The sequence below is a fragment of the Cupressus sempervirens genome, chromosome 10 (assembly GCF_028749045.1).
Source record: "Cupressus sempervirens isolate cs-2001-9-10 chromosome 10, ASM2874904v1, whole genome shotgun sequence".
In the NCBI taxonomy this organism is placed as follows: Eukaryota; Viridiplantae; Streptophyta; class Pinopsida; order Cupressales; family Cupressaceae; genus Cupressus; species Cupressus sempervirens.
The window spans coordinates 623,768,819-623,840,907 of NC_143127.1; the positions used below are offsets into that span (position 1 = coordinate 623,768,819).

At 34.8% G+C, this 72,089-nt stretch overlaps 2 protein-coding genes across 6 annotated transcripts; both read right to left on the reverse strand.

Annotated features, from left to right (window-relative positions):
* Positions 1–25,872: 25,872 nt before the first annotated feature.
* Positions 25,873–30,265, reverse strand: LOC149535382 (uncharacterized). Of its 2 annotated transcripts, none has more exons than XM_089806379.1 (2): positions 29,636–30,265; positions 25,873–28,763 (listed from the first exon to the last, which is right to left on the reverse strand). In XM_089806379.1, exon 2 carries the CDS (start codon positions 27,887–27,889, stop codon positions 26,162–26,164), a length of 1,728 nt encoding a protein of 575 aa, XP_089662505.1. In that variant the 5' UTR covers positions 27,890–28,763; positions 29,636–30,265; the 3' UTR covers positions 25,873–26,161. The 2 variants fall into 2 exon arrangements, with proteins under 2 accessions (XP_089662505.1, XP_089662506.1); XM_089806380.1 differs by lacking the exon at positions 29,636–30,265 and having other exon boundaries at positions 25,873–28,094; positions 28,274–29,249.
* Positions 30,266–30,672: 407 nt separating this feature from the next.
* Positions 30,673–34,003, reverse strand: LOC149535383 (putative E3 ubiquitin-protein ligase BAH1-like 1). Of its 4 annotated transcripts, none has more exons than XM_089806382.1 (8): positions 33,734–33,884; positions 33,444–33,518; positions 32,810–33,091; positions 32,426–32,670; positions 31,932–32,180; positions 31,663–31,800; positions 31,423–31,481; positions 30,673–31,230 (listed from the first exon to the last, which is right to left on the reverse strand). In XM_089806382.1, exons 3-8 carry the CDS (start codon positions 33,072–33,074, stop codon positions 31,125–31,127), a joined length of 1,062 nt encoding a protein of 353 aa, XP_089662508.1. In that variant the 5' UTR covers positions 33,075–33,091; positions 33,444–33,518; positions 33,734–33,884; the 3' UTR covers positions 30,673–31,124. The 4 variants fall into 4 exon arrangements, with proteins under 4 accessions (XP_089662508.1, XP_089662509.1, XP_089662510.1 ...); XM_089806383.1 differs by having other exon boundaries at positions 32,810–33,335; XM_089806384.1 differs by lacking the exon at positions 33,444–33,518 and having other exon boundaries at positions 33,877–34,003.
* Between the last annotated feature and the right edge of the window lie 38,086 nt (positions 34,004–72,089).

Below are 72,089 nucleotides of genomic sequence, written 5' to 3' on the forward strand. Positions count from 1 at the left end.
CACAAATGTCTTAAAAGCCAAATATGAAAGTCTTAGAGGTAAGTTTGATGATATGAGGATTGAAGAAGGTGAGAATGTTTCTCAATATTTCTCTAGAATAGAAGATATTGTTAATGCCATAGGAGGAGCTAATGGTATTATTGATGATGATATTATATTGAGTAAAGTAATAAGAACTTTTTTGCCCATCTATGCTATCAGAGTTTTTGGCATACAATAACTGAGATGTATACTGGGTTCTAATCTAACTCTAGAAGGTTTCATAGGTAGTCTCACTGTCTTTGAGCTCTCTAATTTTGATAATTTCAAACCTAACAATGTTGAATATTCTTTCAAAGTTAAGTTGCCATTGAAGGAACCTAAGGAAAAGAAGAAAAAGGTAAACTATGTTTCTAGTGATAGTGATACAAATGAGGAGGATGTAGAACAACTTGAAGCACTGCTTACAAGGAGATTTCATAGAGGCAACGGAAAATTCAAACATAAGTTACCTATCATGTGTTTTAATTGCAATGAGGTTGGTCATATTGTTGCTAGATGTCCATAAAAGAAGAACAATAGAAGTGGAGACAAATGCAAAAGTAAAAGAGATGAGGACAATAAAGATTACAAAGACAAAGGCAAGAAGTCTTACTACATTGCAGAAGAGGAAACCAAAGATGGATCTAATGATCATGATGATGAAGTGGTGTATGTTGCAATGAAGGATGAATTTGATAAGGATGAGGCAACTCCACTGGTGTCTAATGTGAAAACAAGTGATAGATGGGTCATTGATAGTGGGTGTTCACATCACATGATTGGAGATAAAAGTAAGTTCATTACCCTGAATTATTATGATGGAAATAGTGTAAGATTTGGTAATTATGAACCTTTTCTAATAAAAGAAAAAGGTTCTATCAAACTCACATAAAATATTTTGTGTGACAATGCTTATTATGTTGAAAGACTCAACTTTAATTTGTTGAGTGCGTCACAACTAAATAGTTCAAGTTGCAAGGTTGAGTTTGAGAACAAGATAGCTAAGATCTATGATACTAATGGGAAACTTATTAGAAAAGGTGATCAAACTAGAGGTAATTTGTTTTATCTTGACATAAATGATGCTACTTGTCTTGTTGTAGAATTTGATGATGTGTGGCTATGGAACAAGAGGTTATATGATATTAATTTTGATAACTTGGTTAGTATTAATAACATGAGAAGAGTCAAAGGTCTACCTAAATTGAAGAAACCTGATAGTATGATTTGCAAACAATTTTAGTTAGGCAAGATGAAAAAATCCAGTTTTAAGAGTAAGACTCGCACCTTTCAAGGAATTTTGGAGATTGTTCATACTGATTTGTGTGGACCAATTGAAACACAAAGCTACAAGGGTGAAAAGTACATCATGTTATTTGTTGATTATTATTCTAGGATAACGATAGTTATGTTTCTGAAACAAAAATATGATGCTTTTCAAATGTTTAAGTGGTACTTAGCAAGAGTTGAGAAGGATATAGGTAAAAGCTTGATATGTTTGAGATCTGAAAAATGTGGAGAATTTACATCAAATGAGTTTGAGATGTTCTATAATGACAAATGAATCAAAAGACAAAAATTTGCACCTAGGACCCCTCCACAAAATGGAATTGTTGAAAGGAGGAATAGATTTGTAATGGATTGTGCTAGGACACTCATGATGGAGAAGAATATTTCTTTGAAATATTGAAGAGAGGCTATAAGTACAATTGTCTATACCTTGAACCATGTGCAACTCAAGAAAGATGCTCATTCAACACCTTTTGAATTATGTTATGGATACTCACCCAATGTAAAATATTTTAAGGTATTTGGAAGCAAGTGATACATTCTTAAAGATTTCAGAAATGGTAAATTAGATGCTAAAATTGAAGAAGCTATATTCCTTGGCTATTCCACAGAAAGTAAGGATTACAAGTGTTTAAATACTAACACTAACAAAGTTGTGGAAAGTGCAAATGTGAAGTTTGATGAATATACAAAGGTACATGAGGCTAAACCTATGAAGGAATGAGAGGAATACAAATCTTTTGTATACTTTTATGAAGGTATTCCTACTGATGAAGATGTTGTAAAACAAATTACAAATCAATAGCAAGTTTCAATGACTGTCGAGCCACATACAATTAATGTTGAGTTGCATTTTGGAACTGATTTGTAGTCAAGTGCCAAGTTGCAGATTGAAGATGAGACACATTCTGATTTTGAGATTAGTGTACATGAAAGAAATGTTGAATTACCTAATAGAGAAGTACTTAGTGATTCAGAAGTGGATAGACCTAATGAGGTAGGTAGATAAAAACCAATATTATCAATGTATGTCAAAACGCATCATCCCTCTGAAAAAATTATTGGAGATAAAGATACGAGACTAATGACAAGGAACAAGCTAAGAAGTGATACATATTTGGTAAACATGCATGAACCCAAGTTAGTGAAAGATGCCTTAGAAAATGTGGACTATAGCAAAGCCATGAAAGAAGAGATTGAATAGATTGAGAAGAACAAGACATGGACTCTAGTTCCTAAAGCAGAGGACAAAAATGTGTTTGGAACCAAGTGGGTGTATAGAGAAAAGTTAGATAAAAATGGTGAGGTCACAAGAAATAAGGCAAGATTAGTTTGCAAGGTGTATGCACAACAAGAAGGAATTGACTATGGAGAAAAATTTGCCCCTATTTCAAGATTGGAAGGAATAAGAACTCTACTTGCTTACTCTGTATACAAAGGTTACAAAGTTTATGAAATAGATGTGGAATCTGCATTTCTAAATGACATATTAGAAGAATAGGTCTATATAGAACAACCAAAAAGATTTTTTGATGCTAACAAGAAGAACATGGTATGTAGACCATACAAAGCTTTATATGATTTAAAGAAAGCACCAAGAACATGGTATGAACACAATTATCTTGCAAAGATTGGATTTGAGAAGACTGATGATATCAACAATGTGTACTTGAAGACAGAAGTAGGTAAAGGTATTTTACTAGCTGAAATTTTTGTTGATGATATCATAGTTGGAGGTCAAGATGGATTATGTAAGGCATTTGCAAATGAAATGAAGAAAGAATTTGAGATGTTTATGTTTGGAGAGATCAAGTTCTTTGTTGGTTTGTAAGTATGTTAGATGAAATATGGTATATACATCACTTAGTCTAAGTATGTGAAGGAAATATTGAAAAATTTTGAACATGAGGATTCAAAACTAGTTAGCACACCTATGGTGCCAGGACACAAGTTGTCAAAGAATGATGATTCAACTGATGTGAATCGAAAATTGCATAGGTTTATGATTGGAAAATTGCAATTTGTGGTACATAATAGACCCAACATTACATTATCAATTGGGATTTTTGCAAGAATCTATGCTAATCCTAAGGAGAATCATTTGATGGCTCTTAAGAGAATAATGGGATATCTGAAAGGAACAAAACTCTATGGTATACTACAAGAAAAATGAGAAGTTTGAGTTCAGAGCCTATACTAATGTTGATTGGGCAAGAAACATTGATGAAAGAAAGAGCACTAGTGGAGAAGCATTTTTCTTAGGAAAGAGGTTGGTCACCTGGATCAGCAAGAAACACAATTGCATATCTCAATCTACTACTGATGCATAATATGTGGCTACTGTAGTAAATTGTAAAAAACATTGTATGGATCAAACAACTACTCAAAGGTATGAAGGAAGAAATCATTGAACTTATGATACTTTATTGTGATAATACAAGTTTTATAAATATATCAAAGAAGCTATAAATGCACACAAACACTAAGCACATTGCAATCAAGTATCATTACTTGAGAGAGTTAGTTCAAGACAAATAAGTGAAGATGGAATATGTGAATACAAAAGAGCATAAAATTGATATCTTCACAAAAGCATTACCTAAGGATTCTCATGAGTATCTAAGAGGTAAAATAGGGGTGATACCCATATCCAAAGCTACTTAAGAAGCATGAGTAGTGCCCTACATCAACCAAGCTAAATGTTGTATCTTACAACTCGATGCAGTGGATCTTACTTTAGGAGTTGTATAAAGTAATCAAAGAGCTGGAGTAGTAGATCAGTCACAAGTAAGGTGATAGATTTTGAAACTGATATTGTTAATATATGCATGTTGAGATGACAAGACTTTGGTATTTTTGTCAAAGAGGGAGAATTACAAAATAGAATACCAATCAAAGGGAGAAATATTTTAGGAGAAAGAAATATTTGCAATATCTAATCAAAGGGAGATAGTGTACTTGATAGTTACTATAGAGGGAGAAATGACTAAAAGCAATACATCTACCTAGTAAGAGGGAGAAAGTACTGAGCGAGATAGTCAGAAAGAAAAACATTGCAAGATGACAGTTGAAGGGAGTCATAAGGAAGAGTTAATTTTTTGTTGATTAGAACATAATGTTGTAGCCTATATAGAAGATGAAAGATGTTGATAGAGGGAGAGATTTCAATACAAGGAATTATTTTCTTTTTGGTATTGTTGCTGGTATTGGTTTTCCATCAATGCCAAAGAGGGATATTATTGAGAAAAGATTGATACAAGTATGAGAATGTGTTTCAATCAACATTTTGTCACTGATGTCAAACCGACTACTTACTATTAAGATAATTGCCTAGTTGATTTGAGTACTATCATTTTTTTGATTAATGGAGAGGATTTGATCAAATCAGATAATAAGAGTACCTAGAGGAAATGTTGAGTTATGATATGGAAAAGGAGTACAAAGATCAGTTAAGATAGTGAAAATATAGTGTATTGTTTATCTAATTAAGGCTGCAAAGGATGGATGCACTAATTAAGTCTACAAGAACAAGTAAGAAGAACTGAGTCTGCCAAGCTTGACTAACTAGATAGTAGGTTCTAAGCAAAGTTAGTGCAAGCTGAGCAGAAAATTAGTTGGAGGTGAGCTAAGTGAAGATTCAGTGTATGCCAAGTGAACTTAATGTAAGTTGAGTAAAGTTGAGTTGATGCCAAGCGCTAGTAAACTTTAGTGTTTATTGAGTAATCTAGTCGAAGATGAGTGGAAAAACAAGATGGAAGCCAAGTGACAACATATTGATGCTAAGTGCTAGTATTCATGTTAAATCATAGATTTGATGAATCTGCGCTAACTATTTCATTTTCTTGAATTTTGTGAAGTGTGTGGAAGATAACTATGATGAGTTGGTGGCACAAAATTTAAGGTAAATCATTCTGTGGTGAATTCAAAGAGGATTGAGGAAGAAGTCTCTAGAGGAACACAATGAAAAAGTGGGTAGATTCATTGTATCCTACCTAATCCGACCTAACCCTAAAATGGATGATTGAGGTGAAACAACAAAAGATCTTAAATCTTTATTTATATAGAGAGTTGGTCAGAAGAAAAGGTTGACATGTGCAAGAATCTAAGGAAGACAAGGAGTCTAATGTATTTGCTTCATTTAGTGACTGAATAGAAGAGACTACAATTGGCGTGCAAAGCAAGAAGGCTTAAGAGTATGAATGCTTGAAGGGTGAAGAATCTATTAGAGCTGAAGTGTGTGAAAGCCAAACAAAATGGAGGACTAAAACAGAGATCTATAATTTGCAAGTGAGTTGTAATTTGCTATCAGATCAAGCCTCACTATTACATTCTAATCATTGTATTAGTCTAGTGTAAATCCTTTGGATTAAGGTTGACCTAATAGTCATTTTTAAATCCTTTAATCAAGTGACATTCCAAGTGAATGATCTAAATTCCTCTAACAACACTCACTCCTAATAGTGTGATTAAAATCCTCTAACTAGGTCATATTTAATAGTATGTATTGTAACCTTTAATAGGGTTGGCCTTTTACATGGCATCACTTCAGAAGAGTGAGAATTAGTAGCATGTTACTGGAGGTTTTTCTCAAATTGGGTTTCCACATAAAATCCATTTAACAAATGTGTTATTGAATCTGTTATGTTTCATGTTTACATTTTTGCAAAGTTGTATTGACCTAGGATAGTAACCTAGAAAGTTTAAGCATTGTATGATCTAATGGATGCATGCATAATAAGGTTTTATGGATATGGGTTCACTAAGCTATGAATTTTTTTATTTGTACATCTGGACCTTGGATAACTAATTCAACCAACCCCCCCAATTATTCTAAAGAATTCTAATAGTCTTTCTAATCGTTTGAAGTTGCTTCCCTAAGATTGTGAGAATCCAATACTAGGCTTCCCAAATTTTCAACCAGTGGGAAACCTTAAGCCTTCATCTGATCTATTCATTCTTGGCCTACCTACTTGAATTGTCTTTCTTTTTGTAGCATTAGGAGTAAATTCATGTTCTCCACATTCGGGTCAAATTGACTCAGAGATGTTGTTCCAAGCATAGACCTTATGTATTTCACTAACTCCTTTTTTGAGGCTTTCAATATTTCCTTCTCTACTCTAGGATCTTCCAACTTATCCTTGATTTTCTCATTAGTTGACTTCCACATGTTAACCATAGAGTCATGAGCTGGGATGCCAAGATCAATTATCCTAATATGGAAATCATCCTTTGAGAGCTCATGAAATCTGACCTCCTTCTATGGTTCAACAATCTCAACTAGCATGTGGCCAAGTGTTGAATCCATTGCAAGTGTAAAAATTGTCTTATGCTTATTTGTCTTCTTGGATGGTTGAGAGGAGGTGACTTGTGTGATAAATTACTTTGATGGGGTTGCATCCTCATATCTCCTCTTCTTCCTATCAATGGTCTCTTCGACCCAAGACTCCATAGAAAGCACATTGATAGCAAATTGTAATGTAGTGGGGGTCAAATAGATTTGTAAAGATTAATGGAAGTGGATTGCTCTAGGAAGAAACAAGGAAGGTAGGCTACCTTGGTTATGAAAAGGGCTGAAGTATCCCCTTGCTGAGATGCTTCGTTCCTAGCCATCCTTGGGGTTAGTATCGCTATCCAAATTGATGACTTGAACAAGGGAAGATGGCTTGGCCACTAATTTTTCTTATTCTTCCCCTTATGCTTGTCATCCTCACTCTCTCCAGTCTTCCTGATGTTCAAAAGAGGGCTAGGTCCATAGTTAGGGATGAGTAGCATATTCTTTTCTAGAGGCTAGTCTCCACCTTGGACAATGAACTATAATGGCCTTGCAGATGTTGATGTAGTGGTTGTAGTGGTTTTTGGTGTGGTTGACTGTGTTGCTCCGACTGATACTCCACCTATAGAACTAGTTCTTTTGGTCCTCTTCTTCCTTACTCAAGTCCACTCCACCCATTTTTTTCTTCTCTTGATTATCCCCTACATGAGAACCTCCATAGTGTCAATGTCTGGATTAGTAGGTGGGGTAGACAAAAATTTTGTGCCATTGATCTTTTCATACGATATGGGGTACATGTAGGCTCCATCATCTACAAGGTTAGAAACATTAACAAAATCATTATATAATTTTATCTCTTCAATGGTTAGCTGTGACCAAAATCTCTCTCGAGTTAGGTACTCATTGAGACACTCAAAATAGAAGTCTTCAATATTTGGAACATGCTTGTAGACATATCCCAACTTTAAATGATCCCTAACAAAGTTTACCAAATTATATTGAGGTCTAAGTACCTCATAGTCTAACAACTTAATCTTTCTCTCAAAGATCTTTACCAAATTTTGAGCATCTAATCTAGAGGCACGTGAATATGCGCCAACCATTATAGGGAAGTGTAACGTCCCGACTATTAGGGTTGATTTGAAATACTAATACCTTCAAAATAAATGTTAGGTTTAAATACTAACAAGTATAGATATATTATTCTTGTCATAGTTTTGGCCATTATCTCATTCTCATCTACCCATTTATACAAGGGTACTCATCTCTCTCACTAATATGATAGCCATTTATACGAGGATCCCACTTCATGCATTGGCACTATAAGATTCCATCAATCCCATCTTAGCCATTTATATAAAGATGACTCCAGACTCTATACTGGCACGAAGACATTTATATAGGCGAGCAATGTCTTTATACTAGCACTATGGGTTCTTAATCATTTTATAAGAAATATATGTACTAAATAATTAATTAACTTATACTCATAAATATAAATAAATTCATAAACATAATTAAATAAATATAATATATAAACATACCTTTCTTACCTTCTTCTTTTCTTGGTCTATGTGGCTCTATCCTTAGTCGGCCCTTCAATGAATTATTCCTTCTAGATTATCTCAACTCTATATTTACTTTCCAAAACACTTCATTTTCTAATTATAAGGAAAGGAAAAAATATAACTTTTCATTTCTTCTTTTCCAAGAGTCACAATCTTTCATAATACAAATCCTTTGAAAAGCCATGACACTTCATAGTTATAACCCTTTTGAAAAGTCACAACACTTCATAACTAAAATCCTTTAAAAAAATCCCAATACTTTATAATCAAAATATTTTTGAAGAGTCACAACTGTTCATAATTATGACCCTTTCAAAAGGTTTTCATCCTTTCAATATCATTGATACCTTTTCAAAAAGTCACTTATTTCCTTCATATTACTTTCCTCTTCCAATTTCCATTTTTGAACTCCTCTCCTCTTCTCTTCCTTTTTTTTTCCTCTCTAAAATAAACTCTCCTCCCTTTTATATCTTAATTTTAAGGATTCATGTCTATTTGTTAAGCATCTCTTGACTTTTCATTAGATTTAGTTAATTTATATTATTCTATGTTATATTATTGTTGGTACCCATTATGGACACAGTTTTAAAACTTATAATTTATACTTTTGAACCGTTTTGAACTAAGGTTCAAAGTAGTTCAAAGTAGTTCAAAGTGGTTTGAAGTGGTTCAATTTGTTCAAACTGGGGTTCAATGTGGCTTCTTCCATGTTTAGAAAAGTTCATGTGGAGTTTTGAACCTCTTTGAACTAAGATTTAGAGTAGTTCAAAGCAGTTCAAGGTGGTTTAGAATAGTTCAAAGCAGTTCAAGTTAGTTCAAAATAGTTCAAAGTGGTTTGACTTGATGGGAACAGGTTCAGTGTTTCTTTTTTTTGAAAGGGTCTATTTTGTAGGTTCATCTGGTTATCAATGTTGAAGTTCAACTTCTAGTTTCCAATCCGAGTTCAAGTTCAATGGTCTAAAGACTCGGCTTCTACAGATTTAATTTGCAAATCCAGAAGATTAGCATCTTGAAGTTCAAAACCAATTTAGTTCAAAGCCACATTCATTGTTTTAGAAGTGCAAGTCTTGACTATGCCATACAAAATAATGATAAAGAGACTAGTAATTTGAAGATGGTTGGAATTCATTATAAATCCAACAAATTGATACGAGCAAACATGAAAAGTATAAGACTCTTGTTGTCAACTTTATAATTCTGATTTTCTGACAATCATATAGACCCTCAAACAGTGACCTGTAACTTTTGACTCAAAAGTTATTTTCAAAATAGCTTTAGTGAGAATGTGGAAAACTAGGATTGTGACAACATATCCAAAATTCAGAAAGATCCAATGGTGCAATAATTAGTTATGCCCCTCTCAATCAAACCTATTTTTACTGTTAGAATTATTTCTAATCCACCCAACATCTTGAATATTTTGTTTAAAACTAGATCATTCAAATGCCAGGTGGCATATGAAAACTCCCTCACATAATGCTGATCTATGAAAGGTGTCATGGTCTAAAGATTTAGATTCTACAAGTATTCCTAATGTTATCTTTATAAAGACAATTTTAAAACAAACATCGGGTCTAAGGAAGTGATAATAAAGAATAGCTTCCAAAATCTAAAGAAGAATTAGTTTTAATAACTAAAAAATTACGAGGAAGGGAAGGAGAGACAGATTTTGAAAAGAATCAGCTATGTTAGGAACCAAAGAAGAGAAGGAGGCTTATGTATTGAGGATTTTCTCATTACATGGGGTTCCACTTTTCTTTCCCAAGGGCAGACTTTGTGCTATAGGGAAATTTTGGCTAGGAATAACAGAGATAACAAAGAGGCATGGGAATGATTTTCTAAATTTCATTATAAGGAAAGGGAGTGCTAGTAAAATGTTTTTTTTTTTAGGAGTTTATGTCTAATCAGTTTGGTTCTCTGTAATTGTAACTAAGCATTAAAGGAATAGAGAGAAATGCTATCAAAAACATTGTGTTCTAGCATTGTTCTTCAGATTAAACAATATTTTGCTTTTTCTTATCGTATTCGATATTTCTTTGTTAATGGCCTTTGTTACCATGAAAAATTTTGATTTTTCATGTGACTATACTCTTGGAAGTCATCTATAATTTAATCACCATTTTCTTGTAATGGAAGGAATTAGAGAGATTGACTTTACACGATCTTTCTGCTTCTGTCTGTTTTCTCTCTCTTTGTCCCATTTTGTTAGTTTAACATCAACATCTATGTCATAGCTATGCGTAGGTGTCAAAATACCTTTCATTCTTTCTGGTTAAAAGCATCCATATTCAAATTCATTGCAAATCATTTACATGAAGTTGTACCTGATAAAATTTAGAGGGCGCTTACACTCTTTCAATGGTGAAGTGACCCAATTGTTAGTGCTGATTAGTCTTCTTACTTGGGTATTTAGAGTTATATTTGCATGTATTTTCTTAGAGGATAATCTGTTCACTAACAATTATTTATTTACTTACTTATTTGTGTTTATTTTATTTATTATTAAATTCTATTTAGAGAGTTAACATACTTTATAAGGACAAACACAACCAAGTTGATGCTCCCACAAAGGTGTGGAAGGAAAAAGCTATAGAAGGAAAGGCCCAGGGGGGAGAAGCTAATGGAGAAAGTTTCAAGGGAGATCCCCCAATGGGACATAACACTTTGGAAGGAAATAAAGGTTCTAAGGAGGCATGAAAAAAGACCAACAGTGTCTTGATTGATATAGTGCCAAGTCCTATAATCACTTCACAGAAGAATGGAGGGATGGATGTGGCTGATATTACTGCAAGTGTAGGAAAGAATTCCATTGAGGAAACCACAAAGATGGATACCACTTATGCCTCTTATGTTCTAGAAGCTCGGGAAGGGCCTTTTGTTGAGGAGCTAAGACATTCACAAGAATCCAACTTTAGTGCAAACAAAGGGGTCTCCCCTACAACGATCAACTGATTCCTTGAAAGGGTCTTGGCCACCACTCCTAGCCACCTTTCCCAGTTGGAGGACCTCCTTGATAGCTGCAAGGAAGCCAATGAAGCTCCATGGACATCAGTCAAGAATAAGAAAAAGAAAAATAGTAGGGATCCTTCGCTAGTCTTGCTTGCAACCACTAGAAATAGGGTGAAAGCTTATATTGGATGCATATCTGGTACCCCAAGGAGGAAAAACAAGAATCAAATTAGATTGTAAGAAACAAGGAGAAATATTCTGTATGGGACCCAAAGAACCATCCAAGAATCTTGCAGCCAAAATAAAGCATGAAGATAATTTCCTAGAATATTTGTGGACACAATGGAATCCACAAACATCAAATTGTTAGGAATATGATTAGGGATCATAGGCCAGATTTATTTTAATACAAGAAACTAAAATGAAGAAGGAGAAAATTGATAAGATTTCCTTTGGTAAAGGAATGAGGAAAATGGCTACTAACTCGAATGGTGCTTCAGGTGGTCTGCTAATAATATAGAAGGAATCCTTTGCAGCCAACATCATCTATGACAAGGGTAATATTTTGCGTATGAAATTTTTGGAATTTTTTTTTTGATTTGGTTGCCTAGATGGGTGATTTTAAGGGCATTGTTATGGGGAATTTCAATACCCCTCTCTTGGCTTCTAAAAAGTTAGGAGGGTCACCACCTGATGTGGATAGCAAGCAACATTTAGATGACTTGATAAGGGATTTGGCCCTTCTAGATGTTGATCTCGAGGGATGCAAATATACCGAGTCCAACAAGAGAATTGGTTAGGAGTGCATCTAGGTGAGATTGGATAGAGCCCTTATTACTTTGGATTGGATGAGTCAATTTTAGTGCCAGTTTCATCTTTGGTGAGGCTTGGTTCGGACCATTCTCTTATCTCTCTTATTCTTGACAGAGTCAATAGAAATAAGGTTTTTCCATTTAGATTTGAGAAGATGTGGTCAGCGCATCCTAGCCTATATGAAAAAATCAAGGAGTGGTGGGATATTGAGGTTGATGGCACAGCCATGTGCAAGGTTGCTAAGAAACTCAGATTCATTAAGTTAGAAATTCAAAAATGGAACAAATTGGACTTTGGCAATATATTCCATGATAAAGAGAGGATTTTGGAGAAACTTGTTTAGGTGCAGGAAGAGATCTAGACCTGGGGTTATGATGATATTAAGATGAATACTAAGAAGGAAATCCTTGCTAATCTTCACAACATAGTGGGTAAAGAGGAAATGTTTTCGAGGCAGAGCTCTAGGTAGGTCTGGCTCAAGGAAGAGCACAAAAACTCTAGATTCTTCCACTTGTCTACTATGAAACACAGGGCTACCAATAGAATTTGTGAGATTAAAAAAGGAAATGACACTGTCAAGGAAGATAATGAGATAGTGGAGGAGGCTATCAGGTACTTCTCTTCTATCCTCACTAAAGATCTTAACTTGGATGTTGAGGACCAAAATGTTATTCTGAACACCATTCCTAATGTTATTAGTGATGCTTAGAATTGGGCCTTAGTGGCTATACCAAACCTTGAAGAAGTTAAAGAGGAAGTTTTTTCTCTATTGGCTGAGAAGGCCCCTGGCCCTAATGGTTTCCCTACCTTTTTATTCTAGATGTTTTGGGAAATTATTCAATTTGATCTTGTCAAAGTTGTTCAGGAGTTTTTTGGTGCGAAGAACCTGCTAAAAGAAATCAATGCCACTTTTTTTTGTTTTGATACCTAAAGTTATTGGTGTTGATTCTTTTGGCTATTTCAAACCAATTAGCCTTTGCAATTCTTTCTACAACATCTTTGCAAAAGTCTTAACTAATAGAATTATCAAATTACTCCCAGAGATTATTGCACCTCAACAATCGGGTTTTATCCCTTGCAAACAAATTTTGGACTCCATCATTGAGGTTCACAAAGTTATTCATTCCCTTGAAGTTGGAAAACATGAGGTTTTTCTACTCAAACTTGATCTATCTAAGGCCTATGACATGGTGGATTGGGGGTTTTTGGACAGAATCCTTGAAGCTATTGGTTTCAATGCTAGAGTGTGAATGATTATTTCCCAATTGGTTTCCACCCCTTCCTTTGCAGTCATGGTTAATGGGACCCCCTCTGACCTCTTCAAATCCTCTAGGAGTCTTTGTCATGGGGATCCTCTATCACCTATCCTCTTCATCATCCTAGCTGAAGGTTTGGGTAGGCTCATTCATTCTAAAAGGAGTAGAGGGAATTTGGTGGGCCTGAAACCTTCTTCTAGCCCCTTGATTTTCACTCACTAGCAATTCATGGATGATACCATTTTGGGAGGTGAGGCCTCAGTGAGAGACACTAGGTCTATGAAATGCATCCTCAATACTTACTCCAAGGCCTCTGGGCAGCTCATCAACTGGGACAAGAGTTTGGTATTTTTCTTCAGTACCCCTTTAGACAGATAGAAGAAAATTGTTGGCATTTTGGGCTATTATATTGGGGCCCTCCCTTCCATCTATTTAGGCCTCCCTTTGGGGATTAAACCTCCTGATAGCTTCTGGGACAATCTAATTGACAAATTCAACAGGAAGCTGGCAGGATGGAAAGGCATCACTTTGAGTCAGGCTGGCAAAGTGTTGTTGATCAAGTCCACTTTGCAAAATTTACCCACTTATGCTTTTAGCCTCTTCTCTATCCCTTCTAAGGTGGCTGATCATTTGGAAGTTATTTAGAGGAATTTCATGTGGTCAAGCACTAATGAGAACAAGAAATACCCTGTGGTGGCCTAGGATAACATCTACAAATCTAAGAAGAAAGTGGGTCTTTGGATTAGAAAGCTGAAACAGTTCAGCTATGCTCTTCAAGCGAAATAGATTTGGAGACTATTTAATACAAGTGGTGAATGGAGAGATATTCTAAAGTTAAAACATGCTACAAATCTCAATCTCAAACAATTTATAAGCAGGGATCCTGACCCTAAAGGCTCTAATATTTGGAATAGCCTTCTAAGGATGAAGAGCTTAGCCTTTGAGAAAGCGAAATGGCTACTGGGTGATGGTGAGGATATTAATTTTTGGCATGATGACTGGCTCAGATCTAGATCTATTTGGGATATTAAGCCTTTTAACAGATGGGCTAATGCTTGTATTGAAAGATTTTGGAGCAGGGTGAGTGATATAGGTTTCATAATGATTGGATTGATCTGGCTGAGATGTCATAGGAGCTCAAGCCACTGATGGACTTGGTTAGGAATATTCCTTTTTCACATAACAAAGATTCCATCATCTGGGGGGAGACTGTGAATGGTACTTATACAGTGGCCTCTAGCTATGAGAGTTTGCAAAACCTTGGCCCGAGCCCTGTGTGGGCCAAATCCTAGTATCCAGGGCTAATCCCAAAAATTAACATTTTCTTCTAGATTATGCTCCAAAATAATATCCTTACAATGGGCAACCTCACCAAGAGGGGAAATATGATGCCCAACAAATCCATTTTATGAAAAAATCACTATGAAAGTGTTGAGCATATTTTTATCCACTGTCCTTACATCAGCACCATCTTGTCTCTTTTCCTATCTTTTTTCAACATGTCTTGGTGCTTCCCTTCCAACATTTTGGGTCTCTTTAAACAATGCAACCTTGGGATGTTGGGGAGCGACGCCATGGCTTTGTGGAACTGGACCTTACACCATGTGTGTTGGGGGGTTTGGAAAGAGCGAAACAACAAAATTTTCAAGGATAAGGAGACCAAGGTAGACATTTTTTTTCACAAATGCCTTAATTCCTTGATGGAAAACTACACTAAAATCAAAGGCCTAATCCCCCCTCCTAGTACAAAGAGCAGGGACAATAACAAGAGGGATGGATGGAGACAGTCTCCTCCGCCTTAGGGATGGCATAAGGCTAATTTTAATGGGGTGGCCAGAGGTAACTTGGGAAAGGTTGGGGTGGGAGGAATCATCAAAAATTCTTTTGGTATAAGGATTTTTGTGGTTGCAACCCCCCTTGGAATACAAACTAATCATTATGTGAAGGCTATAGCAACTCACTAGACTATTAAATTGGCAGGAGAAATGGGAGCGAAATGTCTCTGGTTGGAAGGAGACTCAAAAAATATTATTGATTATTTAAATGAGAAGAATAAGCCAACTTGGATGACTACAAATATCATTAATGACTGCATCCAACATCTCAAGACCTTTGAAAAGACCTATGTGGCACATGAGTATTGAGAAACTAATCAAGTGGTGGACAAGCTGGCTAACTAGGCAGTCAAGTACATTGAAGTGGCCATGTGGATAGATGGCTATAATATCCCATCAAAAATTAATGAGTTAATTGAAAGGGAAAGGATCCTAGCTAGATTTGGTATCATAAAAAGTTTGTCTTGATTGTTAATAAGTTACGGGAAGTAGTCAAAAATATGATGTGTAGATTTATTATGATTGTTAGTGTTTTATGGAGAATGTGCAAAATTATGATGTGGAAGAATGATAGCACTTGTACTTTGCACATCAACAATTTATATCAACTTATTTCAAGGACTAATCTTGGGTAGAAAATTCACAAAGCGGATAAGGTCTAAGAAAATGAGGAGCACCAAAGTTTTTTTGAACTTGAAGGGTTTGATACTGGTTATAGAGCTTGCACAGAGGAGGACAACATGGTGGGAGAAAGACATAGGAGGGAACCAAAGGATGAAGCCCAAAAGTGGTGAAGGCGTTCCAAAGTGTGGAACATTTTGAAAAATGGGAAAATCACAAATTTCATTGAAAGACTCCATGGTTGGAAACCTTCCATTACCAAGATTATGGTAAAGAGTTGGAATAAGGGAATAGTTAAATTGATGGGGTGGACTTCACAGTGATGGAGGATGTCATATTCATTATTTCAGGCATTCCCATTGTGGGAAAGAAATTCTACAGAGACAGGAAAATTTCAAGGCAAGTGGTGGTGGAATTCATAAAGGATCAAGAGGAAAAAAAGGCACTGGTGAAGAAAGGAGTGCATATCTTCTGAGCTCCATCAAGCCATTATGGAGGTTTGTGTTGTGAGTCATCATCAAATATATCTCCCTCGATACCAAATTTGACCGCCTTTACACCCACCACTTTGTGTTACTTAAGCACTTCAAGTATGGGGCAAAAAACTCTATTTCCCTTCGACATGTACTCTTCTATGAATGAGATCATTAGTGATTATCAAGAGAAGCATACTAGGAATCCGGTGCTCCATGAGGGGCTTTTAGTGTTAATCTATGAATTCTTTAAGGCTATATTATCTCAACTCTATATTTATTTTCCAAAACTCTTCATTTTCTAATTATAAGGAAAGGAAAATTTGTACTTTTTTATTTCTTCTTTTCCAAGAGTCACAACCTTTCATAATACAAATCCTTTGAAAAGTCACAACACTTCATAGTTATAACCCTTTTGAAAAGTCACAACACTTCATTACTAAAATCCTTTGGAAAACTCCCAATACTTTATAATCAAAATATTTTTGAAGAGTCACAACTACTCATAATTATGACCTTTTCAAAAGGTTCGCATCATTTCAATATCATTGATACCTTTTTGCAAAGTCACTTATTTTCTTCCTATTACTTTCCTCTTCCATTTAGACTCTTCTATGAATGAGGTCATTAGTGATTATCAAGAGAAGCATACTAGGAATCTGGTGCTCCATGAGGGGCTTTTAGTGTTAATCTATGAATTCTTTAAGGCTATATTATCTCAACTCTATATTTACTTTCCAAAACTCTTCATTTTCTAATTATAAGGAAAGGAAAATTTGTACTTTTTCATTTCTTCTTTTCCAAGAGTCACAACCTTTCATAATACAAATCTTTTGAAAAGTCACAACACTTCATAGTTATAACCCTTTTGAAAAGTCACAACACTTCATAACTAAAATCCTTTGGAAAAGTCTCAATACTTTATAATCAAAATATTTTTGAAAAGTCACAACTACTCATAATTCTAACCCTTTCAAAAGGTTCGCATCCTTTCAATATCATTGATACCTTTTTAGAAAGTCACTTATTTTCTTCATATTACTTTCCTCTTCTATTTTCCCTTTTTGAGCTCCTCTCCTCCTCTATTCCTTTTTTTTCTCCCTCTCTAAAATAAACTCTCCTCCCTTTTATATCTTAATTTTAAGGATTCATGTCTATTTGTTAAACATCTCTTGACTTTTCATTAGATTTAGTTAATTTATATTATTCTATGTTATATTATTTATTTACTTACTTATTTGTGTTTATTTTATTTATTATTAAATTCTATTTAAAAAATTAACATATTTTCTACAATATTGTCTCTTGTATTTAATTTTATTTCTTTCTTTGCTCATTAAGATTTTATTATTATTTTAATTATTTAAAATATCATGCTAAATATTATTTTATTAATAATATAGATTAAATTATTATTATTTCTTTATTTTATATTTTAGTATTAGTTTTAATATAACCTTATTATTTATTTAATAACATTGTATTATCTAATTATTATTAAAATTCTATTGTAAAATGGGGATATGATAGTCCACCCTTCCTCAAATTGCTTGTCCTCAAGCAATTAGATTATTTCTTTTGTTGAGTTGAAATATATATTTCGTTTAGTCCAAATTATTAGGTTTCTATCACGGATATGTTTGAATCATTTCTAATAATCATTAACTTTCTTCATTGGTCTTTTATATAAATTATTTTTTCTACCTCCTCTTTAACCCTACAGGATGGCAAGATTATGCTCTGATACCACTGTAATATCCCTGACTATTAGGGTTTATTTGAAATACTAATACCTTCAAAATAAAATTTAGGTTTAAATACTAACAATTATAGATATATTATTCTTGCCATAGTTTTGGCCATTATATCATTCTCATCTAGCCATTTATACAAGGTTACTCATCTCTTGCACTAGCATGATAGCCATTTATATGAGGATCCTACTTCTTGCAATGGAACTATAAGATTCCATCAATCCCCATCTTAGCCATTTATACAAAGATGACTCCTAACTTTATACTGGCACAAACTCATTTATATAGGCGAGCAATGGCGTTATACTAGCACTATGGGTTCTTAATCATTTTGTAAGAAATATATGTACTAAATAATTAATTAACTTATATTCATAAATATAATACATAAACATACATTTCTTACCTTAGTCAACCCTTCAATGAATTATTCCTCCTAGATTATCCCAACTTTATATTTACTTTCCAAAACACTTCATTTTCTAATTATAAAGAAAGGAAAATATATACTTTTTCATTTCTTCTTTTCCAAGAGTCACAACCTTTCATAATACAAATCCTTTGAAAAGTCAAAACACTGCATAGTTATAACCTTTTTGAAAAATCACAACACTTCATAATTAAAATCCTTTGAAAAAGTCCCAATACTTTATATTCAAAATATTTTTGAAGAGTCACAAATGTTCATAATTATGACCCTTTCAAAAGGTTTGCATCCTTTCAATATCATTGATACCTTTTCATAAAGTCACTTATTTTCTTCATATTACTTTCCTCTTCCATTTTCCCTTTTTAAACTCTTCTCTTCTCTTCCTTTTTTTCCCTCTTTAAAATAAACTCTCCTCCCTTTTATATCTTAATTTTAAGGATTCATGTCTATTTGTTAAACATCTCTTGACTTTTCATTAGATTTAGTTAATTTACATTATTCTATGTTATATTATTCATTTACTTATTTATTTGTGTTTATTTTATTTATTATTAAATTCTATTTAGAAAGTTAACATACTTTCTACAATATTGCCTCTTGTATTTAATTTTATTTCTTTCTTTACTCATTAAAATTTTATTATTGTTTTAATTATTTAAAATATCATACTAAATATTATTTTATTAATAATATAGATTAAATAATTATTGTTTTCTTGTTTTATATTGTAGTATTAGTTTTAATATAACTTTATTATTTATTTAATAACATTGTATTATATAATTGTTATTAAAATTCTATCTTAAAATGGGGATATGATAGGAAGGGACTATCAACTATCTTCTTTACAGTAGAGCACAAGGTATTCACTTCTTGGATTTGTTGACTATGTCCTAGTCTTCAGGATACCTCGGCAACCTCTTAGGAAATCCATTATAAGCTCCTATTCGCAAATAGGAGAAACTTGAAAAATGGATGAAAGAGTAGCCGAATTAGCTTATGGTTGAAGTTACCTCTGGTGAGAATCTCCTTTCAAGGCATCCTTGCAATTATTGGCATAGCCTCATTGTGAAGGTATCATTGACAGCTAAGTACTCATAGCTTCTTTGCAGTTGCAAATATGGTTAAAATCCATCGACTTCAATGTGCTCATCATAATTTCGGATGCTAGGGAGGTCGGGCCACAAGTGGTGGGTTGTCAATGCATAGATCAAATAAGAGGAAATGTAGAATTTCTTGAATCCTCTAGCTGAATTCAACCACGAGGTGAGCTCATCACAGATGATTTATGGTTGGTCAATCTCCATACCCTTAGCACCTATTACTTGTATTAGGAAGAAGTGGTGCTCGATTAACTCCAAAATCTCCTCTTTTCCTTTCATTCTGAGGAGTGTGAGGATGTCCACAATCTCTCACTTTAGATTTGTGCCAAAATGGGTCCTTGGCATTTCGCTCTTCTTTGAGCGAGCAGTCTGGAACCATGTCCTCTACACGTCTTCCTGTCTGAGGGTCTTCTTTTCATTGAACATTGACGTGGAAGACCTGAAATGTACATCAAAATACTACTCCTTGATGGGAATGCCAAATGCGAACTACATCAATGCCTTGATGATTGATATGAGATTAGACTGGTCAAGAAACAAAATTTTCTTTATTTCCAGTTTGTACCGCTCTATGCATTCCTTCACTAACTCAGGTGTGTGATCTGCCATTGTAAAACTGACTGCTTCTATTAGTTTGCTCTCTTTAAGTTTCTAAGTGATTGGGTGAATAGGTTGAGAATTTACTCTCCTGTGAAGATCACCCAAATCATAGAATTTGAAGGAGGTGTCTATAAGCTCTTTTAACTCACACTCCAAGCCAATTAGCTTATTGTAACCAGCAGCTCTGATTGTCATTCACTATGATTGCATAGGAATCAATTCTTGATAAATAGTTGTTTAAATATACTTGAAGAAACCAATTGCATGCAATTCTGATGAAATAACTTTAGGAATTAGAACATTGGCACCACATGAATGCAATTAAGTTTGATCAACGATTATCATGACAAGATTTGCATTTAATTTCATGAGTAATAACTATTTAAACTTTCTATTCATTTGCACATAAAATACTAACTTCCCAAGAGTACTCTTACTTTACTTAAAGTAAATTGATATGACTAAGAATCACTTAACAATACAAATACTTTAGCTTTACGAGAAGTGCCTTACTTTGCTTCAGAATTCAAAATGTAAATATACTTAATGATGTTAACATATGAAGGAAAGAGAGAGAAACACTTATCTTTTTCGCAAACCTATTTTCCTTTTATTCGGAATCCTAGCACGAGGAGTAATCCTTTTGATAGCTTGTGCACTCTGTTCTTTCTCTTTCCACCTAAGGCTTTTATCACTGCATCTTCTTTATATCAGGCTCACATTTCCATCACTAACTTCTTCGAAAGTATCTTCTGAGCAACTCTGAAGGATATTTGTATTTTAGGGTAACTTGACTTTTGTTCTCAAAGCCCCAAAGAAGCAGCCCTTTTCATTGTCTTGGGGCAGAAAACCCCTCTCTCAACAATATTTCTTGGATTGAAGCACATCAAATAATATTCAACCTTTCACTTCATTCTAATAACCTCGATGCTAAAACTTGAGCATAACTTATTGGTTATGAGCCTTTAAATGTTTCTTTCAATATTGTGCTCACACTATTTGATCATTGGTGTTGAGCTCACACTATTTGATCATTGGGGTTGAGATTTGGCTTAAGTTCACACAGCTTCAGAAATAGAACTAAACAACTTCATTTCCATGAATGTGCAATAGAAAAACTATAGACCCATGTTCCCTCGTAGTACTTGATCTTATCTCCACAAATTTGAATGAGACTCACTCTGACTTCTATCTATAGCTTCGTAGGCCTTTGAGCGTTGGCAAAATTGTAATCATAACCTATTAATCACTGTCACAACTTGATCCCTTGGATTCACACTTGATGTAGTTCGATCAAGGGGAAAATCAGCTCGAAAGCTTAGAATCCATGGGACATGGAATGTTAGGGCAAGATAACAAATAAAGAGGTGTAAAAAAGCTCATTCCTCATCGGGAGGGTGCCATAACACATTCCAACCATGCCTAGATCACCTAGACCCTCTACACACCGAAAAAATAGGAAACCCGCTTAGGTGATGGGTAAAGGGAATGCAAAGGGAAACTAACAAACAAAGAAAGTAGAGTTCTTCGGGAAAGATGAGAAGTAAGTTACCTATGGGCACTTAGACACCACACTTGGACATACACTCATTTCCATACCAAAGACTTCAAGCTTTTAAAGGGGTAAGACTAAAACTTGGCAACACATTAGAACCCTACATCTCTTGTAACCCTAATCACATTTTAATATAACATGCATTCCATTACCATTTTCAAAATCATTCTATCCAAAATCTATTTTCCCCACATCATAACAATAATTCAATTCCTTTATCAATAATGTAAGAACAAAATTATCCAATTATCATTTTGAGGTGAATTAAAATAAGATAAGGTGCATAACCATACAAATCACTTATATTAGCTAATCACAATTGTATGTATAACTAATTTGATATAAATTTAGTGATCATCCATAGCATGAAACCCATCACATCTTATGCTATCATTCCCTATCAATGTAGTCCAAATCCATGAATCATTAATATTGTAACTTAGCATCTCATCACATAATATCCTCATTACACTACTCATCAATGACTCTCTTCTAACCTCAACATTAATATTCCATGAGAGAATTTATCATCCTAATACATATTTTACATATTCCATCTATAATTTTCTAATGTTTCTATCATGCCCAAGAGACCATATGTAATTAAACATCATTTAGGAAATTTAGCATTTGATTACCATTTCTATATTCATAACTCACACAAAGGACTAAATTAACATCATCTTAAGATATCTCCGACATGAAGTTACGTGTACATATAAATGACTTTACATCCAATTTACCTTATGGTCACTTCTTATAATTAAAGGAAAGAATATAATCTAATTATTACGTGACATCATAACTTAAATGTACAATCATGTTTCAAAAAGTCTACACAAATTTATAATATTTGTTGTATTTCAAAAATTAAAGATTTTTAAAAATAGTTAAAAAAAAGGTAACTTATAGAAAGGTAACGATAACATGTAAAGGATCTATGTTTACTTTTACATAGAACTTTGTTTAAAAAAAATACGCTAATTACTTATATAAACTTTAATTTCACTTTGAAAAAGTAACCAATCTTTATTATTTTGTTTGAGAAATACAATAAAATAGTATATATAAAAGTTACAATAAAAGTGGTGAGTGGTAAGTGGTAACCAATAACTGAAAATTCAAATATGTATAGGTAATCATTGTCCCCGGGCCCCCTCGCACTCAATTAATAATTTCCTTTTACCATTTCAACTTTAATGCCGCATGCCGAACATTACATTATTCCCTAACATCATATGGACATTATTAAAATCATAATGCTATGTAGAATCTCTGAACCGGCAATGTGCTTTTATTTTCTCGGTTAATGGTTTTGTCTAATTCACCGACGTGGCAACTTCTTTTATGTTTTTCCACGTTTTCCGTGACGTGCCTTTTCTTTATCCTTTGACGTGGCAATTTGCTTTTATTTTGCACGGACCCAATTAGGGAGGATCACAAGGGGGCCCCTGATGAGTAGACAGCACAACTACTTTAAAAGGTAGAGGACAGAGCCAGACTGTTGCAAAATACTCTCCGTTCACACTACGGATTACGACGCTTTTGATCTACCAAATAAATTTATAGATTGCGGTTCAGCTACCAATATATATCGGTGTGCATAAATCCTGACGTCCGCAGTTTTTGTTTTACTCAGAAAAATAACGACAATATTTAGTTAAAACATCTCTACTGTATGGTTGGTGGGAATACAGAGGGACCTCACATCACCAGTGGTCGGCATGGAAAATCATGTTTGAGGACATGAGAGTTCGCTTTTAGAAGACTGCAGTGTGGAGTTTGCGGGATTGATAGGGTGAGTGATCTTCAATTCAGAGTTTTTTAACACGCATCTCCACTCACTAAAAGGCAAAATATTATATAGTTGGAATCGGTGATTTTCCGGAAATATCTACCTTCGTATTGGACTGCGCAGAGGATGCCACATCAATAAACAATGATTGTTGTTGTTGTCATTTATGTGCTTAAACAATGATTGTTGTTGCAGAACAGGTCTAATTTTAAAAAAAAGAAGGTAACACCATTATTACTAGGGGAGAGGACCCAATAGTCGTGCACTCTAATTTCGACACTCTCAAAGTCTATCGTAACCATGAAAAAAATGGTTGATTTTTTTTTTAACATCTTCATCAGCTAGTTAATTACTTATAACTAAGGTTTCGACTCCTTGCCATCAAATTTGGTATCGTTTGTATGGCTCGTACTAAAAGGTGTCCATAATCTCATTTTTCGAACCCCCTACCTATCCTAGTCAATTCCCACCCCCCATATTTGAATTGCTCTGTCCCAATACTTGTACATTTTATCGTGTTACATTTTGTGCATATATGTTTAATATGAACACATACTATTCATTAATAGCAAATTAGAACTTTAATTTTTAGATGATTATATACTTTATTTAAACACAACGTTTCTAATTATTAAACAAATATTATAATACATTAACATTTTTTAAACTAATAAATAATTTCATATAACCTAATGTTATATGGCGGTGGACGTAACCCTAAAAACCTTTTATCATTTAACCTAATGTTTTATGGCATTTAGTTTTGGCGACACTCGATAAACCCTAGTGATGGCTTCTGGAACGCTGATGCCATGAGTCAGTCCATCCAAGTGATATCTTCTGGAATGCCGCTGCCATAAGTCGTTCCATGGCCTTGATTGCTACTGCCACTCGTTGCAGGTGAATGTGATTCATAGGGTTTATAGTTTGTTAATAGTTTGCGGCTTAACGTCATTTCTTATTTGTGGTTTCTTCTTTGCGTTCCCTGGTTTTGCAGGATCAGAGAAGTTCGACCCCCTGTAATCTGAGCACCGGATGTTGGGAATATTGTTGTGCGATCCTCGCTGTTGTTTCTGCTCGTGCGTTGCTGCCCTCGCCTGCGTCAAATTGGGTTCTCCTGTGTTTTGAGCTTCGGTAAGGACATCACATCAAAGCTCGGCTCAGACCATTCGCCTCGTCTTTCCTTTGACCATATCGCCTCATCTTTTACTACTAATTATTACTGGTTGGGTTTGCTGTTAAAGGGTTTGTTGTCAAAGGGTTTGCTGTTAATTAGTAGTTGGTTTGTAAAAGGTTTAGGGTTTTGGTTTGTAAAGGGTTTAAGGTTTTGTGCATTCCAAAGCTCAGGAGCCCCAATATGTCACCATTAAAGATCATTGGAAGGTTTGTACATGCTCTCTTTTGCTCTAGCGACTCCAAGAGTGGAGGCTCGTGTGTGAGGAATACTTCTTCAACAAAGTGTTACCCAGGCTCATTCTCTTATCTTCAGCTTACTATCTTATCTTTTTAGTAAATGAAGAAATCTCTATGAAGGGATATTTGTAGCTGTAGCTTCTCCTTGCAACCCACTAATCTTACAAAAGTAGTTAGATAGATTGCAAAAGCCATTGCTTAGGAAATTTTCAACTGTAGGTGAGGGATTCTATTGATTGTAAAAGTATGATATTGTTAAATTAGTAGCTGGTTTATGTTTTTGTTTTTACGAGTTACTGATTAATGATAATGTATAACCATGATTTAACCTAAATTATTATAAGTTATTGCATAGGGTTAGTAGATTATTTTTTTTTTAAAATTTTCTTTTCAACCCATGTGCTAAATGACCAGTTGTGTATTTGGGACAGGGAAAATTCATGGAAGCTTCGTAGAAAAATGCAAATCAGAGGAGAGGGATGTAAAGTTTTACAAATGTGTCTATGGACACACAAAATTTTCAGGAATTTGGCATATTTTGAGCAGGTAAGGTCTTTATCAGACCTTACTGGGCAAATGACCCAGCCTTTCCTTTCTGCAGTTAATACTCCAGATTTCAGAGTTGATGGGTGGTCATAGATTATTATTTTTTGCATTATTTCATGAATTTTTTAGTTTAAAGATATAGTTTAATTATCAAATTTGTGAAAAATCTGCAACTTTAAATAAATGTTTTGCTCTCTTTAGTATTTGAACTTATTAAAGAACCATGTGTTGCACATTGTCTTTTATTAGTTCTGGGGCATCAAAATTCATAATTTCATGTTGGCAGTCTCTGCATTTGTCTGTTGAAATGTTCCATTAACTTAAAAATGTACCTAGGGATAATGTCTGGTGGGAAGCAATCACCATGACTTTTATTAAACAAATTATCTAAACATATTGTTGGATGTTAAAAGGAAACAATAGTATTTCCATTTGTATGTCTTATTACACATTCTTTGTATGTTCTTCCTTAAGCAACAATAATGTGCTTCTTTAAACGACAGTGAGAACAAAATCAAGATGCATTTCAGTGGATTCTTGAAGAATATAACAGCAACATTCATATTTGAAGACTAATCAAGTAATATAATAGTTTTTCAGATTATATATATAGGCATGAAAAAAGAAATTACATAGTTGGAAATAGTAGAGGAGGTAGGAGAGAAGGACTAGTCAATAGAACATTACAAAATGCCAAACTTTTCATTGGAAAATAAGATTGGACTGCTATTGTAGAAGAGGACCAGTCTGTAGTATATAACAAAATGACTAGCTTATGAAAATAAAAATTCTTCTACTATAACAAAATGACAAAATGACTAGCTTGTGAATAGAGAGGTACTCCATATGAACATGTCTATAGGATCATTAGTTTACCATAAAGCCAGGGAAGGGTTCAGGTTCCCCCTCAGTACTATCTACTGTAGGATTTTCTGGACTAGCTGAATCAACTTGTGGGGTGATGGGAATCATGCGCTCAAACATATTTTCATCTAACAATCTACCAATTGGGAATTGTTTGATTGGAGAATGAGGGGGGCTTTGGCTAACAACAGCTTGAATGTTGTGAAGAGCAGCATAGGTAGGGGATAGAATGTTGTACATATCCCTCAAAATTTGATGATGCTCAGGTAAGGGGGTTGTTGGAGTATTGTTGTGACCTACTCTGTTTGCATTTGGTTCTGAAATACTGATGTTATAATCAAGTTGCATAGGGGATATATTTTCAATTCCTATGTCGTCTTTCTGTTTTGCCAGCCTACCTTTTCTACAATCTAGCTTTTCTTTCTTCTTTAACTCCCTCTCTTTTTGTTGCTGCAACTTTTCCTCTTTCTTCTGTTGCTTTATCGTTTGTCTTTCAAGTTTTTGCTCATCTTTCCTTTTTCTCAACTCAGTTTTTAGTTTTTTCTTTTCCTCCAACTGTTGTTTCTTCCTTTCTTTCAGTTCTTCAAGTTCAACTTTCCTTGCTTGTTGTTGCTCTTGCAACATTATGTATTCATTAGATGTAAGTATTTGAGATTTTCTTCCCAATCTAAGAGTAGCATTATCAGATGGCACAGATCTCTTTGTGACCCTTTCAATTGGTAGCTTCAAAAAACTTCTTAATGACCCCTGACTACATAACATTTGTTCATCTTCTGTCTCCAAAGCTAGAGATCCCTTCAATGCATCTAGATTATGTTCAGCTAGTCCACCTTCATCTTCAGTATTTTCTAAATTTGAAGCTTCCATATTATGTTCACTGTATCCAACTTCATCCTCATTATGATGTGTAGTTTCCCAAATTTTTGCTTCAGCATAATAATGAACCACATCTTCTCTTGGCATGGAAGGTGGAGAAGGAATGGATAATGAAATGTCTTTAGTTTGAAACTCAATCTGCACTCCCAATTCCTTTTCTCCTTCTTTAACCCAATCAGGTGGATCAAACTGTGTTGGCAAACTCATATCATCATGCATGCTAGTTTCAAATTGAGTTGAGGGCACAACATCTGCTGGTGGATTTTGGCTTTCAAATGAATCATCTTGTTGTTGTTTTGCCATTTGTGCCACACAATCTTCAATGACATCATCATCATCATAACCAGCTAGCCTTAAAATACTTGCGATTCCTTCAGCAACATTTTCATCTTCCACATTGAATGCATCACTTGACTTCATGTCATTACGAAGAGCATCACTATTCAGTGGCCAAATTCCAGTCCTTAGAAAGCCAGCTGTAATATTATTAGATACAAGAGCAAGTTTGAAAGCTTTGCTTGCTAGTTCTGCTAATTCCATTCTCCTTATTTCTGTGTGTGGATGTTTAGACATCCATTTTGACCTCTCACATTTGAAATATGACTTGAATGGAGAAAATACACTTACATCCAAAGGTTGTAGTCGATGACTAGTGTGAGCAGGCAATGTAATAAGATCTATGCCTAAGGATCTTGCCTCTTGGATTGTAGCAAAGGCAACATGTCTTCCATGTCCATCAAAAATAAGGAGATGCCTATTCTTGGGTGAAGCACCGCTTGGAACAGATCTAGCAAAATGATGGAGCCAATTTAAGAATAATTCTTTTGTCATCCAAGCATGTTCTTGTGCTGCCATACAAGCTCCAGCTTCACAATTAGCAATGTAATTTTTAAGTCTTCTTTTTGCTTTAAAAAGATAAAATCCTGGTATGTTGTGACCTGCAGCATTGATACAACATAGTATTGTAACCCATTCTCTACTTTTAGATAAGATTTGAGGCACACTTCTACTTCCAACTTCGCAATCACTTTCATCCCACAGTTTCTGCCTGGTTGCACTCCTGTTTCATCACAATTCCAAATGTGTGTTGGTTCATAATGGTTAGCAGCATACAATGTTGACAAATTATTATAAAAATCTGCTACAATACTTGGTCATAGCATCACTGCTCTATCCCTATCTAGACCCTTTGCAGTCCTTATTGTCAAATCTAGATGGCGTTTGCGAAATCCAACCCACCATGATCTACCAGGTAATCCATTTTTGAATGGATTTGGCCTTGTTTGGCAAATGTGAGCCACATATGACTTCAGTTAAATCACCTCCAATCCACGACCAAGTTGAGCTAAATCCTTACGCCACTCAACAATTTCTAGCTCTTCTTCCAAGGAGAGAATCATCAGTGGTCCCTTGGTTTTTGTTGTTGTGAGTCCTGCTAGCCAATAAGATAAGCTACTAACAGGGATTCCCCACTTCCTAGCTGCTCCTCTTATTGAAAAATAATTATCTTCAACATCTTCAATTACATGTTCCATATCCTCTTCTGTCCATTGCTTTCCTTGCAACCTTTTCTTATTCTTTTGGTGTTCAGAGTTATGAATTGTGTTATCAGGAGTTGGCTTGGCTACACTATCCCCATCATCAGAGTCAATAACATGTAATTTAACACCACGAGGTCTACATTTTCGTGCAGTTCTTTTGCTTCTTCTCTTCCCCGCTGCCATAATGCCTAAATAGAACAACATACATTAAATGATGGAAACATTGTGAAGGAATAGTAAGCATAAAGAACAATAGCATACATTATATGATTGACTCTGATAGATTATGTTTAGCTACTATAACATTTGAAAAGAATAAGAACATACTTTAAAACTGACTTTGATCGTATGCTGTTATAGTATGTTGTTATAGTATGTTGTTAAAATGCTGTTATAGTATGCTATTAAAATGATGTTATAGTATGCTATTAAAATACTGTTATAGTATGCTATTATAGTATGTTGTTATAGTACAAAATGGTTGCATCATAGTATTATAACATTTGAAAAGAATAACAGCATATTTTAAAACTGACTTTGATCTTATTTCTGTTATAGTATGTTGTTATAATACTTGTTATAGTATGTTGTTTGCATCATAGTATTATAACAACATACTATAAAAATCTGAACAATCCATCATAGTATTATAACAACATACTATAGAAACCTGTCAGTATTATAACAACATACTATAATGGAAATAAGATCATACTATAACATAGTATTATAACAACATACTATAATGGAAATAAGATCATACTATAACAACATGCTATAACATAGTATTATAACAGCATACTATAGAAATCTGTCAGTATTATAACAGCATACTATAATAGAAATAAGATCATACTATAACAACATACTATTATGTAGTAGATTATGATAGAAATAGTATAGTATGTTGTTATTGTTTTCAAATGTTGTACGCTATTATGATAGAAATAGTATAAATAACAACATACTATAATATGAATAACATTGGAAAAGAAGAACAACATATGTTATATGATGGATTGTAACAGCATACCTTAAAAGAATGGTAGAATTAAAATACCTGGATGGTCTATTGGGCCCTCTGATATTGTGATAAACTGATGCTACTGGGCGCTCGGATGTTGTGAAAACTTGATGCTACTGGGCCCTCTGATATTGTGATAAACTAATGCTACTGGACCCTTTGATATTGTGAGAAATTGATGCTACTGGGCCCTCTGATATTGTGAGAAATTGATGCTACTGTGCCCTCTGATATCCTCAGCAACTAAGTTCAATGCAGTCATAGAGAATGCATACACATTTGTAAAAGAATTATTTCACTGCATGTCATATTAATACCTAGAACTAGAACTTTTTCCCTCTCAACACTTAGATTTTGAAATTTGAATATGGTTGACCTGTTGCATACAAAATCTGTGGCCTTTTTCTAAGACTTTTGAAAATGTTTGATCGATGGCTTTCATACTTTGTAATTTGATTGGCTCTGTTTTAACTTTGTAGTTTTCAAGAACAAATTTTGAATTATGTTACATTAATTGTTTGATTTGAATGGATTGGGGAGCTCAAACAAATCTATCTTTACCATTGCAGGTACTCCAAGTCATTGCATCTACTCCAGCTTTGCTTGTAAAATACTCCAACTTTGCTTGAAAAATGCTCCAGCTTTGTTGATCGAGGACTCCAATTCCAGCATTTTGGTTTCAAAATTTGTCAGAGATGGTTTCAGATTTGTCAGAGATGGGAGGAGTTGTTAAACAAAAGTTTATTTATGTAGAGTTGTATAGGTGTTGGTAGTTGAACAACTATGCAGTAGTCATCAATCAGACATTAAGCAAGGATTTGACATCTTGTCCATGAGTTGGGATAGTTATTTTATAAATTTTGTACCTTTTTAAATATAACATTTATTTCATGTATCTTGATATTGTGTATATAGTAGTTTGACTTATTCTAAGTAACATTTAAATGTGTAGTATATAAAACACACAATGAATGTTTTTGTCTAAAAGTGGTATCAAATATGGTAAATCAATGATCTAGTCAAGAACATTTTTTAGTGATTTAGTTTGAAGTAAATATTGATAAATTTCATTTAGCAAAGTTAATATCTTATTGTTCAATTAATAGGCTACATTGATACTATAGTTGGTCGAGATAATCTTAATGGCATTCACAACTATTAGTACCTGTTCAAGTACGGGGGCCTCTCCCCTATTTAATAAACAATTGTTCAACACCATCGAAGACCCCTCCGTGGTTCGTCCAGGATACGAAAACGTGCCCGCAAAGTTAACTTGTTAACCCTTTTCAGGAATTTAGATAACTGATGGTTTCTCCTCCACTAGTAAGGGTCAAAATGGGAAAACTTATACAACTCCACACGACACGGTATCTAGTCATCACCAGAAGTCTATCAAGATTAAAGAGATCTTTACAGGATAAACAACTCCAGAAACATGTCATTTTTAATATTGCAACTTATTTATGCACACCAGAAAGATACTTTGCTTACTCAACGATGGATATCAGATAACCAAATCACTGAGTTAAAAGCCTAATACAAATCGAGATTGAAGATCCCAGTGCTCCTTCGCTTGTTTAACTCTTTCTGCTCGTTCTGTTTGCAATCTTTCGTCCCAGTAGTCCCTACACCTGCACAGTTGTCTACATTATACCTGGGCCTGGACCGTAAATAAAGATTCAAAGTACTTGGTGATATTGTCATGCTCAAGAATCAAATACAAAGCTTCACAATTGAGATATAAACAATTGCCATTCCAACAAGAAAAACATTGCAAATATGATATTTTATATTTTAACCTTGAAGTTATAGTTTAAGCTTACCTCTTCTTTACCAGTAAACTGAGTTCAGTCAAATGAACAGCATCCGTATAAACTCCCATCTGCTTTCAATTAAACATCGTATAATCAATTACTTCTACCACCTTGATGCGGCTACATGAATCATTCTTTCAACATAATATATGTTTAAAAAATATAATTTAAGAGAATTGAAGAGTTTCTTGTTTCAAGCGTACATTCGTCCTCCTTAATAATAAAAGGGAATTTAGCCCAAGCAAGTACCTGTCTGCAAATTGGGCATTTTGCCCGTCTGTTGGCAGTTTTCACTCCTTCAACTGTTGGTACGGAGGCCCCTGTGCAAGCACAACTATTGCAAAAAATATGCCCACATCCCAATGAAACCGGATCAAAAACTATGTCCTGTAATGATCACAGTATAAACAGTTTAAGAACCCAGCTACACCCATAAAAGACCATTGCGACTCACTATACCCCTCCTACTATATACCAAAATTAGATTTTCAAGGACCGTGAAAAGAAAAAGGGCTTACCAGACAGATAGGGCATGTGAGACTAAACTCTAATTTCACAGAATCAGGTAGTGTGCATCTAATCACAGGATCAGTTCCAGTAAAATCACACGAGCATTCAGGAAATATTTCACCAACACAGCTATGCTCCGAGTCTCTTGAGTTGATCTGGAAAGCACACAACTCAATTAACCAGGGAGACTTCAAAAGCTCTATGTGTTTGGCTTGCAATTTTGTCTTGAAGTTCCGGCCATTAACGGATTTATGTATCTGTATTCAATATTGAGGGATTAAATTGTCAGTACCATTGCATGAAAAATATGTTTCTGATCACAAGCATTGATGGACTTTTGCAATAGCCCTCTGGTTATCCTAAGTTGTACTAATGCAGTTATTACCCCTATTTTTACCATTATTATGTATCCAAAGTATCCTCTCAGGTAGCGTTATATCCTAAATCGACCTTTAAATTTTCACATTTTCGGAAAGAAACTGCCAAGAAAGTTCGTACTTACTTTGTCATACTTCTTCAGAATTTTGCGGACAGCGAGAGCATTCATGGCCACATAACTGACTAGATTCCTCCCCTCATGAATCATTGCCAGATGATCATCAGCGAAGCGGTGTTTTATACGCCATAAATATCTCTGAAAACCCGAAGCAAGGTGCAGATGCAGCAAACGTCTGGCACGGGAACTGAAACATCCAACTATCGCCGATATTTCTTTCGAGAGCTCGTAAAAGAAGATTTTGTCGCATACTGCCAATAAACAATAATTAAGACCCAATGTCCAACGAATTTAAAGAATTAATTATAAGGGTGAAACAAACTCTACTCCTTGGAAATGCTATGTTATCCAAATGCATAATTTAACATTAGGCTGCAGCAGCTTTAATACCTGGGCAGGTTTCTGAAGGGCACAGCGTTCTTGAGAAATCACAAGGTCTGGAAACACGTCTGACCGCGCCTCTGCAGACGGCGACCTCATTTTCTGTACCAAGCGCTTCTCCCGCCTCTACTGTCGCACCATTTTCATACACATCTCTCAATCGGCACTTCTTCAGCACCTTCTTTAATCGCTTGTATTCGACGTGTGAGCATTTTTCCCTAAATCTCTCACCTTCGCCATGTAAATACTCCGTAAATCTCTCTCCGAACTTCATTCTAAATGCTTTCCGACCTTCAAATCAGAACAGAAAAATTATTTACAAAGAATCAAATCGAAACAGAAGACTCAACAAAATGAAATGAAATCGCCTGAAGATACTCCTTTCTAACGGAAATAGTTAAAATGTCTTCGAAACTAAGAGCTCTAAAGTTCTAGTAACGGATGTTAAAAGCTCCGAATCCTAAAAGGAAAATAGCCAGGGGGCTCTTCTATTTTAGAATGAAGAACCCTAAGGAAGCCGCCGACAATTGACAGCCTGCATTCGCATTATTACCGGAGCTTCATGAGAAGCAAAAATGCCAAAAAATATGACGAAAATAAGAAAACACGCGCTTTTTACACAGAAAAATCAGAGAAGCCTTACATAAAACATATGTCGCCCGTGAATGGTGCAATGACAGAAAGATTGAGTCCCGCTTTTGCAGGCATTCATGAAAAACTATAAATAAATAAATAGATCAAATTCAGGAATCAGAGCCAAAGGTTCCGAAAAATATTTCCGTTAGCTTCGACACAGAAGGCATCGAAGTCCAAAATGCCATTCTATTTACCAAATCCACCATTAACGAAGCAGATCGCAAAACTTTCGACAAATTTAAAGCCTAAAGACGCAATACAACATCGGCCGAAACCTATCATGTAGTATGCACATACCAGAATCGATTTCCCGCACGAAATACCAAGGAAAATGGAGAAATCTTGCAGTCAACAGAGAAATCCTCGAATTCAAAGTGCTCCCCAGTTCAGCATCCGCGTTCTTGAATTGAAATGTAAGAAGATCCCAAAAAGGAATTTACCTGTTTGCAGAGAAACTTGGCTTCATTTGGAAGATTTATAAAAGGAGGAGAATGGACCGATGGGCCTACACTGTTTATACGAGGGACGAGAACCCCTCCCGTACGTTTCTCGCGATACCTTAGTCTACGCTCCAATCGCACTAAGCAGGCATACAGAGCACGAGGACACTTTAAATGAATAAAAAAGCGAGTCCTTATTATCAAAGCCCACTAAGCACACCCCCGCATTGAGAATGTGAAAATCAACCCTGTGCGCTGGCAGCCAAGTGTCAAAGCTGTAATCAAGAGCAAGAGGACCCTTTGTTGAATTGTGAGCCTTTCTAAAAATGGTGTTATACCGTTTAAGGTCTTAATAAGGTTGACAATTTGGATTACCACTAAGTGAGCCCAATATCTTGTTAGACCTATCCAAACAATGGGTCCTTGGTTTATTGTACTAATAGGCAAGGTGACTCTTTTAAGGATCATTTTAAAGCAAATTGAGCTCGATGTTTTTTTTTAAAGCAAGTTGAGCTCCAACTAATGATATAAAAGTATTTTAAAAGAAAAATGTTGGCTTTTTCTAAAGTGGACTCATAAAAATTAATGATACTCTAAAATTTTTAAGATTATTTTTAAGAAGTGGTATTTTATTTTATATTAAAAATTTAAGTTCTAGAATTTATGTAAATTGGTACATTCATGAATCGTATTATTTAGCATATTTAATTCACATAAATAAATAAAATATAAAAAATTAATTACTACATATTGAACAACTTTAGATGAGTGATAAGTGGTAGGGGAACAATCTAAGTTTGTGTGACAATTTTTATCCCCCACTTTTCCATACACTCAAATACATAATCCTATAATATCTTGGTACTTTTTTTTTCACAAAAAGATTTCAATTAATTGTGTCGCAATTATATTTTAACTTTATGGAATCTCCCACTCCTTAAGTCCAAGTTTTACATGTTGTGTGTTTGCTAAAGTATGTGTGCATGCCCCAAGGGGGCCTAATTTTGCCTCACTCACCCCAAAATGGGTTGTTGGACAGGCAGCAAAGACACCCCCTGGTTAAGAAAAACATGTTGAAGACCTCTTATGACCCCACCCTAAATTGAGATTAAAATATGGTTTCAAAAGTTAGATAATTGAAATAAAACAAATTGTTATATTAAATTAAAAATCGTGGAGGGTACTTTCAATTTTAGTATTTCGTAGTTGTTTCTGAAAAATAAGAACAACAAGAGGGTGCTAGCTCATGGTACAATCTAACACATTAGAAGCACATTAAAACATTAACAACATTCAAAGTGTAATAGTTCAATTTCCACAACACAAGCTTACCTTTATCAAAAACAAGTTTTTCAAAGGTACTGAGAAACCACATAATATCAAAAACACCATAAAAAAAGAGCATAAGAGTATTGAAGTTTAACTATAAATGGAAACTAAACATTCGTTAGAAATAGGGAATATTGAGAGGGGGGATCGGTATTCTACAAACTTTAGCCCAAAATAAGATATTATTAATTGCCTTATAACTTGTCTATGAATGCAAACTAACTATGTTGAAGACTAAGTATAACCATATAATAAGAGAACTCATAACACTATATTTTGTTAACTAGGGAAACCCTGGGCAACGGAAAACTCAAGTGGGGATTGTACCCACAAAATGATCCACTAATCAAAAGTATCTGGTTAAAGATATTGACCCTATTAAAAGCCTATTACATACATATAGTGTTTGGGTCCTTATTAGAGGACTTAGGCCTTGTTAGAAGCCTCAACCATATTAGGAGTTGTTAAGTACAAATACAAAATGTATGCAAGAAGAGCCCACTGCCCAAACATGCAATAGAAAATGAAATTCCTTGAGACAAAAGATAGATACAAAAAAAAAACATCTTGCTTGTTTTTTATATCTTCAATATCTAGTATAACTCTCGTTGCTCTTCACAAACTCGCATACCTATGATCATACATCAAAATTCACATCATATCAACTTCACATAATCTTCCTTAGAAGTACACTTAACTTTGCATATTGTAATCTTGTTATATACCTTTACAATTTACAAAATACTATTTGGTCGACCTTCAAGCTTTCACGTGCTTTACAAAATATATTATTACAACTTGTTGACTTAGGATTAACATCTAGGATGTTGTCCCTAGTTAATTGAGTAATTATTTTGTAAACAAAATAATTCCTTAATCCGTAATTATCTCTTTCTTGTCATGCTCTATTTTGCCTATTCTCTATTGTAAATGGTAAAACTATTATATCTTCTTTCGTGCTGACAATGTTGAATTGCGCACTCACATACATCATCATGTTGAAGTTAGGCAGCTATACCTAACTCCACACGTGTCCATTGTGCTTCAATAAACCTTACTTACCAAAATGCTATTTGTTTTGTCAGATAAAATGTAGGATACTTAGACAATTTATTAACTATCATAACTACATCCTTGGGATCTTCCCTCTTCACATAGCTAATATGTTTCCATAAATGACAACATCAAATAATTACCTTAGCCAAATTATCAACAATCTCTTCCTTTGGCATTGATGGCAACATGTGGGAAAATTGGCCAAGTCCCAAAAGAAAAAAGAAAAACTTTACAAAATTTGGCCTTATCAAAATTTTCAAAATTAATAACTTGTGGATCTTCATATTTAAACCATCTTTCCTTATATCTCCTAAATACATTATATAACTCCCCCTTTTGATATTAGTTCAAGCTATTACATTATTTCCCCTATATTATATCTTTTCCAAACATATACAACTTCTATACAATTTCCTTACTTTTCTCCCCCACTTTAACATCAATAACAAAGGTGTTAAAAACCTATATACATGTGAAAATTGTATTACCTCTTCTCTATGCTAAATTTGAGATTATGGATAAACAATCTACAAAGCTTTTCTTCAAGTTATCAAGTTCCTTATGCTGTCCCTTATTGCTTCTTATATGCTTAATAATGCATATAGTCCATAGGATGTTGTGATGGTCTACTTCCCAGTAGTAGACATTGTAATACTCTTATCTTTTGTGACCTCTAATGTCCATTGTGCCAAGTTGTTGAAATGGGTCATACGGTGGGGAAGAGAGAGGCTAGAAGATGTACAGTCAGGGAATTAGCATATAGAGTTAGTGTTTAGCCATACGACGGTAGTAAGAATGGTCTATACGATGGCTAGGGCATGTCATACAGTGGAAAGGACAAGTTGTATGATGGCAGCCCAAATAGTCTGTACGATGGTGAAAGTTAGGGTCGTGCGGTGGTAAAGAATAGGACTATACAGTGGTAAAGGGCAGAGTTGTACAATGGTAAAGGATAGGGTCCTATGGTGGTAAAGGGTAGGATCATACAATGGTGAAGGATAGGCTCATATGGTGGTAAAAAGTTCTAGTTTGTCTGTTCTCCTGAAGTACAAAAATATCAATTATGCAATCTAAAACTTAGAGATCCAAATTCATCAGATAGAGCCAAACAATAATAGAGGTTGGAACACAAATAACCTTCTATTAGTATTTACCAAAGATGGTGCTCCAATTTTCTAGATGTGAGAAAAGTATTACAAGTGACAAAATAGGGTGAGGGTTGAATCCCACCAAAACTGGAATAGCCAAGTAGGGAAGATCTTTCACTTCTAAAGTGGCAAACAATGGAGAATCCCAACTAGAATTCGTAGTACAAAGAAATAATCCAAATTGCATGCCTACGACTACCTGCAAGCCCTACTCAAATACCCTTCAGGAAAACTTTTCAAGGGTGTACAAAGATAGCTGACAGCTAAACCTACCTATCAAAACAAAACTAAAATAGGTCTGAAATATTTTAAATCAATTGGCCCATTAACAAATATTTGATTAATAAACTATTTTATGATAAGGATATTACAGTCCTCCCATCCCAAATTTTGCTTGTCCTCAAGAAAACACAATTTTGGATGCTGAAGAATGTGCTCACCTTCCCATGTTGTGTCATCCAACGACAAGTGTTTCTAGCGTACCAAATATTCCTTCAGCATTTGGTTATGCAAGGTTTTCTCATGTACTTTAATAATCTCGGTTGGTTCCAATATGAGCTTTCCTTCTTCATTGAGTAGTGGTAGGTTCTATCATGACGTTTTGTCCCACAACTTTCTTCAAGTAGGAAACATGAAAAATGTTATGAATATAACTCCCCTCTAGAAGTTCCAACTCGTAGGCGACTTCACTAATGCGGCGAACTACATGATAAGGGCCATAAAATCATGGCTTTAATTTTTCTTTTCCCTTTTCTTTCAATAAGGATTATCGATATGGCTGGAGCCTAAGGTAGACCAAGTCTCCTATTTCAAAACTCCTCTCTATTCGGTGTCTGTCAACATACATCTTTTGTTGATTATATGCCCGTTGTAAGTTTTCTTTCAGGTATCTTAGAATGTCTTGTCCCTCTTGAAGCTAGTTCATTTCCCTTGGTGTGCGACTATCTCCCAAGACTATGTTGATGAAGGAGAGGGGCTCATACCCATATAGCACTTTGAATGGTGCCATCTTGATGGATATGTGGTACGTGGTATTGTAATAATATTCTCCTAGGTGTATCCATTTGACCCACGCCTATTATTGTGTCAAAATGTAGTTCTGAAGGTAACCTTCAAGCCACTTGTTCACAATCTTCAATTATCTATCTATTTGAAGGTGGTAACTCGTACTTAATGACAATTCTATCCTTACCAAGTGAAATAGTTCTGTCTAGAAGATATTGATGAATCACCCATCCCAATCACTAATAATGTTTTGGGGTAACCCATACAGACGAAAGACTTCTCTAAAAAATAGATTGACAACTTGCACAGCCTGAAATATTTGAGGGGATGGTGAAGAAATGTGCATACTTTTTCAATCTCTCAACCACCACAAAGATACAATCCTTTTCATTCACCTTGGGAAGTCCAGTTATGAAATCCATAGAGATGCTTTCGCACTTATGTTTTGGAATTGGCAGAGGTTGCAGTAATTCGACAGGTAGAGTATGTTTGGATTTGTTTTTCTAGTAGACCACACACTCTCTTACATACTTCAATACATCTCCTTTAAGACCTTTCCATGAAAACCTCTCCATGAGATGTTTGTACATTTTGAGAAAGACCAGGTGCCCTGACAAGGGTGAGTTGTGTACCTCTTTCAATATTTTTTGCTTCAATTTGGATTGTCACTAAAATGTCTAATTCTTATAGAAAATGATTTCATGCACCACTTTGTACCGATCATCCTGGGTGTTGCCATCCATTAGCTCATAGGAAAATGTGTTTTTGGAATACTCCATCAAGAAATGTGCTTTCCAGTCAACTGAAATCTAGGTTAGTAAGAAGATGATGGGTTTCTAGACAAAGCATCTGCAATTGCATTGTTCTTTCCTTTCACATATTCAATGTTAAAATCAAAAGCCTGAACCTTGCTTACCCATTTTTGTTGCCTCTCATTCAAGTTCCTTTGCTCTAGAAAATATCTCAAACTATTGTAATCTGTACGAATGATAAACTTGGCACCCACTAGATGTTGTCAGAACTTGGTTAGTGCATGTATAATAGCCAACATCTCTTTTTCATAGATGGAATATAAGCATTTTGTTTGTGTAAGCTTCTTACTCTCATAGGCTATGGGGTGTCTATCTTGCATCAGTATTGCGCTAATGTCTTCTCCCAATGTGTCGCACTCCATAATGAATGGTCATGTAAAGCAAGCATGGGACAAGTGCTCATTACTTCCTTTAGTGTATCAAAAGTGAGTTGTGCCTTTTCATTTAATTAGAAGGACCCATTTCTTGTTTGATCTGTTAGTCGTGTGCTAAGCTAAGAGAAACCATTTACAAACCTCCGATAATAACTGCATAGTTCAAAAAATCCTTGCAGCTCTGTAAGTGATTTTGGAGGAGGCCAATCAAGGATAGCCTAAATCTTCTCCTAATGAAAATGAATGCCATATTTATTGACAACATGTCCTAGGTACAACATTTCTGTCATATTGAATTCACACTTGGATTGCTTGGTGAATAAATACTGATCTTTCAAGATCCTTAGGACTTCATCAAGATGCTTTAGGTGTCCTTTCCATGTCTTGCTATAAATAAGAATATCATCAAAAAATACCAGTAAGTACTTATGCAATTATTTGTTGAAGATATGATTCATGCATGATTGGAATATAGTAGGTGTATTTGTTAATCCAAACTACATGACTAGGAACTCATACTGCCCTTGGTGATAACGAAAAGCCATCTTTTTCACATCTTCCTCCCTCATGTAGATCTGATGGTATTCAGAACATAGATCTATTTTCAAAAAATAGATTGTTCCATGTAATTCATCCAGCAACTCATCTATCCTTGGAATAGGATATCTATTCTTTATTGTTCTTTTGTTCAATGCCCAGTAGTCCACATACATGTGCATCATCCTGTCCTTCTTTTTGACCAATACCACAGATGATGTAAGGGGCTAAAACTAGGACAGATCCATCCTTTCTCTAGCAATTCTTGAATCATCTTTTCAATCTCATCTTTGAATTTCTTGGGATGGTGATAGGGTATGGTTATGATCGGCTTGGCTCCTACTTTCAACTCGATAGTATGTTAAAACCCTTGACGATGTGGTATGCTAGGAGGAATGTCGATAAAAACTTTATCATGTTCACTTAAAATATTCTAGAGATCATCATCTTAAGAAGGTGTCTACTGCCCTTTTATAGGTTTTGCCGACATGAAACAATGTGTAGCCCAAGCAACATCATCCTGCCAAAAAATTGGCTCCACCCAATGTGCAAAAACTTCCTTCAGACCTTTTTTGAGGCATTTGTGCCCAAGTTCCCATGGTCCTTTATAGTTGAAACATAGTTTCTTCCTTCAAAGCTCTTGTCTACTAGCTTCATCCATGTACAGCTTTCTCAATGGGCATTTGCTATCCTTTTCCCTCAGAAACATCGACAGTTTGGAATGTGAGTAAATTTGTGAGGATGATGTTGTTGATGATGCCATACTCCTTGTTAGGATTAAACCACAGAAAAAAATAACAATTACATGCAAAAACAACCAATATCAAAAAATAATAGATCAAACAAAAAAGAATACAAGACACCAAGATTTAATGTGGTTCACCCAATATTATTATGATCTAGTGATTACAACCTAATTACAATATGTAATATCTTATAGCTCAATACCACTGCAAGAACCAATTTTAACATCACCACTATATAACAATCCCTAACCCTAAGCTCTTTTATATAAGTACTTTTATCGCTTTAAGGTTACAATTAATAATTACATGTCAGCCCAAAATCTTGATAACATAGGCCCCCAAAAATATTATCCAAAGAATTTATGAAGTATGTACAGTACTTTCCTAATCAGTCACCACAATCTAACAATCTCCAACTTGGGGACTGACTAGGCTCCACACTAAACAACAATCTCCCACTTAGAGACTGATCCTGGAGCAATGTCACTACTCCATGAGGCTACCACTCGATCAAACCACCCTGGACTATGTTGGTCTTGTATTCATGTTTAGTCTAGAAGACCAACTGATGTTGAAGAGGAGTTCAGCTTCTCCCTTATTACTACCTTTGTAAACTATTTGTTGGACTGTCATCTGTATGTATCTAGTCTAGCTATAACTATCCATCCTACAAAATTGACTGAATGAAATGGTACCACAACTATATGTGTTTGGTCTTTGAATACAGAACTAAATTCTTTGCAAGATCAATGGCACTCTAACTATTTTTAAACAAATAATTAGCCTTCTAAGGGTGTCCAATTTCTTCCAAGAAGAACTGAAGCCATATCATCTCCTTGGCTGCCTCTGTAGCAGCTACATACTCTGCCTCTGTAGTGGATAAAGCATGAACCTTCTATAACATAGAAACCCGGCTCACAATTGCCCCACCAATAGTAAAGACATAACCTGTAGTACTTTGCCTCGTATTAATATCTCCTACCAAATCTGAGTCAATATAGCACTATAAAGTAGTAGTAGAGCTCCCAAAGTGTAAACACTTATTGGATGTTACTCTCAAATATCTGAGAATCCATTTGACCATATTCCAATGCTCAATTCTTGGATGACTCATATACCTACTAATGACTCCCACTACATGTGCAATATCTAGCCTTGTACATACCATAACATACATCAAGCTTCCTAAAGATGAAGCATAGGGTACCTTGGATATCTTATCCTCCTCTTCTTGTGTCTTAGGACACATCTCCTTAGTCAACTCCAAATGACCAGGTAAAGGTGTGCTGACAGATTTAGCATTCTCCATAGGGAAACATTGCAACACCTTCTCAACATAATTAGCCTAAGATAGTATCAAATTTCTGTTCTTCCTATCTCTGCAAATCTTCATACCAAAGATTTGTTTTTCTGCCCCCAAATCCTTCATAGCAAATGCATGTGCTAACTCGCACTTCAGCCCCATAATATGATCCATGTTAGACCCAACTACAAGCATATCATCAACATATAAACATAAAATAATGTAACTGTCATCATCCAACCTCTTAAAATAATCACAATGATCTGAATGACACCTATTGTATCTATGCTCATGCATAAAACTATCAAATTTTAGAGACCATTGCCGAGGTGCTTGCTTCAAGCCATATAAATGTTTCTTCAATTTGTACACTAAGTTCTCCTTACCTTTGACATCAAATCCCCATGGATGAGCCATATATCCATTCATCCAAATCACCATAAAGGAAGGTTGTTTTAACATCAACTTACTCTAAATTCAAATCTTCAACAACCACAATACTTAAAATAGTATAGATAGAAGTCATTTTAACAACAAGAGAAAATATCTCTTCAAAATCAAATTTTTTTTTGTGCAAATCCTTTTACAACTAGCCTAGCTTTAAATCTTTTCTTACCTCCATCCTCTTCTTTTAACCTATAAACCCACTTATTCTGTAAAGCTCTTTTACCTATAGGCAATGTGCATAAATCCCATGTCTTATTCTTCAGCAAAGAGTCCATTTTGTCTTTCATTGCAAACTCTCACTAAATCTTAGTATCCACCTATAGAGCTTCATCATAACATCCAGGTTCACCAACATTCATAAGTAAAATTGAATACAAAGAGGGAGAAAATCTTTCTAAAGGTCTAATTTTCCTTCTTGATCGTCTAATATTCATTGGTGTGTGTGGTATTTGTTGTTGCGATTGTTGCACATCATGAGGAATAGCTAGAACATCATCTTTTGGAGAATCATCCAGCACTACATAATCATCTTCTTTCTTCTCATGTTGTTGCAACAAATCTTTGCACAACACTTTCTCATTGAATATGACATCCCTGCTTCTTACAATTTTATGATTTTCAAAATCTCAAAGCCTATAACCAAATTCATTAATGTCAATTCCAACAAATACACATTTCTTTGACTTAGCTTCCAGCTTGGTTCTATTTTTAGAATCTGTGTGAGAAAATGCTTCATGATCGAAGGTTTTGAGAAAAGAATAACTCACCTTCTTACCAATCCATGCTTCCTCTAGAATACCACAACCCAAAGGAGTAGAGGGACCTCTATTAATCAAATATACAATAGTATTAATAGCCTTCGCCCACATGTATAAGGGCAACCCAGCATGCAACCTCATGCTCCGGGCACACTCCATTATAGTCTTGTTCATGAATTCAACCACTCTATTTTCTTGTGGAGTCCTTGGACCAATTTTTTGTCTACGATTACCATTAGTGGAGCAATAATCTTCAAATTCATGACTGCAACACTCACCACCATTATCAGATGTGAGACATTTTAATTTCTTACCAATCTCATTTTCAACCAAGCATTTCTATTTCTTAAAAGTTTAAAATACATCAGATTTTTGTCTAAGGAAATAAACCCATACTCTTCTAGTTGCATCATCAATGAATGTAACATAATAATGTGAGCCACCAAGGGAAGATACTTGAGTAGGTCCCCATACATTGGTATGCACGAGCTCTAATTTCTCCTTTTTATTTTCCTTCCCACTCTTCACAAAATCACTCTCTTTTGTTTTCCATACACAAAACTTTCATAGAAATCCATATTAACACATTTCAGACCTAGTAAAACATTCTTTGAATGAAGTACTTTCATACCTTTCTCGCTCATATGTTGAAGTCTATTGTGCCATAGCACTGTAGCTAAATCTACAACAGTTATTTTTTCTCTCCCTGCTCAACTATAACAACTATTCCTGAACAATCATTTTTCTCCAAGACAATTAAAGTACAAGGAACAATATGACCTGTACAAAGATCTAAGGTGCCTACTTTCACACCTTTTGCTACTACATGGGAACCTTTTGAAACCTTCCAATTTTTATCATTAAAAGTAACTACACAACCCTCATCACTGAGTTGCCCTACTGAAATTAAATTCCTACTCAAACTTGGAACATGTTTTATCTCATGTACTAGCCAATGATTCCCATTCTGCAACTTACTCTTAACTTTTCCCTTTCCAACAATCTGACAGGGTTCATTATCCCCCAAATAAACAAGCTCAAAATTCCCTTGGACATAATCAATGAAATAACCTCTAGGAGGTGTAGCATGAAATAAAGCACCAGAATCTAAAACCCATGAATCATCAACACTTTCTAAAGACAGAAGCAAAGCATCATCTTTGAATTATTTACTTACCACATTTGCCTCCTTATCTCCATCTGGTTTATCTCCTTCATTTTTTTTTTATTCCAACAATCTTTCTTTTTGTGCCTTGGTTTCCCACAGTACCAGCAGTCATTTAGTCCTCTCGATTAAGACCTCCTCCCTTTGACTTTCCTCTTGATTTTTTACAATTTTTGGAATTACTTCCTCTCTCAGTCATTCTACCTCTGCTTTGTACATTCAAAGCACTTCCTAATATAGATCCACTTGAGGATTTCCTATGAGTTTTCTCACTCAAAATAACACCAATCACATCATCATATTTTAGGGTACTAGATCTAGGAACATAATTACTCATAGCTATTACCAAGCCATTCTAGCTTTTAGGAAAAGAACAAAAAATTAAGAGAGCTCTTATTTCTTTATCAAAATTGATACCCATAGAAGATAACTAAATTGTAATAGTATTAAACTCATTAAAATTATCTACAATTGATCTACCTTCTATCATTATCATATTAAATAAACGCTTCATGAGAAATACCTTGTTTGAAGAGGAGGGCATTTCATACAATTTCACTAGGGTTTGCATCAACTCTTCTATTGTCTTTGCTTTTGTAATATTAAATGCCACTGATGGTGTCAGGCATAATCAAATACTTCCAAGTGCCTTTCTATCTATAAGATTTCAGTCGTCATTTGACATAGATCCCTAATTCTTGGTTTTACCTTCCAACGGCTTCCATAAATCCTTCTGATAAAGATAGTCTTCCATTTGCATCTTCTATAACTGAAAGTTCCACCCATTAAACCTATCAACCCTTAGCTTACCCTTGTCTGTCATCACTCCCACTTAATTGTGAGACTTCCACTAAACCGTGAGACTTTCCTATAGAGGATAACTGAAAAAAAATCTCGCTCTGATATCACTTGTTAGGATTAAACCACAGACAAAAATAATAATTACATGCAAAAATAACTAATATCAGAAAATAATAGATCATATAGATCAACAGAACACAAGACACCAAAATTTAACATGGTTCACCAAATCCCTAGGCTACGTCCACCAAATAGAAAGTCCAATATTATTATGATCTAGTGATTACAACTTGATTACAATCTGTAATCCCTTATAGATCAATACTACAACAAGAACCAATTTTCACATCACCACTATATAACAATTCCTAACCCTAAGCTCTTTTATACAAGTACTTTTACCACTTTAGGGTTATAATTAATAATTACATGTCAGCCCAAAATCTTGATAAAATAGGGCACAAAAAAAAATTATCCAAAGAATATATGAAGGATGTATAGTGCTTTCTTGATCAGTCACCACAATCTAACAATCTCCCACTTGGCGATTGATCAGTCTCCACACTAAATAACAATCTCCCACTTGGAGATTGATTTTGTAGTGATGTCACTACTCCATGAGGCTCCCACTGGATCAAACAACCCTAGGCTCTATTGTTCTTGTATTCATGTTCAGTCTAGAAGACCAACTGAAGTTGAAGAGGAGTTCAACTTCTCCCTTGTTACTATCTTTGTAAACATACCTGCTAGATTGTCATATGTATGTATCTAGTTCAACTTTAACTATCCATCCTCTAAAACTAACCAAATGAAATGGTATCGCAACTACATGTGTTTGGTGTTTGAATGTAGAGCTAGATTCTTTGCAATATGAATGACATTCTAACTATCTATAAATAAATAATTATCCTTCTAAGGGTGCCCCAATTCTTCCAAGAAGAACTGAAGCTATATCATCTCCTTGGATGCCTTTATAGCAGCTACATACTTTGCCTCTATGGTGGATAAAGCATGAACCTTCTGTAACCTAGAAGCGCAACTTACAACTACCCCACCAATAGTAAAGAATTAACCTATACTACTCTGCCCAGTATCAATATCCCCTACCAAATCTGAGTCAACATAGCCTTGTAAAGAAGTAATAGAGCTCCCAAAGTGTAAACACTTATTGGATGTTCCTCTCAAATATCTAAGAATCCATTTGACTGCATTCCAATGTTCAATTCTTGGATGACTCATATACCTGCTAATGACTTCCATTGCATGTGCAATATATGGCCTTGTACATACCATAGCATACATCAAGATTCCTACAGTTGAAGCATAGGGTAACTTGGACATCTTATCCTCATCTTATTGTGTCTTGGGACACATCTCCCTAGTCAACTTCAAATAACTAGGTAAAGGTGTGCTGACAGCTTTAGCATTCTCCATAGAGAAACATTGCAACACTTTCTCAACATAATCAGCTTGAGATAGTGTCAACTTTTTGTTCTTCATATCTCTACAAATCTTCACACCAAGGATTTGTTTTGGTGCCCCCAAATTCATCATAGCAAATGCATATGCTAACTGTCGTTTCAACCCTGTAATATGATCCATGTTAGACCTAGCTACAAGCATATCATCAACATATAAATATAAAAGAATGTAGCTACCATCATCCAACCTCCTAAAATAAACACAATGATCTGAATGACACCTATTGTATCCACACTCATGTATGAAACTGTCAAATTTAGGATACCATTGCCGAGGTGCTTACTTGAAGCCATATAAACTTTTTTTCAATTTGTACACTATGTTCTTACCTTTGACCTCAAATATCCATGGCTAAGCCATATACATCTTTTCATCCAAATCACCATGAAGGAAGGTTGTTTTAACATAAATCTACTCTAAATGCAAATTTTTAATAGCCAAGATACTTAAAACAATACAGATAGAAGTCATTTTAACAACAAGAGAAAATATCTCATCAAAATCAATGCCCTTTTTCTTTGCAAATCCTTTTACAACTAACCTGGCTTTAAATCTTTTCTCACCTCCATCCTCTTCTTTTGACCTATAAACTGACTTATTTAGTAAAGTTGTTTTACTTGCAAGCAACTTGCATAAATCTCATGTCTTTTTCTTCAACAAAGAGTCCATTTCATCTTTTATTGTAGACTCCCATTGAATCTTAGCATCCATCTGCATAGCTTCATCATAACATTCAGGTTCACCAACATCAATAAGTAAAATTGAATACAAAGAGGGAGAAAATCTTTTTGGAGGTCTAATTTGCCTTGTTGACCATCTAACATTCACTAGTGTGTGTGGTATTTGTTGTTGTGGCTGTTGCAAATCATGAGCAATAGCTGGAACATCATCGTTTGGAGTATCATCCAGCAATACATAATCATCTTCTTTCCTCTCATGTTGTTGCAACAAAACTTTGGACAACACTTTCTCATTGAATATGACATCCCTGCTTCTTACAATTTTATGATTGTCAAAATACCAAAGCCTATAACCAAATTCATTAATTCCATATCCAAAAATTACACATTTCTTTGACTTAGCTTCCAGCTTGGTTCCATTTTCAGAATCTATGTGAGAAAATGCTTCACAACTGAAGGTTTTGAGAAAAGAATAACTCACCTTCTTACTACTCCATGTTTCCTTTGGAATACCATGACCCAAAGGAGTAGAGGGACCTCTATTAATCAAATATACCATAGTATTGACAGTCTCTTCCCACATGTGTAAGGGCAACCCGACATGCAACGTCATGCTCCTTGCATGCTCCATTATAGTCGTGTTCATGCATTCAGCCACTCCATTATCCTGTAGAGTCCTTGGAACAATTTTTTTTCTATGAATACCATTAGTGGAGCAATAATTTTCAAATTAATGACTACAATACTCACCACCATTATCAAGTCTGAGACATTTTAATTTCTTACCAGTCTCATTTTCAACCAAGCATTTCCATTTCTTAAAAGTTTGAAATACATCAGATTTCTATCTAAGGAAATAAAACCATACTCTTCTAGTTGCATCATCAATGAATGTAACATAATAATGAAAGCCACCAAGGGAAGATAGCTAAGTCAGTCCCCATACATCAATATGCACGAGCTCTAATTTCTTCTTTTTGTTTTCCTTCCTAGTCTTCACAAAAGTCACTCTCTTTTGTATTTCATACACACAACTTTCGTAGAAATCCATATTAGCACATTTTAGACCTAGTAAAATGTTCTTTGAATGAAATACTTTCATACCTTTCTCATTCATGTGCCTAAGTCTGGTGTGCCATAGTGTTGTAGTAGAATCTATAGTAGCTATTTGTTCTCCTTGCTTAACTCCACCAACTATTCTTGAACATTCATTTTTCTCTGAAACAATTAAAGTAGAAGGAACAATATGACCTATACAAAGATATAAGGTACCTACTTTCACACCTTTTGCTACTACAAGGGAACCTTTTGAAACCTTCCAATTTTTATCATTAAAAGTAACTACACAACCCTCATCACCGAGTTTCAGTCTTGAAACATGTTTTACCTCATGTAGTAGCCAATAATTCTCATTCTGCAACTTAATCTTAACTTTTCCCTTTCTAACAATCTGGCAAGGTTCATTATCACCCAAATAAACAAGTTCAAAATCCCCTTAGACATAATCAATGAAATAACCTCTATGAGGTGTAGCATGAAATGAAGAACCATAATCTAAAACCCATGAATCGTCAACACTTACTAAATAAAAAAGCAAAGCATCCTCTTTGGATTTGTTACTTACCACATTTGCCTCCATGTCTCCATCTGGTTTATCTCCTTCATTTTTTCTTCGATTCCAACAATCTTTCTTTTTATGCCCTAGTTTCCCAGAGTACTAGTAATCATTCAGTTCTCTCGATTGAGGCCTCCTCCCCTTTGACTTTCCTCTTGATTTTGCATGATTTTCTAAATTACTTCCTCTCTCAATCATTTTGCCTCTTCTTTGTGCATTCAAAGTACTTCTTGATGTAGATCCACTTGAGGATTTCCTATGAGTTTCCTCACTCAAAATAACACTGATCACATCATCATATTTTAGGGTACTAGATCTAGGAACATAATTACTAAAACCATTACCAAGCCATTCCAAATTTCAGGCAAAAACCACAAAATCAAAAGAGCTTTTATTTCTTCATCAAAATTGATACCCATAGAAGATAACTGACCAATAATAGTATTAAACTCATTTAAATGATCTACAACAGATCCACCTTCTGTCATTTTCATATTAAATAATTGCTTCATGAGAAATACCTTGTTTGAAGCAGAGGGCTTTTCATACAATTTCGCTAGGGTTTGCATCAACTCTTCTATTGTCTTCACTTTTGTAATATTAAATGCCACCGATGTTGCCAAGCATAATTCAATGCTTGCAATTGCCTTTCTATCCAAAAGATCCCAACTGTCATTTGACATAGATCCCTGATTCTTGGTTTTGCCTTCCAACAACTTCTATAAATCCTTCTCATAAATATAGTCTTTCATTTGCATCTTCCATATCTAAAAGTTCTATCCATTAAACTTGTCAACCCTTGGCTTGCCTCATCTGCCATTGTTCCCACTCAACTGTGAGACTCCCACTGAACCATGCAACTTTCATGTAGAGGATAACTGAAAAAACAACCTCACTCTGATACCACTTGTTAGGATTAAACCATAGATAGAAATAACAATTACATGCAAAAATAACCAATATCAGAAAATAATAGATCACACAGAAAAGAGCACAATACATCAAGATTTAACATAGTTCACCCAATCCCTAGGCTACATCCACCAAACAGCAAGTTTGATATTATTGCAATCTAGTGATTACAACCTAATTACAATTTGTAATCTCTTACAACTCAATACCACCACAAGAACCAATTTTTGCATCACCACTATATAATAATCCCCAACCCTAGACTCTTTTATACAAGTATTTTTACTGCTTTAGGGTTATAATTAATAATTACATGTCAACCCAAAATCTTGATAAAATAGGGCCCAAAAAAAATTTATCCAAAGAATTTATCAAGTATGTATAGTACTTTCTTGATCAGTTGCCATAATCTAACAATCTCCCACTTAGAGACTGATTAGGCTCCACACTAAGCAACAATCTCCCACTTGGAGACTGATCCTCTAGTGATTTCACTACTCCATGAGGCTCCCACTAGATCAAACTACCTTGGACTCTATTGTTCTCATATTCATGTTCAATCTAGAAGACCAACTAAAGTTGAAGAGGAGTTTAACTTCTCCCTTGTTACTACCTTTGTAAACATATCTGCTAGATTGTCATATATATGTATCTTGTCTAGCTTTAACTATCCATCCTCCAAAACTAGTTGAACTAAATGGTACCGCAATTGTATGTGTTTGGTATTTGAATGCAGAGCTGAATTCCTTGCAAGATGAATAACACTAGGACTATATGTAAACCAATAATTATTTTTATGAAGGTGTCCCAATACTTCCAAGAAGAACTAAAGCTATATCATATCCTTGGTTGCCTCTGTAGTAGCTACATACTCTACCTCTGTAGTGGATAAAGCATGAACCTTTTGTAACCTAGAAACCCAGCTCAATGTTGTCCCACCAACAGTAAAGACATAACCTATATTACTTTGCCTAGTATCAATATCCCCTACCAAATTTGAGTCAACATAGCCCTGTAAAGCTGTAGTAGAGCCCCCAAAGTGTAAACACTTATTGGATGTTCCTCACAAATATCTAAAAATTCATTTGACTACATTCCAATGCTCAATTCCTAGACAACTCATATACTTGCTAATGACTCCCACTACATGTGCAATATATGGCTTTGTACATACCATAGCATACATCAAGCTTCCTACAGATGAAGCATAGGGTACCTTGGACATCTTATCCTCATCTTCTTGTGTCTTGGGACACATCTCCTTAGTCAACTTAAAATGAATAGGTAAAAGTGTGTTGACAGCTTTAGCATTCTCCATAGAGAAACATTGCAACACCTTGTCAACATAATTAGCTTGAGATAGATTCAATTTTTTGTTCTTCCTATCTCTGCAAATTTTCATACCAAGGATTTGTTTTGCTGCCCCCAAATCATTCATAGCAAATGCATGTGCTAACTGGAATTTCAATCCCGTAATATGATCCATGTTAGAGCCAACTACAAGCATATCATCAACATATAAACATAAAATAATATAGTTATCATCATCCAACCTCTTAAAATAAACACAATGATCTTAATAACATCTATTGTATCCATGCTCATGCATAAAGGTTTCAAATTTTAGATACTGTTGCCAAGGTGCTTGCTTCAAGCCATATAAACTTTTCTTCAATTTGCACACTAAGTTCTTCTTACCTTTGACCTCAAATCCCCGTGGTTGAGCCATATATCTCTTCATCCAAATCACCATGAAGGTAGGTTTTTTTAACATCAAGCTGTTCTAAATGAAAATCTTCATTAGCCACAATACCTCAAATAGTATGGATAGAAGTCATTTTAACAACAGGAGGAAATATCTCATCAAAATCAATGCCCTTTTTTTGTGCAAATCCTTTTACAACTAACCTAGCTTTAAATCTTTTCTTACCTCCATCCTCTTCTTTTAACCTATAAACCCACTTATTCTGTAAAGCTCTTTTACCTGCAAGCAACTTACATAAATCCCATGTCTTATTCTTCAGCAAAGAGTCCATTTTGTCTTTCATTGCAGACTCCAATTGAATTTTAGTATCCACCTGCATAGCTTCATCATAACATTTAGGTTCACTAGTATCAGTAAGTAAAATTGAATACAAAGAGGGAGAAAATATTTGTGGAGGTCTAATTTTCCTTTTTGATCGTCTAACATTCATTGGTGTGTGTGGTATTTGTTATTGCAGTTGTTGCAGATCATGAGGAATGGTTAGAACATCATCTTTTGGAGTATCATCCAGCACTACATAATCATATTCTTTCTTCTCATGTTGCTATAACAAATCTTTGTACAACACTTTCTCATTGAATATGACATTTATGCTTCTTACAATTTTATGATTTTCAAAATTCCAAAGCCTATAACCAAATTCATTAATGTCATATCCAAAAAAACACATTTCTTTGACTTAGCTTCTAGCTTGGTTCTATTTTCAAAGTCTATGTGAGCAAATGGTTTAGAACTGAAGGTTTTGAGCAAAAAATAACTCATCTTCTTACTAGTCCATGCTTCCTCTAGAATACCACAACCCAAAGGAGTAGAGGGACCTCTATTATTCAAATATAAAATAGTATTGATAGCCTACACTCAAATGTGGAAGGGCAACCCAACATGCAACCTCATGCTCCTTGCATGCTCCATTATAGTCTGGTTCATGAGTTCAGCTACTCCATTTTCCTATGGAGTCCTTGGAATGATTTTCCATCTACGAATACCATTAGTGGACCAATATTCTTCAAATTCATGACTATAATATTTACCATCATTATCAGTTCTGAAACATTTTAATTTCTTACCAGTCTCATTTTCAGCCAAGTATTTTTATTTCTTAAAAGTTTGAAATACATTAGATTTTTGTCTAAGGAAATAAACCCATACTTTTCTAGTTGAATCATCAATGAATGTAACATAATAATGAGAGCCACCAAGGGAAGATACCTGAGCTGGTCCCCATACATTTCTAGGCACGAGCTCTAATTTCTCCTTTTTGTTTCCCTTCTCAATCTTCACAAAACTCACTCTATTTTGTTTTCCCTACACACAACTTTCATAAAAATCCATTTTAACACATTTTAGACCTAGTAAAATGTTCTTTGAATGAAGTAATTTCATACCTTTCTCACACATGTGCCCAAGTTTGTTGTGCCACAGTGCAATAGCAGAATCTACAACAACTATTTGTTCTCCCTACTCAATTGTAGCAACTCTTCCTGAACATTCATTTTTCTATGAAACAATTAAAGTATAAGGAACATTATGAACTATACAAAGATATAAGGTGCCTACTTTCACACCTTTTGCTACTACAATGGAACCTTTTTAAACCTTCCAATTTTTATCATTAAAAGTAACTACACAACCCTCATCATTGAGTTGTCCTGCTAAAATTAAATTCCTACTCAGCCTTGGAACATGTTTTACCTCATGTAGTAGCCAATGATTCCCATTCTAAAACTTAATCTTAGCTTTTCTCTTTCCAACAATCTAACAGGGTTCATTATCCCCCAAATAAATAAGTCTAAAATCCCCTTGGACATAATCAATGAAATAACCTCTATGAGGTGTAGCATGAAATGAGGCACCAAAATCTAAAACTCATTAATCATCAACACTTTCTAAAGACAAAAGAAAAGCATCCTCTTTGAATTTTTTACTTACCACATTTGCCTCATTGTCTCCATCTGGTTTATCTCCTTCATTTTTCTTTCGATTCTATTAATATTTCTTTTTATGCCCTGGTTTTCCTTACTAATTTTAATCGTTAGGTCCTCTTGATTGAGACCTCCTCCCCTTTGACTTTCCTCTTGATCTCCCATGATTTTTGTAATTACTTCCTCTCTCAGTCATTCGGCCTCTAGTTTGTGCATTCAAAGTAATTCCTAATGTAGATCCACCTGAGGATTTCCCATGAGTTTCCTCACTCAAAATAGCATCAATCACGTCATCATATTTTGGGTACTAGATCCAGGAATAGAATTACTCATAGCCATTACCAAGCCATTTCAACTTTTAGGCAAAGAACACAAAACCAAGAGAGCTCTTATTTTTTCATCAAAATTGATACCCATAGAAGATAACTGACTAGTAATAGTATTAAACTCATTTAAAAGATCTGCAACAGATCCACCCTTTGTCATTTTCATATTAAATAAACACTTCATGAGACATACCTTGTTTGAAGTGGAGGGCTTTTCATACAATTTCACTAGGGTTTGCATCAACTCTTTTATTGTCTTTGCTTTTGTAATATTAAATATCACCGGTGGTGCTAGGCATAATTGAATGCTTCCAAGCCTTTATGTCCAAAAGAACTCAGTCATCATTTGACATAGATCCTTGATTCTTTGTTTTGCCTTCCAATAGCTTTCATAAATCCTTCTGATAAAGATAGTCTTCCATTTTCATCTTCCATAACTGAAAGTTCTTCCCATTAAACCTGTCCACCCTCAACTTACCCTTGTCTGCCATCACTCCCACTCAACTATGATACTCCCACTAAACTGTGAGACTTTTCTACAAAGGATAACTGAAAAGCCTTGCTTTGATACCACTTGTTAGGATTAAACTATGAATAGAAATAACAATTACATGCAAAAATAACCAATATCAAAAAATAATAGATCACATGGAAAAGAACACAAGACACCAAGATTTAACATGGTTCACCCAATCCCTAGGCTACATCCACCAAAAAGCAAGTATGATATTATTACGATCCAGTGATTACAACCTGATTACAATCTACAATCTCTTATAGCTCATTACTGCCGCAAGAACTATTTTTCACATCACCACTATATAAAAATCCCTAACCCTAAGCTCTTTTATACAAGTATTTTTACTACTTTAGGTTTATAATTAATAATTACATATTAGCCCAAAATTTTGATAAAATAGGGCTCAAAAAAAATTATCTAAAGAATTGATGAAGTATGTATAGTACTTTCTTGATCAATCACCACAATCTAACAATCTCCCACTTGGGGACTGATCAGGCTCCACTCTAAACAAAAATATCCCAATTGGAGACTGATCCTATAGCGATGTTGATACTCCATGAGGCTCCCACTGGATCAAACCACCTTGGACTCTACTATTATTTTATTTATGTTCAGTCTAGAAGACCAATTAAAGTTGAAGAGCAATTCAGCTTCTCCCTTGTTACTACCTTTGTAAACATGTCTATTAGATTGTCATCTATATGTATATTTTTCACCTTTAATTGTCCATCCTCCAAAACTGACTGAATGAAATGGTGTTGTAACTATATGTGTTTGGATGTTGAATGCGGAGCTGAATTCTTTGCAAAATGAATGGCACTTTGACCAAATGTACACAAATAATTATTCTTCTAAGGGTTTCCCAATTCTTCCAAAAAGAACTGAAGCCATATCATCTCCTTGGCTACCTCTATAGCAGTTACATACTCTGCCTCTATAGTGGATAAAGCATGAACCTTTTGTAACCTAGAAACCCAGCTCACAACTGCCCTACCAATAGGAAAGACATAATCTATAGTACTTTGCCTGGTATCAATATCTCTAGCAAAATCTGAGTCAACATAGCCCTGTAAAGTAGTAGTAGGGACCCTTAAGTGTAAACAATTATTGGATGTTCCTTTCAAATATCTAAGAATCCATTTGACCACATTCCAATGCTAAATTCTTTGATGACTCATATACCTACTAATGAGTCCCATTACATGTGCAATATTTGGCCTTGTACATAGCATAGAATACATCAAGCTTCCTATAGCTGAGGCATAGGGTGCCTTGGACATCTTATCCTCCTCTTCTTGTGTCTTGGGACACATCTCCTTAGTCAACTTCAAATGACCAGGTAAATGTGTGCTGACAACTTTAACATTCTCCATAGAGAAATGTTGCAACACCTTCTCAACATAATCAGCTTAAGATAGTGTCAATTTTCTATTCTTCCTATCTTTGAAAATATTTATACCAAGGATTTTTTTTGTTACCCCCAAATACTTCATAACAAATGCATGTACTAACTAGCATTTCAGTCTCGTAATATGATCCATGTTAGACCCAGCTACAAGCATATCATCAACATATAGACATAAAATAATGTAGATGTCATCATCCAATCTCTTAAAATAAACACACTAATCTCAATGACACCTATTGTATCCATGCTCATGCATAAAATTGTCAAATTTTATATACCATTGACGAGGTGCCTTCTTTAAGCCATATAAAATTTTCTTCAATTTGTACACTAAGTTCTCCTTACCTTTGACCTCAAATCCCTATCGCTAAGCCATATATATCTCTTCATCCAAATCACAATGAATGAAAATTGTTTTAACATCAAGTTGCTCTAAATGCAAATCTTTAGTAGCCACAACACTTAAAACATTACAGATAGAAGTCATTTTAAAAATAGGAGAAAATATCTCATCAAAATTAATTCCCTTTTTATGTGCAAATCCTTTTACAACTAACCTGACTTTAAATCTTTTCTTACCTCCATCCTCTTATTTTAAGCTGTAAACTCACTTATTCTATAAAGCTCTTTTACCTGCAAGCAACTTCCATAAATCTCATGTCTTATTCTTCAGCAAAGAGTCCATTTCCTCTTTCATTGTAGACTCCCACTAAATCTTAGTATTCACCTACACAACTTCATCACAACATTCAGGTTCACCAGCATCAGTAAGTAAAATTGAATACAAAGAGGGAGAAAATCTTTTTAGTGTTGGAAATGATTGAAAAAAATTTTGAATGAAGAATGATGGAATTGTTAAAGAATGCTTTCAATCATTGTTTTGTCATTGATGTCAAACTTGCTAACTACATGAATGACAATTGCTTAAGTGATCCAAATATTATCACTTAGTTGATTGACAAGGAGGATTTAATCAACAAGATGTAACTAGAACACCTAGATAAAGGTTGAAGTTATGATGTTGTAATGAAGTATAAGGATCAGCTAAGATAATGATGAAATCATGTATTAATGACATACTTTAAGACACAAGGAATGGACATTACAAAATGCAAGGATTGACTAAACCATTTGCAAAGACTGACTAAGTTCATCTGTGAGTACCGAGCAATCCTTTAGGTGTCGAGCATCCAAAAAAGGTAGTGGATGCCGAGCAAATCAAGAATCATTCAGGTATCGAGTGATCCAAAAAACTGTATATGCCAAGTAATAGAGATGTTCATATGCCGAGCTATACAGAATTCAACATGTATGGAGTAACTCAGGATTGAATAGGAGCTGAGAACTACGGAGTAAATAGAAGCCAAATGATTTAAGAAAATAGTAGAAGCTGAGCAATACAAGAAAGCTTCAAGTGCCGAGTAAAGCAAAAACTACAAAGGATGCCGAGCAATCTAGACCCAATTAATGTCAAGCATCAGTAAACCAATGATGTCGAGGTGCTACATTATTTGTTAAGTCAAAAGAATTACCAGATTAGTAACGATAAGTTTGTTACATTGAATTTTGTGAATTAGTTGGATGATAAGGATGATGAGTAGATGTCACATAATTTTATGTAAACCATGCAAACCAATTCAAGGCAAATACTGATGTATTTTCTAGAAGAAATAGTTTGGAGGGAAAAAAATTTTGAAAATCAATTCAAATTGATAAGCGGGAAGACTTGAGCTGAAAATGAAGAACATAACTTCTTTATAAGGAGTTATAGGTTAGAGATCAAGTGAGTGAGTTGGTCATAAGTGTGGTCATGTGAAGAAGCCAAGAGAAGGCTAGTGTGAAGTGTCAAGAAGAGGACACGGTGAGGAGTAAGCACAGAGCATCAAGACTCTGAGTTGATCAAGTGACCATAGAGTGCATTGGCATAACGAGTGGAAGAACTCAAGGAGATAGATCTTGAAGGGTGGACAAGCTATCCGCACTAAAAGGAAGAAAATCCAAGCAAAGAAAAAAACTGAAGAGTGATCTGAAATCTACAAGGTTAGAGTTGCAATCTTTATCAGGTTAAAACCTTTCTAATACTTTCTTACCATTGTATCAGACATTGAAATCCTACATTGCTAGGTTAGCTTAATAGCTAGGAGGATAAGCCTCAAGAAAAGGATAGAAGATCCCCAGGAGAAGGATAAGAGATCCTTAGGAGAAGGATAGGAGATCCTTAGAGAGGGATAAAAGATTCTTTTGAGAAGGTGACTTTAAATCCCATGGACTTGGGTGGGCTTAACAACGCTATGTAAATCCTTTAACAGGGTGGCATTCTAAGTTGAATGTTCTTAAGTCCTCTAATAGAGCACACTCCTAACAGGGTGTAGAAATCCTTTAACAGGGTCACATCTGACAGTGTGTAAAGCCTTTAATAGGGTAGGCCTTTAACAGGGAAAACCATCAGAAGTGGTTGAAATCAATTGCGCAATAATTTTGTGGGTGTCATCCCCACCCCAGTTTTATGTTCTTATTCCTGGAGGGTTTTTAGGTCACCAAAATCTTTTGTGTTATGAGGTGATGCATGTTTACTTTTCATGATTGTTTAATGTTTAATTGCATGCATGATAATATCAATTATATGCCATTAAGGATTTGACAAGAAAGTAAAAAGGCTAGTACTTATGATTCACCCCTTTTTTATTTAAAAAATTGTATTAGACATTATTGGACCTTGAATAACTTATTCACCCTCCCTCTTAGTTATTCTAAAAGAATTTTAACAATTGGTATCAGAGCCCACTGCTGATTTCTTTCAAGGTACTAGTAGCAGAAAGATCAAGATGTCTAAGAGAGAAGTCTCCAAGCTAAACAAAGACAACTTTGTTGCATGGTAAAGTCTAATGAAGTTTCACCTTGGATCAATAGGTGACTATGCACAGACCTATATCATAGCTGATCATGTAGACCCTGCAGGACCCCTCACTATAGAAGACATGAACAAGAAGAAGAAGCACAATCAAGCGATGTTAGAGATTGCTTCAGCACTAAGCTATGTCGAGTATGATGACATCAAAGAATGTGGTACTACACATCAGATGTGGAAAACATTATCAAACATCTATGGAGGAGATGATAATGTCAGGAGAGCCAAAAGAGAGAGCCTAAGAAGAAAGTTTGATGACATGAAAATGGAAGAAGGAGAGAATGTTGCTCAATAAAATGCAAGAATGAAAGAAGTGGTAAGTGCCATAAGAAGCCTAGAAGGACAGTTATTAGAAGAAACAATATGTAGCAAATACTTAAAGAATTTTGCTTCCTATCTATGCTATAAGAGTATCAACCATCCAAGAGCTAAGGTGTGTACCAGGAAACACATTGTCATTTGAAGAAATAGTTGGAAAACTCACTGCCTTTGAGCTATCCAACTTTGACAACTACAAGCCAAAAAACTTTGAATGTGCATTCAAAGCCAAGACAGCAATAAAAGACAACAAGGACGTGCAAACAAAGAAAAAGAGTGGAAAAGGAAAGTATGTATCTAGTGATAGCAGCATTGATGAAGATGATGTAGACCAATTGGAGGCATTACTAGCAAGAAGATTTCAGAGAGGAAGAGGCAAATTCAAAGGTAAGCTGCCAATCATTTGTTTCAATTGTAATGAAGTTGGTCACATTGCAACCAGATGCACACAAAAGAAAAATTACAAGGATGGAGGCAACCTCAAGAACAAGAAAGAGGAAAACAAGGACTACAGAGGTAAAGGCAAAAGATGCTACATTATTGAAGAAGACTCTGACGAGAATGATGATGAAGTAGTCTATGTGGCTATGAAAGATGAATCAGATGAAGATGAAGCAACTGTCCTGGTAACCTACATGAACAAGAATAACAAATGGATCATAGACATTGGATGCTCTCATCACATGACTGGAGATAAAAGTAAGTTCATTACCTTTATTCAATATGAAGGAAATAGTATTAGATTTGGTAACAATGCACCATGTCAGATCAAAGGGAAAGGTAGTATCAAGCTTACTGAAAAGATATCATGTGATAATGCATACTATGTTGAAGGCTTGAATTATAACTTGTTAAGTGTCTCACAGTTAGGCAACATAGGATGCAAGGTTGAATTTGAAAATGGAGTTGCCAAGATCTATGATTCTGAAGGCAGTCTAATAGGAAAAGGTGACCAGACTAGGAGTAATTTGTTCTACCTAGACATGGAAGATGCTTCTTGTCTCATTATTCAAACTGATGATGTATGGTTATGACACAAGAGGCAATGTCATGTGAATTTTTACAATCTGATAAGCATCAGCAAAATGAAGAAATTCATAGGTCTACCAAAGTTGAAGAAGCCTAATAACACCATATGCAAACAATGCCAACTAGGGAAGATGACCAAGTCAACTTTCAAAAGCACGGCTTATACTTCTAATGAAATATTAGAGCTAGTTCATAGTGACTTGTGTGGTCCTATTGAAGTGCAAAGTTACAAAGGTGACAGATACATAATGATATTTGTAGATGACTATTCAAGGATGATGACAATCATGTTCCTGAAACAAAAATTAGATGCATTCCAAATGTTTAAATGGTACTTGGATAGAGTTGAGAAAGAGACTAGGAAGAGCCTAAAATGTCTCATATCTGATAGAGGAGGTGAAGTCACATCAAGAGAATTTGAAGAATTCTACAATGAAAGAGGAATCAAAAGGTAGACATCAGCACTGAGGACTCCACCTCAGAATGGTATAGCAGAAAGAAGGAATACATCAGTCATTGACTATGCCAGGACCTTAATGATGGAAAAAAATGTTGCACTCAAGTACTGGAGAGAAGCTATAAGTACTATAGTCTACACACTCAATAGAGTTCAAGTCAAGAAAGGTACAAATGCAACACCTTTTGAATTGTGGTATGGGCATTCTCCTAATGTAAAACATTTCAAAATATTTGGATGCAAATGCTATTTATATAAAGAGTCTAGAAATGGAAAGTTTGATGCAAAGAGTGAGGAAGGCACATTTCTTGGTTATTCTACTAGAAGCAAAGCTTATAAGTGCTTGAATGTTAACACTAACAAAGTAGTAGAAAGCACAAATGTGAAATTTAATGAGCTTGTAGAAGTTCAAAGTGTTGAGAACACCAAGAAAGCAGAAGAATACAAGACCTTTGTATATTTTTATAAAGGTATACCTAATAATGGTGAAGTTGCAACTCAAAATGACAATCAGCAACAAAATTCAGTATCTGTCGAGTCACAGACAGTGAATGCCGAGCAACAGACACATTTAGAAGGCAAGCTACAAAATATAGAGAATGTTCTTTTAGATTTTGAGAATTGTCAACATGAAGGAAATGAAGAAATATTTGATGAAAATACATATGAAGATTCAGATTCTAAAAGAGACAACATGCAAACAAGGAAAGAACCAGTATTGGCAAAGTATGTAAGAAGACATCATCCTGTAGATCAAATTATTGGAAACAAAGAGGCAGGACCAATGACAAGGAATAGACTCAGAAGTGAGACATGTATGCTCAGCAAAATTGAACCAAAAATAGTAAGTGAAGCCATAAAAGATGATGACTAGTACAATGCTATGAAAGAAGAAATAGAACAAATTGAAAAGAACAAGACATGGACCTTAGTCTCAAGACCAGCTGACAAGAATGTAATTGGAACCAAGTGGGTGTTTAGAAATAAGTTAGATGAGAATGGTGAAATCACAAGGAACAAGGAAAGACTAGTCTGTAAAGGGTATGGACAAGAAAAAGGACTAGACTATGGAGAAACTTTTGCTCCAGTTGCTAGAATGGAAGGAGTAAGGACCTTACTGGCATATGCAACCTTCAAAGGATTTAAAGTCTATCAAATGGATATTAAGTCCGCATTTCTGAATTATATACTTGAAGAGGAAGTCTACATAGAGAAACCAGAAGGATTTGTTGATGAAAATAACAAAAACATGGTATGTGAATTGCATAAGGCTCTATATGGATTAAAGCAAGCCCCTAGAGCTTGGTATGAGAGACTTCACAAGTATCAAGTGCAAATAGGATTTGAAAGAACTGATGATAACAACAACATGTACATCAAATCAAAAGAAGGTAAGGATATCCTTGTATTTGAAATCTTTGTGGATGACATGATTTTTGGAGGAAAGGAAGCACTTTGCAAAAGTTTTTCTGACAAAATGAAACATGAGTTTGAGATGTCTATGTTTGGAGAAATCAAGTTCTTTGTTGGATTGCAAGTACATCAACTAAAACATGGTATATTTGTGACACAATCAAAGTACATCAAAGATATACTCAAGATGTTTGGATTGGAAGACTCCAAACCTGTCAGCACACCAATGGCAATAGGACATAAGCTATCCAAAAATGATAAATGAGCTGAAGTCAATCAAACAGTGTATAGATCCATGATTGGAAAACTACAATATATTGTACATAGCAAACTAGACGTAGCATTAGCAGTTGGAATAGTGGCTAGATTCTCTTCTAATCCTAGAGAAAATCATCTCATGGCAGTAAAAAGGATAATGAGGTATCTCAAAGGAACTGATGATTTTGGCCTATACTACAAAAAGAATGAGAAGTTTGAGCTCGATGCATACACAGACATAGATTGGGGAGGCAACATTGATGACAAGAAAAGCACAAGTGAAGGAGTATTATTCTTAGGTAAAAGGCTAGTTTCTTAGACTAGCAAGAAACAAACATGCACATCTTAGTCCACTGTAGAAGTAGAATATGTGGCAAGAGCAATCAATTGCACAAACATTGTGTGGCTCAAACATCTATTGAAAGAAATGAAAGAAGAGGTAACCAAACCTGTGATATTGTATTGTGATAATACAAGTGCTATAAAGAGTCTAGTAATGCATGTAAAAACCAAGCATATTGCAATCAAGTATCACTATGTCAGAGAATTGGTGGAAGACTAACAAGTGAAGATGGAGTACATTCACACAAAGGAACAAATTGCAAATATCTTCACCAAACCATTGCCCAAGGATACTTATGAATATCTTAGAGGCAAGTTGGGGGTAAAGCCCCTAACTCAAGCAGTATAAAGCAAGAAAGAAGTTGCCTTGCATCAACAAGAGTAGATCATTGAAATATCAAAAGAATAATGCAGAGGATGACAACAGAATAGAAATTTCAGATTAGTCACAAGCATGGTGACAAAGGAAAAAGACATAAGATGCAAAGCTTACACCAAGCATGTAAAAGATGCTACACCTTTGGCATTTATGTCAAAGAGGGAGATTTATAAGAAACTGATCAATAAAAGGTAAGAGGGAGATGTATGAGAATGTATTAGATCAGTAGTAGACCAAAAAAAAAGAGAGAGATGAAAGAGGGAGATTCAGAAGAGATAAGAAACTGATCAACAAGCAGCTATGAAGGATTAGGAATACAGAGTAAGGATGCAACAGTCAAGAGGGAGAAGCAGAATAAAGGATTCAGTTTGTATCAGCAAAAGAGGGAGACCTGATACGAAAAGGAATGCTCAATCATCCACTGTACATGTCACAGGGTGTGAAAAGCTTAAAAGATTAAACATATGTAAAAATAAAGATATATCATCCTCATTGAATCCATGATACAAGTACAATAAAGTAAAAGAAACTATTAACATACATGATACATCCATCCATCAATAAAGATATAACAACCATCATAAAAGATAACCATCCATCATAAAACACAACTAATTAAGTGTGTGGTTCCTCCCAACCATCAATAGCATCATTAGACCATCATGGGCCATAGCCATCCCTCCACACATAACATCTCAAGGCACTAAAGTGATCATTAGTATTATAGTAATAGGGATGTCACTCCTAAAACATACTATAACATATGCATAAAGAAATCTAACATGCAAGAATAAAGCATAAGATGATCCTACACAGTAGATGACGACATCTATCATGTGCTAATCATCAATATAAAGAAATGTACTAGTAAATAACATCCATCATAAGATCCAAGAATAGAATGGAGATAAATGCCAACAAAGAATGCTCCAGCCATGGTGTCTCAAACGGATCTCAAATGGTAAGAGTGAAAAAGCACTACCACACGATCGCATGGAACCTAAATGACCCACTCCCACCGCACTGAGGAGATAGTCTCAAGTCCCAAATAGGATATCAAAACACATAACACAAGATAAAAAATCACATAACACAAGTACTCTCTAAGTCCAAGAATCCTAGAAGTATTCTAACTCAAGGGTTCCAACACACAGGTCGACATCTACACCCAGAGGCACAAAAAAGACATGTAGGAAACTTACTATGTAAGCGGGAAAGTATCATCACATTAATCATGCTAGAGTTACCCTGGTAGTCTCTCAATAGACCTTGGCCCCCTAGTGATCCCTATGTACCCACTAGTATCCTCTCGTACTAATGAGGCATACTACAGAATGCAAGGTCGCAACCAAGTGTTCTCTCTACTCCCATCCTAGTCTATACTAGCACTCGAGGCATGGGTGAGAACATGTAATTATCTTATTAGGTTCATTTTAATCCCCATTTAGTGTAAATGTTTTCACTTATTAAATAACTTACAATGAGTTACCTTGGTAGCCACTTAGGGCCTCAGCCCCCATTGCAAGCCACTTCCCGACACTACAAGTAGATAACCTACCCTAGGCTCATGAAATCACAAATCACAAAATCACCTCATCCCTATACAAGCAACTGGAAAGAATCATAAAGATAATCAAAATAATCACCTCAATTCTCCATGAGCAACTGAAAAAGCATCAAATGATAGATCACAATATTCATCAGTTGTCAACAAGCAATTGAAAAATGTCTCAAAATAATACTAATCAAGGACTCCAAAATGGTCAAGTCAAACATGTCACAACATGACATCATCAAGATGAAAACAAACACTTCAGTCCCATTAAGGCGACTGGAAAGTAACCCAAGTATAACTGATCAATGACTTAAAAATAGTTAAGTCAAGTATCTCAAATACATACACCTCAGCTTCACACAAGAAGACTAGAAAGAAATAACAATCAATAAATACAAACATCTCATAGAGCATACCATCACATTACCATAGTTGGGTTTTAAAAAGATCGAGCTCAACATCAGCATGACATTGCAAACACATAACCTCCGAGCCTCTGGTAACAACCTAAGACTGGTCAAATGTAGGACAAAGCCCAAAACACATATAACATAGAGAAACAAGATATAAACACATGTTGCTTTTGCAATCACATGGTTAAGCCAAATATGAGGTTTCAGATTTTTGTTTCAAGTACATTCCAAGTCTATAAGATTCTTCGTTTAATCTCCAAGTCAACCCATTTATCTTTTTGAATAAAACATAGAATTATCCCTCCATTATTTTAAAACAATTTTCTAAAATAACAAGGAGATAATTATTTACTTATTTAAATCGTTAAACTAGTTCCCATCATCAATGTTACTAATAATTAAATAAAAATCCCTTGATTCCAAGAAGCATCTCCCATTATTCAAACTATTAGAATAAGACTTATCAACTTCCTAATAAATAATTTACAATTTTCTTAAATACTTCAAGGACAATCATTTATTTAAAATAATCGTCATTGACTTTAAGTAAAATCAATCTCATTAATTATTTAATTCCACTAAACACTTATTAATATCTCTTTTCTTTTAATTTTCGCTCATTAAAAAATCCATGTTCTTAAATTGACTAATAATTAATTACACTTCTTCTACTATTAACTAATCTTAATTTAATATAATTTAATTAGATTAGTTATTAAATCATATAAAACTAATGCATAATAATAAGATTCTATTTTAATTCGAACCCAAACCTGAATCAATTTCCAAATTTTGATTCTTCTAAGGGAAGATTGCAATAATATTTTAATTCCCATAACTAGATGAAACAATATGCATGCCCAAATTCCAAATTACAAAATTGAAGATTCATTCATAGAGAATTATTCAGACACACATAACAAACATGATGAAGATAGGAAAAGAAAGAGCATTATAAAATATGCGAAATAATCACAAGTGCCTACCTGGACACTGATGCTAATTTGCTACACCTTAGAAAATTGTAGGGAAGCTCCTCCTCTTAGAACCTTCTCCTTTTCAAAAATTCCTTCTCCAACATTCGCAATTCCTCCAAGAATCGAACACCCTCGAGTGACTAGGAGTGCTTGTAGAAGCATATGAGCTTGTCCATACACACTAGGAGAGCTTGTATATAAAGGCCTCTAAGATGCATCTAGAATGTGTCTAGAAAGAACTAAGAGATAAGCATGACAACTAAGCACATGTCTTCCATGATAAGAAGATAAACATGATGAGGTGCCTAGAATGTTGTAGACACCATGTGCTCAAATAATGTGCTAACTCCTAAGTGTAGACAACACGTGCATAATTAGAGTGCAAACTCCTGTGTTGTCAACATGACAACTCTGAAGAGCTCGCATACTCCTATGTGAATAAATATTAAAATAATACACATTAATTTATTTAATATTCACTTGACCCCTTTTAAATTAGTTTATTAATTTTAAATCTCATGCACTCACTTTATTAAATCCACTTGTTTTATCTTAATATATTTTAATCACATGCATGCATCATGCGATCTAGAATCTTTTAATAATTTTAATATCTTTTTCACTTTTAAATTTAATTCCAAACATTAATTGATAAAATATTTATTAACTTAAATAATAATATTATTTAGCATTTATTTAAAAATGAACTCTAAATATATTATTATTGAATTAAATAAATATTATCACGTTCCAACTTATAACTTTTATCTTCAAATTTAATTATTGTATTTAATTAATTTCTCAATTAATTAAATAAAATTACATATTAAAATATCATATTAATTTTCCATTAAATTAAATCATTAATTAAATCTTTTAATTAGACTTAATTAATAGAAAATACACCAAAGACTCACAGAGTAAAATACGAAAACTCATCTTAGCAAAACACATACAAAATCAAACCAAGGGTTAATATCATGAATTACGTCATCTGATGCATTCGGAGGGTACTTAACTTAGATACTTGTCCTAATTTTCAATTAGGACAAATCGCTTAAAGGGTTGGGATTTGGACTTGAGAATTTATCCCCCCTCTCTTACCATTGAGATAATACAATAGGGTACGCTCATCCTAGCAATTCAGGGAAGTCAATACCTGGTACCTGCAATCTACATAAAATCCATGCATGTACATACACAATATAAACTAAGCTAAATAGGCAATGGTAGGAAGTGGTGCATCATGTAGATCCTGACTAGCAGGTGACTATGACTCCCTTCCTCAAGCACTTCAAAAATGTCATATAGAAAGAAAACAAGCACACACACCATACACATGCAAGTATGGGGTAAGTATCCATAAGAAAACACATATGATAATAAATTATTTAACTAATCATCATCAATAACTAAAATCATTGAATAATCATCATGCATACATGAAATATAAAGTACCAAGTAATCTCATCATGTAATAAATTGAATGTAAAAAAAAAAAATCTGATAATCTCAAAATAATGTCACCAATCATCAATATAAAATTGACCCAAAAGAGTTTGGCAATGATAACAAAAATGCAACCTAGGGGTAGGCACTACAAATTTCATATCCAACAAATACACATTTCTTTGACTTAGCTTCCAACTTGCTTCTATTTTAAAAATCTATGTGAGAAAATGCTTTACTATTGAAGGTTTTGAGAAAAGAATAACTCACCTTCTTACCAGTTCATGCTTCCTCTGGAATACCACAACCCAAAGGAGTCAAGGGACCTCTATTAATAAAATATACAATAGTATTGACAACCTTTGCCCACATGTGTAAGGGCAGCCCAACATGCAACCTCATGCTCCTTGCACACTCCATTATAGTCCTCTTCATGTGTTTAGCCACTCCATTTTTCTGTGGAGTACTTGGAAAATTTTTTTATCTACGAATAGCATTAGTGGAGCAATAATCTTCAAAATCATGACTACAATACTCACTACCACTTTCAAATCTGAGACATTTTAATTTCTTACTAGTCTCATTTTCAACCAAGCATTTCCATTTCTTAAAAGTTTGAAATACATCAGAATTTTGTCTAAGGAAATAAACCCATTCTCTTCTAGTTGCATCATCAATGAATGTAGCATAATAATGAGAGCCACCAAGGGAAGATACGTTAGTTGGTCCCCATACATTAGTATGCACGAGCTCTAATTTCTCCTTTTTATTTTACTTCCTTGTCTTCACAAAAGTCACTCTCTTTTGTTTTTCATACAAACAACTTTCATAGAAATCCATATTAACATAGTTTAGACCTGTTAAAATTTTCTTTGAATGAAGTACTTTCATACCTTTCTCACTCATGTGCCCAAGTCTGTTGTGCCACAACATTGTAGAAGAATCTAGAATAGCTATTTGTTCTCCCTGCTCAACTACAACAATTGTTCCTAAATATTCATTTTTCTTTGAAATAATTAAAGTAGAAGGAACAATATGATCTATACAAAGATATAAGGTGCCTACTTTCACACCTTTTACTACTACAACAGAACCTTTTGAAACCTTTCAATTTTTATCATTAAAAGTAACTACACAACCCTCATAACTGAGTTGCCCTGCTAAAATTAAATTCCTACTCAGCCTTGGAACATGTTTTACCTCATGTAGGAGCCAATGATTCCCTTTCTACAACTTAATCCTAACTTTTCCATTTCCAAAAATCTAACAGGTTTCATTATCCCCTGAATAAACAAGTCCAAAATCCCCTTAGACATAATAATGGAATAACCTCTATGAGGTGTAGCATGAAATGAAGCACCAGAATCTAAAATCCATAAATAATCAATACTTTCTAAAGATAGAAGAAAAGCATCCTCTTTGGATTTGTTACTACTAGATTTGCCTCCTTATCTCCATCTAATTTATCTCCTTCATTTTCCTTTTGATTCTAACAATCTTTCTTTTTATGCCGTCATTTCTCAGAGTACTACTAGTCATTCGGTTCTCTCAATTGAGACCTCCTCCCTTTTGAATTTCTTCTTGATTTTCCATGACAAAGAGCTTAGGTTTTAGTTGTAGTCCCTTAAAGCTATATGTTGTTTCATTGTTGCCTATAACTCAAGGGGTTATGTAAATGCTTCATGGAAATCAATAGGGTTGCAAGTTTACTGATGGGGATATCTTGTAAGAATGAGGTTCAGATTGAACATGGATGTCTATTTACAAGGTGAATTGATAGATCATATACCTAAATATATAAATAAGTATCATGTATATATATGTATGCATTTGATTCATGGAATTGACCAATAGATAAGGCACTAATCATTTTCAAGATGACTTGTTCATGCTACATATTAAGATCACTTGATCATTTTCAAGACATAATAATGGAATAACCTCTATGAGGTGTAGCATGAAATGAAGCACTAGAATCTAAAACCCATGAATAATCAAAACTTTCTAAAGATAGAAGAAAGGAATCCTCTTTGGATTTGTTACTACCACATTTGCCTCCTTATCTCCATCTAATTTATCTCCTTCATTTTCCTTTTGATTCTAACAATCTTTCTTTTTATGCTCTCATTTCCCAGAGTACTACTAGTCGTTCGATTCTCTCAATTGAGACCTCCTCCCCTTTGAATTTCCTCTTGATTTCCCACAACAAAGAGCTTAGGTTGTAGTTGCAGTCCCTTAAGGCTATATGTTGTTTCATTTTTTCCTATAACTCAAGGGGTTATGTAAATGCTTCAGGGAAATCAACAGGGTTGCAAGTTTACTGATGGGGATATCATGTAAGAATGAGGTTCAGATTGAACATGGATGTCTATTTGCAAGGTGAATTGATAGATTGTATACCTAAATATATAAATAAGTATCATGTATATATGTATGCATTTAATTCATGGAATTTCCCAATAGATAAGGCACTGATCATTTTCAAGATCACTTGTTCATGCTGCTCCATATTAGGGGTTTTGATGAATTCAACATTATTAATCAAACGTTCTTCCCTTTCATGTTGAAGGACCTAAATATTTAACCCTCACTCATCTTATGAGATTCATAGCTTTGCATTTAGCTACTATAGATCTATGTCATTTCATGAGTCATTAGGAGAAATAAGGGTAAAATTTTCTTAATAGATTCAGGGATATGTTTTTGCACTGGTATGGTATCATTTGAATCTGAGGTCTACCCACCTAGGTTTAGCAGAGCCTGAAGTAGAAGAAGGGTCAAGCCTTATAGTTGGCCCTATGTCTAAAATGATATGTTGAGAATGGGAGTTAGTTGCCCCTAGATATGTTATATTCTCATGGGGATAATTGAAAACCCTCCACCATTTTCAAACACTAACGTAACCAATATCAAAAAATAATAGCTCACATAGAAAAGAACATAAGACACCAAAATTTAACGTGGTTCACCCAATCCCTAAGCTACGTCCACCAAACAGCAAGTCTAATATTATTATGATCCAGTGAGTACAAACTAATTATAATATGTAATCTCTTACAACTTAATATCACCGCAAGAACCAATTTTCACATCACCACTATATAACAATCCCTAACCCTAAGCTCTTTTATACAAGTATTTTTACTGCTTTAGGGTTATAATTAATAATTACATGTTAGCCCAAAATCCTTATAAAATAGGGCTCCAAAAAAATTTATACAAAGAATTTATGATGTACAATACTTTCCTGATCAATCACCACAATCTAACAATCTTCCACTTGGGGGCTGATCAGGCTCCACACTAAACAACAATCTCCCACTTGGAGATTGATCCTGTAGTGATGTCGCTACTCTATGAGGCTCCCACTAGATCAAACCACCTTGGACTCTACTATTCTTATATTCATGTTCAGTCTAGAAGACCAACTGAAGCTAAAGAAGAGTTTAGCTTCTCCCTTGTTACTACAATATATCTATTGGATTGTCATCTATATGTATCTAGTACAACTTTAATTGTCCATCCTCCAAAACTAATCGAATGAAATGGTATTGCAACTGTATGTGTTTGGTCTTTGAATATAGAGCTAAATTATTTGCAAGATGAATGGCACTCTAACTATTTGTAAACAAATAATTATCCTTCTAAGGGTTTCCTAATTCTTCCAAGAAGAACTCAAGCCATATCATCTCCTTGACTACCTTTGTAATAGCTACATACTCTGCCTCTGTAGTGGATAAAGCATGAACCTTTTGTAACCTAGAAACCTAGCTCACGGCTACCCCACCAACAGTAAAGACATAACCTATAGTAGTATGCCTAGTATTAATATCCCCTACCAAATCTTAGTCAACATAGCCCTATAAAGTAATAGCATTGGATGTTCCTCTTAAATATCTGAGAATCCATTTGATTGTATTCCAATGCTCAATTCTTGGATGACTCATATACCTACTAATGACTCCCACTGCATGTGCAATATTGTAATGGGCACCCCTGAATGTCCCAAAAACTAAACCAAATTGCTGAAAGGAATTATGTCAAACAGTTTGTATTCAACTTCTTAAAACCCCTTATAACTCTGGAAATCAAACGTTTATTTGTTTGTTGTGTTTCGTGCATGGAATTGGTATCATACAACATAAACAAGAAAGAAACTACAACAATATGCAAAGTGGAAATGAACTGCTGCTAATAAAATGTTATTTTCAGAATTCATAAAACCAAATACATGGCAGATTTATCAACTCACTAATTACTTCAGCAATATTGTCATAATACTCCAGCCCATGCTTACAAACTTGTTGCTACAATACTTTGTCCTCCAATCAGTCCACTACCTTCATAATACCATTCCCTCCAAGCGGCATAAGCATCGGACAAGTAGTGAAAAATATATGAGCAAAATATCAAATCTGCCTGTAGCCAGAAATGCAGCTAAACTGCCTGATAATGAAGCCAATAAGAAAGAATTCCAAAGGCCAAACCCCAAGGGAATGACGTCTAGAATGTTACAAGAGAGGATAGACATACTCAAATGCCAAGAACAAAGCTGCAACTCACACACCAATTTCTTCTCATATTCAACCTGTCTAATGAAG

Bases quoted from the DNA above. Each gene is read 5' to 3' on its own strand.
- LOC149535382 (XM_089806379.1), bottom strand. From the start codon at position 27,889: ATGGCAGCACAAGAACATGCTTGGATGACAAAAGAATTATTCTTAAAT.
- LOC149535383 (XM_089806384.1), bottom strand. From the start codon at position 33,074: ATGAAGTTCGGAGAGAGATTTACGGAGTATTTACATGGCGAAGGTGAG. The intron at 31,801-31,931 runs GTAAGCCCTTTT...TGATCATTACAG, and splicing joins TCACATGCCCTATCTGTCTG to GACATAGTTTTTGATCCGGT. The intron at 31,231-31,422 runs GTAAGCTTAAAC...ACAACTGTGCAG, and splicing joins AGTTTACTGGTAAAGAAGAG to GTGTAGGGACTACTGGGACG.